The sequence below is a fragment of the Opisthorchis viverrini genome (assembly GCF_000715545.1).
Source record: "Opisthorchis viverrini unplaced genomic scaffold opera_v5_196, whole genome shotgun sequence".
Classification (NCBI taxonomy): Eukaryota; Metazoa; Platyhelminthes; class Trematoda; order Opisthorchiida; family Opisthorchiidae; genus Opisthorchis; species Opisthorchis viverrini.
The window spans coordinates 701,200-773,288 of record NW_008751851.1 but is presented as its reverse complement, the minus strand read 5'-3'; the positions used below and the strand labels follow the sequence as shown (position 1 = coordinate 773,288).

The following is a 72,089-nucleotide window of genomic DNA, read 5'->3' as shown; positions in this document are numbered from 1 at the left end:
TCTTGAACAAGGTTTGGACGCAGCTCTTCTTGTGGTTTACTGGGTGATTGCTGTTGTAGTTCAGGATTTGATCTGTATGAGTCTCCTTCCGGTATACACAGGTTTCCAGAGTCCCATCCATCTTTCTGTTCACTAGAACGTCTAAGAATGGTAGTCGATTGTTTCTTTCCAGTTCGATTGTAAACTTGATATCTTCAAAAGTGGTGTTGAGCAGTTCATGTGCCTCGTGCACTGAATCCCGTTTCATGATGACAAAGGTGTCGTCCACGTAGCGGATCCAAAGTTTTGGATTGATGATCGGCAGTACCGCATGCTCTAACCTTTGCATTACCGCCTCAGCAATAAATCCTGATATTGGAGATCCCATTGGAGTTCCTTTCAGCTGTTGATATATTTGTCCATCGAAGGTAAAGTATGTATCCATGCAAAAGTCCAGCAGTTTGCCTATACTTTCAGGTTTCATGGTTCCTGTCGTGTTGGGCTTAGTCTGAAGCAGTTCTGCTATGGTTGTCCTGGCGAGGTTGTGGTTGATTGAAGTGAACAGCGATGTGACATCAAATGAAAGCATGACTTCATCGTCTTCTATACTGACGTTCCGTAGTTTGTGTAGGAACTGACCTGCATTATTGACTGTGTGTTCCGATCCGGAGATTAAGTGTTTTAATCTTCTCCATAAGTCTTTTGCTAATTTGTAAGTTGGGGTTCCCGGAAGTGAAACGATTGGTCTAAGCGGAGTTCCTTCTTTGTGCACCTTTGGTAGTCCGTAGAATTGTGCAATGTTGGTATCATCAGCTTTCATTTTCCATCGTTCCTGTCCGGTTATCTCGTGTGTTTCTTGCAGTTTCTTGAGCGTCGTGTTGATTCGATTGATGACGTTTGAAGTTGGGTCATGATCGATTGGTTTGTAGGTTGTGGTGTCATTCAGCAGTTGTTTGGCCTTTTCAACGTAATCTGGCTTGTCCATTATCACCGTGATGCGTCCTTTGTCTGCCGGTAGTATTACGATTGTTTCATCCTTTCGTAGACTTGTGAGTGCGTCTCGTTCTTGTTTGGAAATCAGTTGCATGTTTCTATTCCGCGTGATCGCCGGTACGATTGTCTGTCGTATCTGTTGTTGATTGATTGATCTATTGATCTATTTTGTAATGCACTACTCATAAGGTTGCTGAAAACTCCTCGACCGGTTTCGTCCTTCTTGGGGCTCATCAGGTAGGCACAGTTCCCTAGTTTTCGTCAACCTTATGTCCTACTTGAAATCAAATTGCATGAAATTAGCGAATACACTCATTGACTCATCTGGAACCCAGCTGAATCTTTCGATTTTTTTATGTATCCAGGCCACTGAATATGCTTCACCAGGCAGCCTCAGCAACTGAGTAGTGCATTACAAAATATATATGTATCGCGATACCTCGAAGATAGTAGCGACTGAAATATGAGGCGGCCTAGTGAAGCACGTTCAGTTGACTGGAAGCATCAAAACCGAGAGATTCAGCTGGGTTCCAGGTGAGTCTCTCGGAGCGCCAAATTAGTTTGCAAATGAGCGTATATTCGCTGATTATTGACCTATTTAGTCACAGAAAATTTCTCACACTCAGTTTGAATAAAAGCTTTCGTTGTTACTTCGAAGAGATTTGGGGATATACTACGAGTCTCATGTTCCGTAGATGAATTTGGCCTCTACTGGAAATATCAGAAGCATTGTAGGCTGTTTTAATCTTAATGAGATCCATCAGCGGTGAGAGTTCAATAAATCTCCAGGGATTCGAAATTGTAACATCGAGAATGGTAGCTGAATTCTTAACCATTTGGCCAGGAGCAGCTGATCCGCAGCGTGAGTAGACGGGATATAGTACACCAATCCTTCGACCAAAGGGCTCATCAGCTGCTTGTGGTTGAAAGCTTAAGTTTTCCACCCGCAACCCTGAGGTGGTCACTTCGAAACTCGTGAGTGGTGCAATGTTGATGAATCCCAGTGAGGATGAGAAAGCTGTACTATGTTTCTCAGCTTTCCAGCGTAGATCGGCTCCACTTCCAGTGAACAAGTAATGCAGGATGAAGCATGGAACGGCGCAGCTGGATTTTGTCAATCGCGTTTGTCTCTAGCGTATACCATATAGTCCCAAGTGCTATTGAATATTTTCATGAGTTATTGAAGTGAGAACTTTCGTTCATTTTACGCAAACATCACGGCTGTTGAGAACATTTCCCTATTCAAACGCAAAATTCTCCCTGGAACTGTCAACCATATACCGTTCTGCTCCCTCAAGCAAAATTAAAGTCCAATTTCCGAAAACTATGAAGCTTGATGTATGTTCTTCACACATACTTCAGGGGACAGGTGACCTCGTTTGAAATATTCACCCACTCAAATGGTACAAAGCAACTAAACGAAATAATGATTCAGTTGCCACCGTACAAACCACTATCCAAACTCTAGAGTGAACACTGTTTCTACACTAAGGGTGCTATTAACGGAAAAATGCGGAATGATCCGGAAATAGCTCAATAAGTAACTAATCCAAGTAATAAATCTTAAGACGTAATACATTAAGCATAATGTTGATGAGAACTCTTCAACAACCCATGATCGGTTTCGCCCCTCGTAGGGCTCATCAGATAGGCGCAGTTCCCGAGTCTCCATCAACCTTATGTTCTGCTTGAACCCAAAATGAACGAACTTGGGGAAATACTGTCATTTGTCTACCAATTTGGTTTTGAAGGGAGATTCACGTAGAACCCAGCCGAACCTCTCCTTTATGATGTTATTAAACAACTGAGTACGTCGCGCCAGGCCGCCTAATGTTTCATTTGGTATGATCTTCGAGATGTCGCGATGAATGTATAGACGTAATACACTACTCGTAAGGCTTCTGGATAATCTTCGACGACCTACGGTCAGTTTTGTCCTTCTTCGGGCTGATCAGGTAGGCGCTCCCCGAGTTTCCGTCAGCCTAATGTTCTAACTGAACCCAAATTGCACAAAATTGGTGAAACACACTCATTAGCATACCGATTTGGTTTTAAAGCATCACAAACGAGAGGTCCAGCTGAGTTTCAGGCGAGTTTCTCGTCAAAACCAAATTGGAATGCAATTGAGTGTATTTCGATAGAAAATGTTATGTTTGGCTCACTACGCTCAGCTTCCCGTTCAATCACATAAACACATTCCTTGTTTGTAAGGGTGCACCATAGCCCTATTCTAAGCCATTGTCTCCTTTTGATACGACATATACCTCCGAATATGATATCGCCTCCAATTAACTGGTGATTTACGTCCTTCTGGTGCTCATACAAGAGAAGTAACTGGCAACGTGTTGAAATAGTAATAACTCGGATGAGTTATTCGCTGCCTATCGACAGATTGTTGTTGATCTGTTCGTTTGGCTTGTCATTTACCGGACGAGACGACAACATTACTGCACAACCTCGTTAACATCATCGTCCGCTCGCTGATGATATCACCTCATTTGATGACAAAACGTTTGAAAGTTCACAGATGGGTTGACGAACATGTTTTTGACAAGGTCTTTTCAAGTCATATAATTGCAAAGGTTAAGAGAGCGGTATTTAACATATTTGAATGAGTATGGTATAAATGGATAGGAAATCGAGTGAGACGACATTGGCTACCTATCAAAGAACAATTAGTTCAGGTCACCAATAGGATGACTTGAGCCAGTCAGCGCGGGGGGTGCTGTAGTTCGTGTGTTGTACTTACCATGGTCCAACTCACCTTCCCTTACACAATCACCTTGTGCTGAACACACAACTACGGCACCACCCGCGCTGGCTAGCTCGAGTCATTCTATTGGTAGCCAATGTTATCTCACTCGAATTGTCCATTTACACCATACTCACTCAACTATGTTAAATACCGCTCTCTTAACCTTTGCAATTATATGACTTGAAAAGACCTTGTCGAAAACATGTTCGTCAACCCATCTGTGATCTTATTATGAATGGGAATTTTCGGAAGTTTGAAAGTTCATCGCCAAACTAGGCGAACAGGTCAACGGCCACCTGATCAACAGCCAATAAGGACTTTGACTAAAGGTACAATGAAATGGTGTCAGAATTTGGAGTTTGTTGTTAGTGCACTGGAAGTCGACGTTTTCGATGACTGTCAGAATAAAATCTGTCTCCAACATTCTAGTTATGTCACCACTATCTAGCTCAACACGTCTCGATAATCCGTTGAAAAATAGGCAGATCTATTGGTCCGCCGAACCACTTAGCTGTTCAGCGAGCCATGGTATTTTTAGAGGAAGGACCTTATTATTTTCTGCATTAGACTTCAATTTATCGTCTTCTGTTGACAGGGAAAAGAATCCTACAGCACTTCATTCCTAACAAGTATAGTAGCCTGTTACGTGATCAACCGAAATAACCGCCCTATTCTACAGTCAATTTTCAACGTTTACCACAGTCTCTTGAACTGTTCTCGACAGTATGGTGTTTCCGCCTGAAACTATATGTTTGTTTTACCATGGCTTTGTACAGAACTCAGTTTTGCATATGTATTCTCACTTTTTTCACATTTGGTTGTATCGTCCTTCGGGCGAAACAGTTTCACCGTTCTATCGTGCACTTCCCAACAGGACACTAGGGGACACGCCATGCTAGTCACCAAACCGGCGAGAAAGTGAGCGATTGTTTGCCGAGACCTGATAACAGCCTGTATGGCTCACCCGACAGGTTGACCGTATTGAAAGTTCACCCCTGTGTTTCATTAAAATGGCCTTCTCTGGTGAGTCATCGATAATAGACTTGTGGGACTAGTTGAGACAGTCACGTGTGCGCACGGCGGAGTGAGTCCGCACTCGAGCTGCCTGCCCGGAAATACCACTACGCTTCAGGCCTCCATTTCAACGACGTGATCACACGGTTCGTCAAAAACGCACACAGAACAACTGCCGCGGAAGGGAGGAATTGAAACGTCACCGTAGCGACTTGAACCATGGCTGGACTTAGCACTAGGGTGCGGACGTCAACCTGAATTTTCTCCTCAAATTGTGTCATGGTTGCTGATCTCGGGGGTTTATTTTGGCGCACTAAACGATGTTCAAACTCTAAGCACAGGCTGTCTAAGGCAGATTGAATATTTTGAAATGGATGTAGAAGTACGGTCTAAGAGACCGTTTTCAAGTTCCTTGATCGAGAGCTGAATTTAATTTCTTAATATCAACTAGGAGATGAGAATGCCTTCAAAAAGCCTTACAAACCATAAGCCCATAGAATGTGTGGAAATATCTGAAAAACGCGATTTCAGGGGTAGAGGCATCTTTGTGAAGGCAGAGTAGATTTTCCGACCAATCTGCGACCGTCATCACTCACTAAAAAGTACACCATGCGAGTAATTTGCATACATAAAACACTTACTATCTGCGGTAGATAATGTGGCCAGCCAACCCAGTTAAGCTGCTCTCGTTGTGCCATTGTCTTGCCCTAAGCCAGCAGGGACTTTCTGAGCATTCCGATAATGGTAGGGGCAACAAATCCATTGTATATTGCGCTGCTTATAATTTTGTAGTCAGTGATGATACGCTGTTTTCTGACGATTGGTACTAGAGATCTTTGGAAACACTCGTCTGTTCAAAAGTTCTACCCGCAACTATTTTTCGAGCATATTTTCAGAGCCGCATTTTGCACTTGTCTTGGCTACAGGCTTTTCTTTTTTCTCGGAGCCCTGATTGCTTGAATTTCTATAATTTTGATGTCTGGGCATAGATGTTGTACAGTGAGATATTGTGGCCATATTGGGTTGCATACTCACGTTGTTATAACCACGGTTCGTGTGGTATTGCAAGAGGTTGTTGCTGGTTGACCGGAACAGGCGTCTGTGACGCGTTGGCTGGACTTGTCACTTGGCCGTTATGTCCAGCATATCACCCAGTGTAAACCGTAATTGCACCAGCGCTCAAGTATTGTGTATTGAAATCACAAGTCTTGCTAACTAACACCGTCTGCTCGGATGGAGTGAACAACGTTGGAGCGCACAAACACCACTTTGGATTGATTGGATCTGGAGCAACAAGGCTGCATCAGTTAGTCCATGCTTAACATGTTTCCCCTAATCTACTACGAAGCATCGTTTAGCTTACAACCCTAAAAAGTATTCTGGTGAACATGTCTGAATAAGTAGTGTATTGCATTACCGCTGCCCAGCTTTTGCTCAAAACTCCATCTCAACAATGTTGCCCGATGAAATTTGAGCGGACCCTATCGGCTCCGTCTTCGAGAAAGGCTATTGAGTGGTGGAAGTGTAACACCAGAACTGTAAAAGTGCTGAATATCTAAGTCGAATTCAAAAAGAAATACTTCGGTCTGCTAATGTCAATTTCTTACTTCACTGAGAGCTTTTTCCAGGACATCTGGCACATTTAGACTGCATCACTTAGGACACAATGAGGTTTGCCAATCACGTCCTTACACTGACCGTGGAAGGACAGATGTATTGCTGGCGTACTCAATCCACATCGGTCTGTTTCTTCTGCAATTCGAGCTCGTGCACAGAGGATGGAGGTATATGGCTTTTGTGCCTGATAGTACAGGTAACAATTTTTATCAAATCGTAGCTGTTTTGCTATCTAGTGGCAACATGATCTGGAATGAATAGGTGCAGTTTCGCAGAACAACGAGAAAGCGTTCGGTAGCTTGGACTAAAGCGGCCTACCGAACCATATATACGTGACGGTTTTCCATAGCTTATTTTTCGTAATTTGAAATCACTTCTGTCTGACGTGACAAAGACTCAGAAACCTTTCATTCAAGTGGCCAAATAACGTAAACAGCCAGATATCCCCATGAGGAAAGTACATTCCAATGCTGGACGGCCTGCATCTAACTTCTGCGAAAAGGTGCAGGTCTGCCTTCGGTGCTTCAGAACAGTTTCGAAATTCCCCCATGGGACCGGACAAAACACGCCTAGAAAGCTGGTCGATTCATGGTTAGTTTGTTTACGGTAAGCTTGGCCGCAACAGAACTTCCATTTGGGTTATCACGAACCTGGAGTTGTTTTCTTTCCGGGCATCTTCCCTTACTAGGAGCTGAAAGATGGTGACGGTAAAAATAATGCAATATACACTTACTTCTTTCCACCAATTATAGATAACAGTCGCAAAAACATCATTCTAGATTTCGGTTTTTGAGTCCATTTTTAAAAAATTTATAGAAGGGTGAAGCATCAGTATCATCGGTTTAGCTTTCAATAGGCTTCCAGAATTCGTACAGTTTGTTTGGACACCGCACTGTGTTTAAGATTCATTCTCAATCCGCCATAATTTATCCTTTGTTCTGGTGTTAATGATTTGGGTTGTCTTGTACGTCTAATTTAACCCCTTCCGACTGGTTGCAGAGCACTGTTTCAACCATGGAACCATCAGTAGTCCCAGTAAGGATAAAGAACTTTCACACGAGGTTAGATCACTACCTTGTAATTCCAAACAACTATCGACAGTCGCCACAAACAGCGCACTTACTCCAGAGTTCTCTTAAATTTGCCAAGACACGTAAAAACCTCCAATCACAAGCTAATCAGATAATGGATTTGACAAGGTCTCACTGCTTACCTGAAGCGAAGAAGTTGTAAGTTTTTTCCCATATAGACAGTCACCGTATAAAGTCATGCTACCAGAGGCGATCCTTTTAATAGGAGAAGTTACATACACATTATCCAAAGCTGAACACAACATTGGTATTTTGGCCTTGGCTTCCACAGACAAATTATCATGGTTCTTAGGTTCTTACAAATGAAGTACGTGGATACGCCTAACGTGAACTGCATCACTCTGGCCAAAACACACATACTTTGTCATTTGATAATTGGTTTGTACATTTGTTTACTGAAGTTGCTCCAGGCCTGTGTTTTGGTTAGCTTAGCAAAATAGCTTACTTGGAAATATCCACCGGCAGCAGCACTTGATGATACATCCGTTTTTTTGTGCTGACCTAAATGTCTACAACTAGTGACATTTGCAACATTGGAACGCTAGCTTACGAAATAGCGGTTGACCATTCTGCAAAGTAGTCAGGGTGTTCTAACACAGATAACAAACGACGCTTAGTCCAGTGAGTCTAGAAATCTGAGCATACTGAAGATCGTTTTTGTCCCTATGATCAGGCATTTTGGATACTGTGTAATACAGTGGTTCTCAACCAAACCAGACTTGGTATACCAAAGCTTTTCGGGTGAATATTACCAGATTTCTAGCTCTTGGTATCAGTCGACAGCAACAGTACTGTTGAAACCCGGATGCACCACTTCCATATATGTATGACAAACTAACTGAAGAAAGCTGTGATGAGTAGGAAAAAAGTGGAAGAGAAGTTGGACTCAGCGTAAACCTAGTGCAAAAATAGCAGGCGGGCACACTCCGAACACTCACTTAGACAAACTGGTTGAAAGCCGACAACAGGAATGTCATTGGCTTCGGTCTTATGTTGCAGCCACCCACAATGAGGATAACAAGAACCTCATCCAGGAAGGTTGGTCGTTCCCATAGCATTCAGACTTCCCAAAAAACACTCCGCCCGCTTTTACCACGCCTACTCCTGCCTATCCGTAGTTTAGCACCATTTAAAATTTTGCATAAACGAAAAGAGTCAAAATTCTACATGACCAAGTTATCACAGTTTTAGGCGCTAAATACAGACATGAAGTAAAATTCTCCCAAACAATTTGGAGCTAGTCTATATGAAAAATGATTTGGAGCAACTGACCAACAAATATCTAAAGACGTTTTAGATTCTCCAATCGCAAAGTCATAGTATCAAGGCCCACACAGGCGATCCTTCAGACCCAGTGATATAGCATTCTACCACCGTTGCGATGCATACTACTGATGAAACATGGGAGTAGCCTCTGGCAGAGGTCCACTTCAGACCCAGTGATATAGCATTCTACCACCGTTGCGATGCATACTACTGATGAAACATGTGAGTAGCCTCTGGTCAGATGTCCAGTTCCGTACCTGCACCTGAAAAAAGGTTGGTATGGAGATTATGAACTTCCTTTGCGGCGCATGCTCATTGTTGTCTATTATTCAAATAATTCCAGGAAAGTTTAGGAGGACTTCTGATAATATTCTCTTTTCAGATATACTGTGCAAATAGATTTTACTTTCGTGCCCAGCAACCCGCAATAGCTTTCTTCCTTTTGCTGCTGTACTTGGCACTAAATTGTTCTTCGGAACACGACTACTGACCCCGCCATTACTGTTTATTAGTCCAACTACCTCGAACTGTTGCATGACAGTCATATTCTTTGATGGAATCAGGTTATCTCATGAAAGCCGTTATTTCATTGTGTGGATGTCTCTCAAGGCAAGTAGGAACCACGAAATCACTTCATTAGCTGTCTGCGGGCATGTGTTATCTTCACATGTGATGATTTTAACTTCAAGCTTAAGGAATCCTTGAGACTAAACTGACCTCTTTCTTTCCAGTGACGCTTTGAGGAGGTCGTAGAGCAGACTGTTGGTCATCACAGATGCACATGCGTAATTTTTAACACGAAAATGAGCGCAACAGGACGAAGTGACTCGACTAAGTTACGAGAAACAAGAAGAAAGTTTTTACGAGCATATACTGGTTAATATACCTGTATGTGTCCACCAATTTGGGGTTACATTGAACTGCAGAAGAGACCAGTAGATTGCCTTGCAATTCGTGGCTGAAACCGTTGGAAGCGCTAATTGACCTTCTGTTTGCTTCCAAACTTCGGGTCAGGTCAGGGAGACGTGCGATTTCCGTTGACGTTTTAATTTTTGTGATACATGCTGACTCCTGCTGACCTTTTTTGCATTCTTGAGTAAGGGTTTCTGAAATAAAGGATAAGTTTTCTTAAGTTTTGCTACGTCCTTTTTCGGGAAAGAATCTTCTCCATGTGAACAGAAACATTACAACAATAACTGCAATGAAAACTTTCTGTATACTTTATAAATGACGAACAAAATTGTCTTCTACACTCAACATGCTACTCATGAGGAACGGTTTTGTCCTTCTTTGGGCTCATCAGGTAGGCGCAGTTCCCCAGTTTCCATCAGCTCTATATTCTACTTGAACTTGGACAGATTTCAACAAATGCACTCATCTGCATATCAGTTTAATTTTGACAAAAGTCTCACCTGGAACCCAACCGAACCTCCTGTTTATGATGTTCTTAGGTGCTGCACCAGGCCTCCTCATGTTTTAGTCGGTACGATATTCGAGGTGTATTGTATGGACGTAATGCACTACTCATATGGTTTCTGAACTATACGACAATCCATGACTGGTTTCGCACTCCTTGGGGCTCTTCGGGTTAACGCACTCGCCGAGTTTTCGTCAGCTTGGACCAAAATGGATAGTCTGACCAATACTCTAATTTGGAGAATTAGGTTTCGGCAGATGACTCAACTGAATCCAGCTGAATCTCTTGTTTAATTTGATCCCCTTACGTCTGGACAACAATTTGTTAAGATATCTCGCTTGTTGTACAATCTCAAAGGTGAGGTGGCCAAATGTAGCACATTCGGCTGGAGCAGGCCATCGTAAACGAGATGCAGCTGGAATCAGTTGAGTTTTCTGCCAAGAACAAATTTGTGTGCGAATAAGAGTATTTGCCAAACGTTGTGTTTTCTTTTGTAGATATTCCGGTGGGAAACCCAACGGTGCGAAAATGTAAGAACACGTCCATGGTAAGATTTCATTTGTTATAAGGCCAGTATAGCACGAAAGGGAGTTCGCACACATTAAATTTTGGCTGCTTTTTTATAATCTTAATTTTACTGTCACAAAAGCAGTCTCATTTTACAGTAAATATATCTTGAAATCCAAGTTGTCCTGAAATATACTACTGGAAAAGTAAACACTAATATGCATAGTTGTCTTAGTCTAACAAGAAACAAAGTTTAGACTGCACTAACTGGTGAAGACGCTCCCCTGTGACTAGCAATTATAACGTGAGGAACGCTGTTATATTAAGTTTCATTTTTCGCACGTGTCAGCCACGCTCCGAATCTGACAATCAAATGCAGTCAGTCTACCTCTAACCGTTCAATGTGAAAGGCCTTATCTGATTGTCACTATGAGCCTGGGAGAATATCACACATCGTGTGTCACTTGGTTGAAAATGCTGTTAGGCCTGAAAACACTTCAGTCCATGAAGGAAGTGACTGTAGCGTTGGTAAATAAAATGCAAATTTTCGATGAATTTCTCAAGATCCTGTCTTCCTTGATTTCCCTGCCTCCTTGTAAAACCCGCAATCGCCGACATACATTCAGTCCCGCAGTAGTTCGGTCGTAGATCCAATATAGTACGTGAAATACCTACTAAGTTGGGAATACTTTTGCGATAGACTCGGCATCTTCGGTTGATGTTTTTATCCAGTGTGGGTGTGAGTTACTTCAAAAAACAATTTTTGGCGTTTTTTCTGTATTTTTTGGACAGTTGTACTATAACTCAATATACGTTGATAAGAAAATCAGGATATCTATACAAGAGCCAATTTGCCCTTAAATTTTATCAAGTATAGAACATATCCGGTCTGATTATACTCCGTATTTTTTTCCGGCTCAGCCAGCCAAGATAATAATTGCATACACGAGACATGAATGGATTTATCTACCTGTGTCAAACAGTTTAGCCAAAGCGTCACAAGATATACACATTCAGAACTATTAATAAACTCTCACGTTGCTGCCGAATCATTTTCAGCAACTTTATTAGTAGTATGTTCATCGACAAAATTTTACCGCGCTTTTCTCGTTGTAGCTCCACAGTGACATAATCATCTACATTTCAGTAACTTTCATTGGTGGTAACAAATTTAAATCACCAAATAGCGTGTGAGATTGGAAGAAAAAAAGCTTATCAATTTTCTGTCTGTGACTACTTCAATCGTTTCATAAATTGCCGGCTCATTCACAATGCAACACTGACTTTTATAATTCCGTATAATCAAAAAGCCCATGAAATACATGCGCGACTAATCACCTTAGGTTTATTTGATTATTTCGCAAAAATCCTTCACAAACTGTAGCACTTTAGAAGTAGTATAACTCAGTGAGTTTACCAAGTCGTATACCTAGTCGTAATAGTTTCATGTCATCCATCTCGTGAAGCAATTGTGTGACCACTCCATGCCGTCCTACCAAAAATCACCATGTTTCTCTGTGCCTGACTACTTTGCAGTCATATATTCCTGGACAGAACTACGCTCATCTTGGAAGACATCTGCTAAATGCTTTTCCTTCGGACCACGTTCCACTTTGACCAAGACAATCACTAGTCACTAACAGATGTTCTTCCATACATTAAACTCTTCGAACTCAGCTTTGCCTGCTCCATGTCAGGGAGAGCTTTCTGCAGTTGTGCCTGTAGTAGAGAAACCATCAGCTGTAAACGAATAAATCTGCTTCTTCTGAGGGGGTCAATTAGAGCGGAAAGTGAAGTAATAGACACTCATGGTTGTAACAAGCCTCCTGGTTGTAGCAAGTGAATCCAAAAATACTAAATGCTAACAGAGAAGGAAAACGGTGATTTGTAGCGAACACAATGTGAGCACAATGTAACAAAATGAACGCAGCAGGGTGCTACTATAGATGTAGTCCTCTGAGGATGCCAATTCTGAAGTGGTATGTTTGGAGAATATCAAGGCAGAGATAAGCATAGAGCCACTCAAGAAGCATTAAAATAGATTTCCAATACTTTATCAGCTCAGTTGTGTGTCTCTGTGTACCTGTCAACTTTTGCTGAATATATTTGATACCTCATGAGCCTAACAAAGGAAATTAACAATTGTCAAAGGGAGTTTGAGGATGCATTAGTCCGTCCAGAAATTGAACATCGAGTAAATGAACAGCTGTGTACCCTGATTCCTTATCTAATTGATGGTTTATTTTCTTAATAGCTCGGGTTTCAGAAGGCTCAAATGGCCTTGTGAGATGTCATCAGTTACCAACATTAGCCATACCTTTGAATGAGGAAAAGATTTCTATCTTCCGTAGTATTGATCTGAAAATCTTAGCCGAATCGTTTCGGGTATGATTCCTTTCTTAGCTTCTCGCACTCTTATTGATTCTCAATACATTTAAAGCAATCTTTTGACAGGGTCTGTGCATCTAACTTCAGTCACGAGAAATGGGCTTCAAACTTTCAGCAAGCTCCTGTTGATTCACTTGAACTAAAGAACGAAGTACAGTTTTTGAAATCGTTTGAAGCCTCCCTACTGCTCACTGACCCTGAATGCAATGCATTAAGAATGTCTTCTAGCCTCTGGTTGAGCCGAATACTTGCAGACGATGCCACCATGCGTTCAACTACACCCGGGTTTGGATTCCAAACCCACTGGGGTAGACACTTTCATTTTGATTCATAAACAGAGTGTCACAATGATGGCTTGTAGTAAAGTGTTCTCTACAGCAATTTATGAGGCTTGATAAACTACAACAAACTCCCAAATTTAGGTAGGTGTATTCCGTCGGGGGAAAGGCGATATTCTCTGCTTTGTGACATTTTAGCCGCCTGAATCATAGTACGTTGTCGCTGCATAAAAACGAACCATATAACCACAAGTGCTACCTCAGTAGAAGCGCAAGTTCATCGCCGTTGTTTTGCCTTTGGGGAATTTGATGGCAGCCAAATCCGCTGCCTGTTCCGTGGTGCACGGGGACAGCATCAAAACAAAACAGGCCTTGTTATCAAGTATTCTCTATTTTTGTTGGTTTACTATCCACTCGGTTGCCTAGAAGCTCAAACGCGCTTTTATTCCGGAAAACAATCAACGTTTGGAGAAACAGATCACGGGGAATCTGCGTACTCTAAAGCTCCATGGTCACATCACAGAGGCGGTACGTCAGCAGCTGAAACCCATAGGAACTATGAATCCACGTAAGCGCGGTGATCCCAAAATACACAAGGACAAATCGTTATATGAACAATTCTTTCTAGTACAAAATTGCATACAGGATGGCTAAATTTTCGAACTTAGTATGTATAAATTTATCCCCGCATTGTTTAAAGAACTCCTTCAAACTGGGAGGCAATCTGGATAACAGAGTCGGGAGTACTCAAACGTTATTTTCTATTTGCCCACCCACATGAGAGTTAACATTTTATATGATTTCATCTCCCAACATAATAAGCAGCTTATCAGGAAGGTCAGATTTATGAAAGCAACCACTCAATGCCCGAAATCTACTGAGACCCTCAGCTCCGCTAGATGCTGGCCAGACATACAACGTCCCCTCAATATGCAGCGCGTCACAGCCTCGTACCGAATCCAGAAGGCGTGCGTCAGCATCGGACCAAGTTCAGACAGTGTCGCTCCGAAGGGGCTATTAGCCGCACAGTACTCCTAGCTGCAAAACCTTCAAGACTCGAGTAAAACTTTTTGCGCCGAAATGTTGCATTTTGTTGCGCATATGCTCACACCAAAAACCATCCTATTCCATGTTCGTATTTTCGCAGTTCACCAAACCTCATTATCCACTGAAGCAATCATATCTCTGGCGGAAAAGGTCTGTTGGAATAATTTGCACACTCGCACGCTCTCACGCTCCCGCACTCGTTTTTTCGGAATATAGCTGTTGTGTTTTATTCCGTGAGTCTTTTTTCCGTAACTAGGCACTGGAGCGGGTCAGCAGTCAGATACATCAGATTGGCGAATCAGCAGATATAACACATCTTACTTACTGACTATGTCTCTAAGAAACTGGTTTTACTCTGCACACTAGTATTAGATTTGAATTTGAGGAATAAGTCAACGAATGAACAGTCCTTTAGGTCAATCATTAGCGGATACCTTTATGGACATCATTGAATAAGATATTATTGATTAAATTCCAAGGATTTTTGTACAAGTAATTTGTTGGTGGTGTTTCTGTTACTAATGATATATGGCTTTGCTAATCTCTTCTAGACACTCATCCTAACCCTCTTGTTGGATCGAAGGACAGAGCCCAGTTTTTCTGAACATACTTATTTGTAAACGTACCAACGGGTCCCTGCATCGACCCATCTACCGAAAGAACACGTACAGTCCTCCGGTTAGCGCCCAACAGCAAGCTGGTAGGGGGACTATTCTACACAGTGAAGAGATAATGTATCCCAGATCAAGCAATGCACGAGTAGGAATTCCTTCTGCAGCATGGTTACCCAGGGAGTTTTACTGAAATTCACAGAAGAGCCAGAATACAAGCATCCCCGGTTCATTTAACCATAAAGAAAAGTATAAACTTTTTTTCAGCTCAAAAAAGACCACTTTAACACCAACTTAGGACTCAAGCTCAGTTCTTCATTAAAACGTGTTTACACACCCATCAACAGAAGATTTGCACAAGCCCTATCAGTACTCAAGGGGCCGCAGAAACGCTTGCATCGCAGGACGGACAAACACCTGGTGGAAATTGCATCAGAACACATTCCAAAACATGTAGTCTGAATAATGTTAGAAAGACCGTCGAGTTAAAGATCAAATCACAATCCTGTATGGTCAACAGCCAGACACTGTCAATCAGTCTGACTCAGTCAGATTCTTCCAACTCTAATTGGGAAACACAAACCCAATGGTTTTGATCACAAGCCAACCTGTGTTGATCGAATTAAGTCAGGCTAGATTACGTACCGTGGTACGTACCGCTACGCACCAATACGCTCCTCAATAACGCACTGATGATGTCACCGCGATCGGTGATGGAACGTTTGCAATCAAATTGCCCAGCTCAGCGAACAAGCCAACGACCGGAGTTAGAAACCTTTTTACGTTTGGAGCATATATCTTCTGTCAGTCCTAAGGAAAATTTTACTCCCGTTCGTTGCATTGCGTTAACTAAACTATCTTTGATTTGAATTTGGAAACGTTGTATCCCTTTGGCTGCGACTTCTTTTCTAATAATTTGTGATGCTTCATAGCTTATATTCTGAAGCAAATGAAACCCTTCGGCTGTGACAACTTTCCGGTGCCAAACTGCTATGCCTTTGGAGGGGAGTACGAAGGCTTGGATACTGCCAGGTCACTCAAGCCTAGACAGAGGAAGTTGAGAGGCAGAGGCCGGCCTTGAACCACGGACCTTCCGGTCAGTAAATTTGTGCTCTAACCATCCCCCTTCTGAAGCGAAACCCAACATCGAACGAACGCGCTATCACTGAACCTCAAGTATCTCAGATTCTTTCGAATAAGTCTCATATTTAGACGACTTCTAACGTCAGATTTGTATGTGCAGCTCAACTTGTATCGTTGGAAACTGAAACATGCCTGAAACTGATATTTGTTTATTGGCGTAAGTCAGAAGCAGGTTGGTTTCTAGTGGATGGGCTGCTTTTGTGCAGTCCTTTTGCCAAAAAATTATTGGATTGCATAAAAGAACTAATCGTATATTTTGGCGAACAGAGCTGTCACATTTGGATGAGCCCACGATCCGGCAGTCTCTTTCCAACTCACATAATCAGGCCACGGAACCCAAGTCGATGGGGTTTCGTTAAAAGTCTGTGACCAAAAGGAACCGAAATGTTCGACATTTTTCCCACTGATGAGCTGGATCGTAAACAAAACGTCTCAAACTAATCACTTTTGTCCTACAACTGTGTGCAATCAACTTATAGCGGGTCCTTAATGTTTATTTTTAGTCATTGTTACTGGGAACTTGGACATCTGTTGCCAAAGTAATTTTATCCGAACCGATTCATGTAGCATAGTTTACCCTGGTTTGCCGTTATGTCCCGTCACTCGCTTGTCAGGTGCTTATCTCTTATCTCTGCTCTGTCATGTTGACCAAGTGACCAATTCGGTTCGATAGATATTGTGTGGTCTGTAGCAAAATGCGCCCTGCTATGGGTATAAATTACGCTCGAATTGTTGATTCCCCAGAATACGTGAGGAGGTAGGAAGGTGATATCCTGATAAACTTTCAATGAGTCTCCTAAAGGGAGTTTGATCATCTATGACAGTATTCACTGTGAACTGAGTTGTAATGTCATGCGAATCGCTGTGTCGTTTGTTCCTTCGTTCTTAGGGGCTTCAACAAATGAACCCTCGCAGATTATAGACAGACACAGTTTAAACATAGCATCTTGTGGTCAAATGCTTCGTTTTCACGAGGTGAACTGCGTAGATGTCCAAATTTGGTAGGCCACAGTGAGTCAGGAATTCCAATGCCGCACTGCCATTAGATATTTTGCCATCCTCTTAGTCATTGGATATGACAGTGAGGTCAAGAACAACTTATGTTTGCCCCTCTGAACCTGTATTTTAAACCAATGGTCTTAGCAATCTGTGTTTGCTGATGGACGATTAGCTGAATAACCAACAAAGTAATTCTTGAAAGATATGATACACAACCTCCATATGTAAACAGGGTATGATGGCAGTGCTCAATAAAGAGTTAAAAATATCGTGAACAACAGGTTCAGTTGAGTTCCAGATGAGTCTCCCACAAAACCAAATTTGCTTGCAAATGAGTGTATTTTGCTGCCAATTGGCAGCAGACAGACGACTGACAGAGCTTCTGTGTTTTATATTGATGCAACAAATCAAAGTTTATCATATCAGGGCTCATGCACTCAGTTTGTCTAACTTCCAACGTAGACTAGACTGCCACAGAGATTTCATAACTTTACTGTCTGACATTCGGTAACAAATCTAATCTCATTCTAATTTTAAAAAATTCTTGCAAGACCCAATCAAATAATATGAAACTCAAACACAACGTTTTCGAGAATGCTTGTGCCCAGCTGACAGAGTAAAATGCTCTTAGGAAGGGTGGTATTACCGAAACTTCGGGATTTGATAGACTCACTTAGTCAAGAGACAAAAAACAACGTTCGTACTGTGGACCGAATCTTTGGTCACTTTACTCATCGCATGGTCAGGTGCTTCAGAAGAACTTTTTGGGATCGCAAGCGCTACTACAAAAACCTACGAAACCCATTGAAACAGTGCCATAGGTTCGTAAATTATCTTATCTTGGCATAAAACCAAGCATTCTTTGAATCTACCTTTTTTGTTGAGTTGAAAACTGAAATGTCTCTGTGTGTGTGCCAAAAAACCGCAATATATGCTAAATATCTTACTTATTGTCCTCCTTTTTCTGGAAGCCTTATTGTTTCACTGAAGCCAGTATGGACTCGGCGTAAGGTCTGTTTGAAAATAACAATGTCAGAGTTTGTTAACTTCATGTCTCTCTCTGAAAGGAACTGGTCGCGGTCGAGCGTATGTGCGTAGTTCGACGTGATCCTCCTATGTCAGCGAACCTTGTGCACCAGAACAGACTCTAGATGGTAACCAGTGACCTGCACGCAAGACAGGAATCTGTCAGGCATGCAAACAGTATCCACTCGAATATGGATGCTTCAATGCGAGCTCGTCTCTTTTATCGTCGCAGTTATCAAAGAAGCTTTTGATAGTTAACTCAGCCCTAAGTATTAGATCATCTCTTTGGCCAGATGTGTATAGGTAGAAACAACAGAAGTCAAGTCACAAATTATCCTTCTGATTTTTTAATTGTAAATAGTTTTACGCGTTTAGCAGAACAGCAAAAGTCACTGAATTGCTCTCTTTTGTATTCCCATTGTTCATTGCCCGGTCTTCGTTGGAGAAAAATGGTGCTTATTGTTATTCAGAAAGATAACTAAAGATGGCTGTTTAGCTTCAAGGAGAACCAACAAAAAACATTGATCTCGTGCAGTCTGTCGAACTACAGCCAAATTGGCCATTAAGGAAACAAAAAAACAACATCAAGATCGAGAAAATGAGAGTACAATACAAACTAAGAACGGACCAATCAGACTGAAATAAGGAAAATACCGAAAATGCAGATCGCCATCACAAGCGACCAAATCAACACAAACAAGGAACAGACCAATGGAAAATGGACCCCAGAGCAGCCGCCCAACTAACCAATAGAATATGAGGCATACAAACCACAAAGCAGCGCAAATCAAGATCGGGTCAATAATGCTACATGGGAGGTATGTAACAATTAGCCAATCATGTGGTAAGATATTAGGTACTCCTTGAAAACTATATAAACGCAGCTAGACACGGCGAAAGCACCCACTCAACTGCGCACTGACGGTGTCCCCTCGACTTGGGATGGAATGTTTGTAAGACGATTACAGAGAGAAAGCACCCACTCAACTGCGCACTGACGCTATCCCCTCGACTTGGAATGGAATGTTTGTGAGACGATTACAGAACTCGGCGAACATATTAACGACCATCTGATAACCAACAGTTGATCAATGCAACCATGTACTGTAAACTTTACACTTGACCCCCAACAGAGCCTCGTACACCGTTTGTAGAAACTGTCAGACCAGTACAATCTTTACTAAGCACTTGAACTCAACTAATTCGACATTAGACATATTGTCTCTAATTTCTTTAAACTTAAGTTAAGCGTTGGGCCTTTTGGGGCTGACGTTGTTCTATGTGCAGATAAATAGGCGTAGGTAAGCAAACTTTCCGTCTACCTCTCTCAGATTAAACGATCTACACTTAGCACTGCCAACAAAACATTATGTCCACACTACACAGAATCCGAAATTGTTTACAACACTGATGTATCCATTACGCACCAGCATACAACGGCCGCTGGAAGGGTGGGTACTGAACCATTTGTTCACTGACTGAATGCAATTACCAGTCGCATAGATGTCAAGAGCACTCCTTAAAAAGGTTTACGAAACAACCTCAAGTTAATACTTCCTGAATCCTTTCATTTTGTCTTGAACAAGCTAGCATACCTCTACCCGTTTAACCACAAATCATGTCAGATGAAGGAAAAATGAACTGTGATCATCTGGTATCACAAAATTCCGCACTGATCCTTCAGCAGAACAATCGCGAACTTACAGAATTTCCTTTGAAATGGTTAAAGATGTATTCTTGTAGATTTCGTTAATTCCTGCAAGTACGTAGTGATCGCCATCAAACAATGAAAATGTTTTTTTGTTTTCTGTAGAGGAGAAATTTCGCACTTTATGGTGTGAATTCGGTTGCTGAATATCTCAATGGGCTTGGGAATTTTATTGCACGTGTTTATCACCCATTCGGCTAACAACGTCGATATTTATGTAGGTCGATCAATGCTCCACTGAACGATGGTGCATGGTCGCACCACGGAACACTGGTGATATCACCTCGGTTGATAACAAAACGTTCTCGACGAAATCAGCAGGCTCAGTGAACAGTACAGCTATCAACTTTTTTTAAAGAATTTCTTTCCAAGAGTTTGTCGGATACGAGTAATCAAATTTTGGGGATGGCAGTAAATTTAACGATCTTGGAGTAATTCGCACGCACACCGCTGGGCATTCTAGAGCACTCCTGGACGTTTTGATATCATGCCGTAAAGCGTTTGAGAATCTTAAAAGATAATATACATGGCTGTCATCAAAAGGATCGAGTTTGGTTGAACCGAAGGCTGTTCTGCGAGGCCCGGCACGACCGGAAGACCACTATCAACTTTTTTTTAAAGAATTTCTTTCCAAGAGTTTGTCGGATACGAGTAATCAAATTTTGGGGATGGCAGTAAATTTAACGATCTTGGAGTAATTCGCACGCACACCGCTGGGCATTCTAGAGCACTCCTGGACGTTTTGATATCATGCCGTAAAGCGTTTGAGAATCTTAAAAGATAATATACATGCCTGTCATCAAAAGAATCGAGTTTGGTTGAACTGAAGGCTGTTTTGCGAGGCCCAGCACGACCGGAAGGTTATGCATATACTAATGGGCTGCCTCGTGGTCACTGACTGTTCCCATCACTTTGTCCAAATCAAACTGAGCGCTAGACAGTGTAACAAGCAATGTTTCGCATATAGTAGCAGCGGCGCTGAACACAAGAACGATGATTTTCCGGAATACTGACAGAATTCGGAGCTCATCTCCGTGCGGAGAATATCGTAGTAAATTGAAGCAGCACTTCTGCAGGAAGTTTCATTGTGAACATTTCATTCTGACTTGCCTCGTTGGATTACCTTTTTTCGCGTGCAGCAGACAACCAGTTTTTGTTTGTCGTAGATCCTGCTAGTTTTACTGGTGGAGTACCGTTTTTAAACCAACCTTCCATTGATGGTCCCACGTGGATCTGAGCACAGACCTCGTAAGTCCCTAGAGACTGTGAACCCGACAGTCTTTTCAGCCCGAAAAGCATGAAGTTACTACGGTCACGGGTGACTTACGTCCAGCATTTGCACGTTCCGTGTGTGCTGTTGGCTGAGTGTTACTAGCCAAAGCCTTTGGTTCTCGGTTGACATGAGAAATTCGTTTGTGACTGAAATCCCTGCTGTCCCCTGCGAGTAGGTTGACCTGCTTCTTGAGAGTGTGCCGTTTGTCCTTGTGTTCTGGTTGGATCGTCTGATAAAATAAAAGATGTAGACCGATTGCAGAACCAAAAAAAAATTGGAATTCTACTAAAATGAATTTTACGACCTTATAACATGCGCAAAGAGCATAGAGAGGAATTCATTGTCCATTGGTCGACTTTCATATTAATCCATATACCAACTGAGGCGGTCTTTGTGCAGCACATTCATTTGAAGAGATCCAGTTGAGTTTCTTACAAAAACTAAACTGATTTGAAAGTGAATTTATTTCTCGAAACCAGTCGAAATTGGGTTCAAGTAGACGTGAGTTTGAGAAAAACTCGGGACTGCGCTTACCTGCTGAGCCCCAAGAAGGGCTGTAAAAAAGTTTTCGGAAACCTTGTGAGTAGTTTCCTCCATGATATTCATCTTTACTCTTAGACCATAATGAGTAAAATGTATGGTATTGTAGAATTCCGAGACGGCTAAGCTTCCAATCATTTTTCGTGTTCTGAGCGAGTAATTGCCCACCACTCAATAGGCAGTGTCATCTAGGAATGGTATTTTCAACGGACTGTGTAAGTCTGTTAAGTAGACTTGGACATTTCACGGTAAATTTATGTTCGTGGTACAGTGTTGCTGAAGACACACGTTGATGTCCACCATAAGAGTCGAACTCTCACGGTCAAGTTGGGTTCCAAAAACAAAGGATGTATGGCCAGCCACCCAAACTTCAGATATAACATTGGCGGTTTAGGCCAGCTTAGTGTATCACGCACAGAAGTGTCGCGGTTTTCTAAACGATCAACGGAATCAATCATCACAGCATTCTGGAATAAGTATCTAGCAGTGCAATTTCCTCTAGCGCGCCATGTCAGTCAAATAGCACATAAAGGATACCATGTTTGGGTGGTGGAGCTCGGATTCATCATTGTCCAGTTCGGTGTTGAAATCGATTTCCTTTACATTATCCCCTTTAACTGGAGTGGTCCTAACATGCATAGCAAAGGTCAGAAGGCATAAAATGGCTGAAATTGCTGACTTTGGAAATCGTTTAGGTGCGATATTTGTACGGGGTCATACACATCTTCTACGTGTGTCCGATGATATGGACGAGGCAGAGTAACCGCTTATCTGTTTGTATGACAGTGTAGTCTAGGTGAAACAGAAGTTTTCAGACTGTATTAACTGGAATACAGGATCCGCCAATGGTATTTTTATTCAATATATGCGTAATATTGGAACGGACTGGGTAGTGGGGGTATCTGAGATCTGATATACGCATGAGGGAATATAAACGCAAACAGGCCGATAGAGGGTGTAGTTAGGGGCTTGGTTTCTCTTGTGATAGTTAACGTGTGAATGAGTTCACCTTCTTTAAGTTATAAAAGTAAAGTCCAAAAAGAAACATTTCAGCTGCTATGCTGATTTGTTTTACAAATTACACAGGCCCAGTTAAAAGCTCCCAAATAGCTTCATCCCATGAGTTTAATTCATTAAAGATTAGACAACAGAAGTAATATCCAGGTGACTCCCTATGCTACGTTGCGCTGTGAAACACATATAAACACTAATTTCTCATTCGTACAGAGAACTCAAGAGAGCGTAGGTAAAACCAATTAAATCAGTGAAATATGATGAAGATGATGTAGTGAATGGAGATCAACCCTAAGTTATGTTGATAGTGCCCCAACCGACTGTTGGTAGTGCCTCACCGTTTGCCTTAAAGTTCTAGGCCAATAAAACATGAATATAGAGTCTTCCGAAAATTTATGAATATTTCGTATGGTGCTGTTTGAAGGAGGCTTGTTTTGGGAAAGGAGTCCAATAGGGATTCTTCTGATAGCAATATGTAGAAACAGGATTGGAAAGTAAAATGAAGGGAATCTTAGATCGAATGGATATGATTGTTTTTTTTTAGGAATGACTGCCATCAAATATGACGGATAGAACAAATATGGCTGAATGAACTCAGACGGTTGCAAGATCGGCCTAATCGGAAACCTACAGGATTTCAGATCCTTGTTTATTGTTGGATTAGTTTCATCAAGCAACACTTTGTGATAATTTTTAAACAATATAGACTTATCGTTCACCGGACATTCCATATAAAAATTAGGATTTCTAGATAAGATGGCGTCAAGTTAGCGCACCACCATAGGTTATAGAAGAAGGCCTCATCAACAATGGAACATCGGGGGAAACAAAAGCTTAGGCTTTTGTCACCCGAGATAGAAATGGATAATTGGAGGCTATACTTCACGCTCATTTAATCAAAATCCGTGGACATGTGTTGGCCTCTGAAACAAAAGTGTCAATAAACACTAGAGAGTACAGCAATACTCGGTCGTCATGAATGTCCAGTTGCTTGAGTATTCTAAACTGAAATAGCAAAAACGAGGAAACCTGTGGGAGTGTGGAATGTTATTTCTCGATTAAAGTGATCACGACTGGGCTGAACGTAATTCTGTTGTTTCAGAAATGTTCTCTTGGTACGAAAGTAACATCTATTGGAACGCGACCATTCCATTATGTAACTGTCAGCAAAAATGTCGGCTTGTCCTCAAAACAGTTCTCGGTTGCCATGCTGAGTTGCAACAGCTCGCGTTACCAATGGTTACATGGTCACGTCATATACCGCCTTCTCACCAAGCTAGAGAGCCGACAGGAATTTGGGCTTCGTTGCATGTATCTTTTGTCATTTGGGACTATCAATCATACTTGGCCATAGCAGCTCTGAATACCTTGGTAGAAATTTGTTATTTGAGGAATACTTAAAAGTTAAGCCTAACGTGATTAGGCTTTGAGCCGAATCAAACCTATTCACATCAGCGTGTTTCTGTATGCAATTAAGCAAATAAAAACCACGCACGTCTCCCGTCTTTTTGAGAAGATTGCAAAGTTCTCACTAAACCTAAAAGAACAATTCCAGAACGAATTTTTTCATCGATACGAGAGACTGTCTTGCTTTACGTTGTGAGAGATCTACTCAAATATTCCTACGGCGAACTTAGAATTTTGCTGATCCGGAAGGCCGCAGGACCAAGAACTGAACCAGAAATCCAGGCGTTTAAGGGGGATCGAACCTACCTTAACTGACAGAGTACATGGTTTGCCACCGGAATGCAAAATTTTTAAAACTTTGGTTGAGTAAAACTATGTTTTGGCTAAATGCATATATTGACAAGCAAGTGTTTAAGACATTTACCATCGTGAGCGCACTTTGAATATATGTGACACAAAGTTCCAAAAATTTGTATAAAATGAAACTGCGATCGCCTTGCCTTCCACTTGAGTCAGCACAAATCAGTAAATTCAGTGCGTCCCTGCAAGTTTAGGAGCAACATTTTTTACATTCATTTGTAATACTTTTGACCCGTGTGAAATAATTACATAATATTCGTCTAATCTACAGTTTGAAGAAAACACCACTTCCGTTATTCATTACAGATTTTTGCTGAAGCTCCCATCTGCACATTCTGCATTCCAAGTAACACATCTGTATGTATACATTTTCCGACCTAAATTCCAATTTTTAACGGCTCCCATTCGTACCAAACTTGTGTTTCCATCAGCTACTGGATGCTCCAATAAACTTATGATGTGAAACTAACAGGAATTTCAATTTCACAGAATCCATCTAGGAAGAGTGCGCAGGACTTGAGCATCAGACGCATCTTCCAGCCTCAAAGGATGCAGATAACAAGGCATTACTTGATGCCGCTTGTGATCGGCCAATCCAACTGAACCACACTCTAAAGACTGGACAGATACATCAGCCAGTCTATCCGTGGCTGGCCACGTCTGTCAAAAGACAACCCAATTAACTACATTCATACCGGTAAACGACATTGTAGGCTCAGCCTTCCAAGCCTGTACCAAGCCATGCCGATTAGCTGGAAGGCACGTATGAAGAAGTTCCCTTCCACACAATACCGTGTGCTGCACAACGTGATTAATCATCATGCATTAGCGAAATTGTCTGAGATCTCAGCCTTCCGATCCGCTTCCAGGGTCAGTGCGTGAACAATAAGAAAGACACGGTTGCTACTGGGGAGACAATATGCACAACAACGTAGATGGCAACAGTTACTGGATGCTCCAATAAAATTATGATGTGAAACTAACTGGAATTTCAATTTCACAGAATCCATCTAGGAGGAGTGCGCAAAGCTTGAACATCAGACTCATCCTCCAGCCTCAAAGGATGCAGGTAACAAGGCAGTACTTGATGCCGCTTGTGATCACCCAATCCAACTGAACCACACTCTAAAGACTGGACAGGTACATCAGCCAGTCTATCCGTGGCTGGCCACGTCTGTCAAAAGACAACCCAATTTACTACATTCATACCGGTAAACGACACTGTAGGCTCAGCCTTCCAAGCCTGTAACAAGCCATGCCGATTAGCTGAATGGCACGTATGAAGAAGTTCCCTTCCATACAGTACCGAGTACTGCACAATGTGATTAATCATCATGCATTAGCGAGATTGTTTGAGATCTCAGCCTTCCGATCCGCGTCCAGGCTCAGTGCGTGAACAATAAGAAAGACACGGTTGCTACTGGGGAGACAATATGCACAACAACGTAGATGGCTGCGGGTTGCCATAGTTGGTCGCTTCATCTCTTTTGAACCGACCGTTTGCCATCCAGAGAGCTCGTTTCCTCAGGTGTGTGTCAAGGTATCCAGATCCGGTGTGCCTAGGACAAGAGTCAGAATCATGCGGTGTGATCATGGTGGCCAGGCGGTCTTCTGTCGTGGGAACTGCGGAGGATTTGGGGCACATTCTGCAGTCCCGCTAAATCATAATCGGTTTGCGAAGAAACTCGAGAAATGTCTGCGTCGGATACACGGCGTTCGAGGCACCTACTTTGGCGCCTCTTAACAAGCACGACCAAATCGCTCTAGGGTAGTGTATGTGTGTTAAAGAGTGTGCACAGCTGGAAAGCAATTACATCCATCAGTTTCATTGTAGAACGTTCGCCCAACAAACTATTCACTTTACCAATAAGTTGTCACGCAACAATGTCACTACCCTACAGGAAAAACACTCTGGACCGGAGCATAAGATTTCTTTTGAATTATCAATGATAAAACTTTTCCCCGAATTTTTGCGATGTTGCACCAAATGGGTGTTTCGGGTGAATTATCACCATCGATATCGTGACATCAGAGTTCAACAGCGAAGACTTGCTACCGTACAAACAAAATGTAGTTGGAAGCATTAATGTGAAAAAAGGAATTATTTTGGAAGTGGAAAGAACTTTGCGCTATTCTACCGCAAACATTCCGATCCGCCCACATCTCCAGAAAATCTGGACAGAAACTGTCCACAAAAGCATCACTGACATCGACTAATAGCCATAACTTGCAGCGTCTCCAGCCATTCACAGGTCACAAGAACTGGATCCCGGAAAGCGAGTAGCACTGATAGCATCCCGACTGTTCATAGTCGATTCCATTTCACTCCACCGGTGTAAAGGTGTATAACACTGATGAAGCAAACAAGTAGTCAGTGGTCTGGTGTGGTCAGTGCTCAGGCCCCGGATCCGATGAAAGGTAAAGGTTACTGCGGAACCTATGGAACCGCTTTGCAGTGTTCATTATTGTTTAATATTCAATGCAGTTCAAGAAAAGTTCAGGAGGACGTTTGAGAATATTTGATTTTTGATGACTCTGTGCTGAAGAGAAGTTTACTTCCCTGCCCAATGGTTCGTGTTTAATAATGAATATGTTTGTATCGAATAGATTTCCTCGAAGCTACACACTCTGCTTGCGGCGCTCTGAAGGGCACAGAGAATAGCACTCTTTTCGCCAGACTGACATGACAAAATCGCCGCAGCTATTGTAACTGGACACACTCCTTATTGAAGGCTCTGCTGCGCAATCGAAAAACTCCTCTCTAATTTGATAATTTCAGATTCGCCGGCAGCAACCTATACGGTTGTGAGACAACGGTTGTGAAAAGGGCCATGTTACACAGAACTAGGATTCACTGCTTTTTGTTGGTCTGTTCACCGAGTTCGGCCGTTCAGTTACAAATTTTTTGTCACGAACGAGAGGACATTGTCACTGAGGCCTGGGTGTCTTTTTGACTGGCATCGAAGCGTTAACAACTCATACCTCAACCTTGGTAAATGGACCGATAACCGCGGGTTATCACCATTATTGTCTTTTTTATCACTACTCAGCAGGCACTATTGGCTAGAAGTGTTTGAAACCAAGCCACAGTTGCACAGTTGACACTAGCGGTGAAAGATCATAGAAGACATTCATGGGAGAGATATAATGAACATCCCTGTGGGACACCTAGTAGGGGACTCTTATTTCTGCTGACCTGTCCAACGAACTTGACAACTGGCCTTTAAAGGTATCCTCATCGACCCAGAAGGCACCTTCAGCGCGCGCCAAGCCCAACCATAAACTGTTGATATCTCCATTCATGACCAAACGCTTGTAACCCGATTTCCCAACTCATTGATTGGGTTAAAAATCAATGGATACAGCAGAATCACAAATATTTCGACAGACTTTCAAGTCCCATTCCTGTCTGCATTATTCCACTCCAAAATTATTTTTGGCTCACTTTTCCAGTACATCGTGCGATCGAATTCCCGGGGGTTGTATAATCTGACTCTCTGTAGCAGATACTTTTGTTTTTCCCCCAGTTATTGACACGTTCAGGTATATTTGAAGCGAATTTAATCTGATTCTCTGTAGCAGATATAATTGTAAAAATGAGTTGCTCACTTTAACAACTCTATCATCTACTATTCATATCGGGACATCGTTTAGAAAGATGACCCTTTTGAATGACACCAGATTCGCATCGGTATGTGACGTGAGCGTGTGACGTGAGTTCTAATTTGTACGAGAAAACGAAAGAGATTTAGAAGGACCAGGGTACATTTAGTACTGTCCACCTTCGTCACCGAGCCTTAATGACCCCGCTCCCCAAACTGTACCTAGCTGGTGATGTCGCAAGGTATGGCTGTTAAATGACGTTAACTACTTCAGTTTCTGATCACACTGTTTGGGTAAGATTTTGAACGTTCCCTCAGGTGAGCACTAGCATAAATTACTTCTCAATTTCCACGTCACCCTTGTTTTCATGAAGTATCTCTTTAAATCAGCTGGCATGGTTGTACAACAATAACCAGTATTCCACCACTAGTTGTGTTGTTTCGGATAATGAGTGCAACAAAAGTTGCTACTTCTTTGACTTTTGGGAGACAGGATTGATCAATTCTTTTTCCAACACTTGCTAGTCCAGTTTGCTTGATCTTGAAAGCGTGTTCCTTGATACATATGAGTGGGATAACGTAACTGCAGGCAGATCCGTTCCTCACCAAAGATGATATCAAAAGTGAGCCACCTCTCTGGATATTCCACGAAAACCATGGGCTTTCTCCATGATCTGCTTGCTGTGTGAAAGCTTCAAATGGAGACAGATACCTCTCAGGAATAACCGATCTCACAATCCTATTATATAGACGCAGATCATAGATGAGTTGATCATCGGAACTGATGACTACAATTTGTGGATGCATGGAGCATAACCAGGAGCATACACCGAGTAATTCTTTAGGAGTGGTCATAGTTTTTGCGTCCACGTGTTTGTGTGGATGTGTTTTGAATTGTCACAGTTCAATTCATATGTGTTTGATTTGAAAGTAGACAGGTCTGTTATTTTCTGGTCCAAAAAGCTGGAGTAGACAGGTATGTGGGATATCCGCGATGTTTTACTTGTCAACTGAGCTAACTGCGTCGCGATTTCATATATACGACCCATTTGTGCATAAGGATCGGGGAGGAACTCCTAGGAGCTGCCGTAGTATGATCGATGGTAGTTTTTCCTAACAAAGAAGAACCAAGAAAAACATCAGAATTGTTTTATGAAAATGTCGTCCTGTGAGTGAAGTTAATCTGTGCTGAAATGCAAGGATGTTTCATCCTCAAGATTGCATATCTTGCGAAAATTCGCAGAATCTTGGATCCGCAAACATCCACCACAAACTAGCTTCACTTACAATAAAAATCTAAATTAAAACTTCCGAAATTTCCTCACACTACCAACACATTAGGTAGTCTATCTGGATAGTGGGGTTAACTACTCTTTTGGAGCAAGCTGTATATTTATTAGCTGTTATTCACTCATTTGATAGAATGAAAAAGCAACATTCTAACTTTGTTGCAGTTTGCATTAGGTGATGAGAGAACTCAGGAGAAATACCAAACATATCAGGATGAGGACTTTCTGATTGTGAATCAATATTAATCGGTGCTCTTTGCAAGATATTTGGTGAATATTCCATCGTCTGTTCCAATGCCACAAGCATCTGCGTTAAGTTAACCGAAAACTCAGTGGACTTATGTCACCAGTGCGTTCATTTCCATTGCTCACATTTTCATTTGGTGATGATTTGTATTCTTGGATGTTGCAAAGACAGCAGTAGAATGAAGGCATGTAATCTGAGGGGGGCACTAACAGTCTAATCACTGTTTATTATGTGAAGGAAACCCGTGGGGGAACGCCATATTAGTCGAACTGGGATACTGAGATAAACCAAAGGAACTCTGTTGGTATGTCCCATTATGTAGGAACGGTACACATGTTACCAAGAAGGCCAACACGGGGGTACAAACAGTCTACATGCAACAGTTTGGGTTCAGGACACGCAGATATGAATATTTCTTTTGTAAAATATCTCTGATGAAAAACGGTGCGTATAAATGCTGTGACCCAAGTAGTTTTTGAGCTGTGGAACAGACAGAACTCTGGTTATTTTATTCTCACTTTTGCGTTGCAGAACTTACCACAATTCCTCCCGGAAACCACTGAGTATCCTATGATCCCACCACTAGACGACCAATTAAAACCTATTTACAGAACTCTAAATAATAAATTTTGCCGGTAAAACCGTTTGAACAGCTGCATCCAAACTAACTTGCAACAGGTGTTCACCAGTCTACGTTTTCCTCTAGACCGACGGATACCTCGCATCACACCAAATCAACTTATGCAGCTGGTAATGATCAGCACCCACATCTCCTGGGTGACATTGCAGTCCACATCTTGGTTCCAATTACACAAAGTTTCTATAGGGGAAAACAAACTAGGTCGCCAGCGACAGAAAATAGGGTATCTGTCCTCTTTGGACTGAAATTTGGTTAGTACGTGTCCCAACAATCAACCTAAGGAGAGAGCAAGATGCATTTCTTTTGCGTTTTATTGTTCTGGGAGATTTTGTTATTGGATTTCAATAACCGATTTGAATGGCCTCATTCCAAGCTATTTGATACCTGGTTTTAACCTAGATTAGCCTACAAACTGCTCTCGTCCGGTTGTTAATCAAGAAAACGTCTACTCGCAAACCCTTGGTTGAGGAGTGGGCTTTCAGTGTCGTGTGGATAAACCAGATCAAATGTTTAAACCAGATCATTTATACATGTCCACGGCCCACTGGGTAGCCTGGTGTTAATACGTTTACTTTTCACTTCATATTCTTTGAGTCTAAACGCCAACAAGACCAAGCTGTGCTCCGATGATGAGCTTTAATAAAGCAAGCTAGCCCATTTTGGCGTTAACCAACAAGAATAGTCTGGACAGATCAGAACGAGTTTCCTACAAATGGGTGATATAAATCACTGACAAAGGCCAATCTACCACAACCTCTTCGGTTAGAGGAATGCTATAGAGTGCTTGTTCATGAAATGAAACGTCCCCCCTTACAATGCCTACTCAAGTAGTTGACATCATTTACCGGATCTCATTTACTGAATACCGTGACTAAAACATAAAAGAAACGGCCAAAGTGTTCAAGGGTAAAAAGAGAGGTATGATAAAGAGCATATCTCTGTGTTCAATTGTTGTAAACAGCGTTAGTATTTGAGGTTGCACGGATCATCATAGATTTGGTTTCTGTGAGAGACAACTCAATTTGAAATGTTTTACCAACAGCTAGTGTGATATTGCCAGTACAAAGTTAAGTAATGGAGCCGCATGGGTGGAAAATGCCGAAACGTCATCTTCTGGTACGTAGACTGTTCACCACACTTTCGACACAACGTTTGATCGTTCAGAGCGATTTGCCTCCAAACAATGCGTTTATGTACTTTCTCTTGGGTACCTTCGTGTTGGCCTTCCACCTCTACTTTGTAATTTCTAAACATACTATTGCACGAATAATAACTTAAAAGCAACTAAGAAACGTCCCCACAAGCGATAATTTCCTTTCGCACAAATTTTCTGAAGCCAAATTTAGGATGATTTTTACACTCTCTTTCTTCAAGCGACTCAGCATTTACACGACTGTCTGGCGAATTACTTGAGGTTGAAAACAAATACAAGTGCCTCTCCATAGTCTAATTTTGCTAGGCTGGTGTCAAGATCGGCCAGAGATATAACATGAACGGTAAACGAACAGAGAATTGCCACATGTTGTTCAACCAGAACCAGTTATTTCAGTGGACTTTTATAGATGCTGCTTTAGATAAATTAAAACAAAGGGACATTCCATGAGCCATATTTCATCGCTGCCCAAAAATATTCCCGTTACTGTTACCTTCATTTTTCATGTTTTGACGTTTTCGCGTCAATCATTTTAAAACTAGCTGTCTGTAAGTTTTTGCTTTTCTTGCTGGCTTCCATGACTTACTGACAAAGGTAAGTTTATTCCACTATTTGGTGGTAAAAGTGCGCTATGACTTAGAATTTGCCTTGGAACTCCATATACTTCGTTTGGTATCAAGTGCAACATACGATAATGCTATCTCACCAGTTCAAATTGCTTCACGTTCATCCGGACAGATGTATCGAGTCTGAGCATTCCAAAGAGGTCAAACGCAAATTTGTTCATTCGCGCCTACATTCAGCACTGAAGAGGTAACAGGACCTCGAGAGACCTTAACGCGTAACTCTTACAGGCCGATCACTGGTCATGATTTACTAGAAGATATACTTAAATTTCAGACCACCTCGACGTACAAATAACGATTCGTATGCTTTACTAGAGCTAGCTAACGGAACCAACAACCACAAATTAAGTTTCAACACCTCCAAGACGACGCTCCATTTCTAGCTCGATTTCAGCCTGTTTGAGGTGAGAAGGCCACCAAACACAATAGGAAAAATCGTGCTAGCCATCACGAAAGTCACCAGTCAGGTGTCAGAATTGTTGTTTATCACAGCTACGCTACGAGTCTTTTAAGTTTATCGGATCAGTGTGGTGACATTCTGTGAATTCTGTAGTTTACCAATAAAGCAAGTACTAAACTGACGGCAAAAACGAATTCGCACTGTACGTGGAACGGATTTGGCATCTGTGTGTGATGATCACTCAAAACTGTCCATCCATAAGGAAGCTTTCTTCATAAAGGAAACTACTCACAAGGTTGCTGAAAACTCTTCGACAGCCCACGACCGGTTTTGCCCTTCTTGGGGCTCATCAGGTAGGCACATTCAGCTGGAGAACATCATAAACGAGAGAGTCAATTGAGTCTCCCGTGAAAACCAAATTGATTTGCAGATGAGTGTATCTCTCGAAAAGCTTTCTTCATGTTACGACCACGACACTACTGTTTTGGGGGAAATTCTGTGAATTTTATGAATTAAGGAAACAAATCGGGCGGTGTTTGCTTTAAAGACAGTTCGCCACACGCGGACTAGTTCGAATGCACCAAAGTAGACCTAATGTGATGATCATATACTCAGATTAACCAACACTTTGTCCCAATAATGATCCCTAAAGATGGAGTACACCGACCAGTTTAGAATTACAACAATGCAATAGCACTAAATTGCAATGAAATATCTGCACCACAAGCATTTCGGTAAATCAGGTCCTGCGGTCACACAGGTAGAAAATGGTTGATAAAACATTCAAACATCAGGACTGTTGGGGAAGCAACTTTGTACAATTTCGCTAGTTTCCGGCTTATTCCTAATCAATAAAAAAACCATGTCAGTTCTGAAAAGAGTTTGAAAAACAAAACCATTGTTTCCTTTTCTAGGTTGGTTGATCCAAAGGAAACCTCATAAATTATGAGAATCGATTGTGGCTCAAAAATAATTTACGCAAAACCCAATCCACATTCAGAGAAAAAATGCATGCTTTTTTGTCAGGCTAGATCCCGGACAACCCATAACCTATCACGAGTATGTAGGTAGCCCTTTTATTCATGAAAATCTGTCTGATTACTCGGGTGCATTGTGGTGGTCAACAATTGAACCTGCAGCGTCAAGAGTGATGTTCCTAATGATGTTGGTTACCACAATTTACGATAGCTGAACAGAATACCTGGTCACCACCTCTTCCGGTCGATCGGCTCTAGAAGATTAATACGACAATGCTCAACTAAAATCAACGATACGTTCAAATAACTCATGGTTTCCTGTACGTCAGACGAACATAAAAATTTGGAGATAAATCAGACTGTGCATGGCGTCTGCTGTCGCACTTAGAACCATGGTCCTCTAAGAGTGAGCCGGATGGTAAGCGCGAACCCGTACACCAATTGACGCTGGTTTCTACCTGGTAGCTACTTGACGCCCCCAGTATTAACTCAGATGAACAATCACCATCTAAATGGCGTCGCTTTTATCGCTCCGCATCATCTGTCTTATCCGCGGATTGACGATCAAAGATGCCGACGTTTTACGTAGACTCCCGCTGCTCGCGTTGACTCCCCCATCTACTTGCACGCACCTGTTGACAGACAGGCACAAATAAATGCGACATCTTGTGCTGAATTACTTTATTCCCCTCTGTATACTAAAATCGGTATGGTAGCCCAGAACTGTCATTCATCAGCCAAACCCTTTAAGCTGAGAATACAATACCAGTAAAAATCTTCTCAGCGTGGATGGTGCCTATTCAAGTCGATTTTCTGAGTTTATGGTTGGTTTTAGGCACGCAACAGTTTTTGTTTATTTACTCCCCAACCAAATTTGAAATAAAATAACGCACTAACAAAGATACTCTCTCCCAAGTTGTGAGTACTGTGTATTCAAAAAGGAAGCATTCTTGGGTGTGAAGTACACTCACTGCAATCATCAATACGATCTGAAGATTTCTCCTTTCGAAACTTCTCTTTCTTATATGTATGTATACGTAAGCATGGCGGTAGCAGCACTGAGTGCCACTCTTAATTCTTTTACATCAAAGCGCTGGTGTCATTTTCTTGAAATTTCCGCGGGATACCGCCAGTCTCGCAAATAAACTAAAGTAATGAGGCTTTTGAAGATACATATTACTGCTCTCTTCAAGAAGAACTAGAAAGCCCGACGTTGAGCCAGTTGGTGTTGCACCGAGAGGGATTCGGGAAATCCTGAACAGTGGTACAAACGAGTAAATTGAGTCCTCGGATGGGACGGGAACCCTTCGTCTCTCACTTTGCAGGCAAGTTCTCTGACAACTCTAGGTACATATGTGACCTTACGGATATTCTAGTAAGACCGACTGGCGGCAGTGACGGACAATAACTGTCGATCCATTAGGCAGGAGTGTAGTGAGTAAACGTGGACTTCAAATGCTCATGTACAATGTGTGGCAGTGTTCGCACCAGACCAGCTGATGGGCCATTCCTCTGGCTTTAGAAACGTTTAAAGCTAAGGCGAGCGACCACCGAACCGCTGTAATTCCTCTTCAGGGTGCGGAATTAAAGCGCGCTTGTCCCCAGGCAGCTGCGTGTATAGTTTTGGCTTGCGTTTTAATCAACAGGCGTTTCAACCCCTGTAAATAACTATCCACACAATATTTAATTGTTATACCACCTTTGAAATGGCAAGACGCCTCTGCGCTGATGGTCCTTCAGTAGCGGATGGACAAGGCTGTTCTGCAAAAACAACTCCGGCTCACTATGATGCTGAGTTCGAACTCCCCAGAGATTGTTTCGCAGGTCCGCAACCGAGCTTTCCTACGTGCCTGGAAGACTTTGATAAGATTGACGGGTTTCCCCTGTCAGCCGCGATTTTTTAAGAATATCCACTGCACTTTTGTTTTGTCCAAGTCAAAGGCTCCGTTGAAGTCATGTCCACAACACTACGGCAACCCTCAACTAAGCCTTACGTCGAACACTCCGAAATTCTTACTGCTCTTCATGAACGTCGCTCTCGAGAATGCCAGCTACTGGTCGAGTGAGTGGTAAAGGAACTATACTCTTGACTGGTATGCATAGGAGACTGGTTTCGCTGTAGTTCCCTCCAGTCGACTCCCTTCCCCATATAGTGGTCAATTGCTGCAACATCCTTGAAGTGGACTATATCTCATCTCCTAGATTACCTACAGCTGGCTGAGAATTGCGTTATGCAGCGTCGAACTTCTTAGCTTGAATGGCTTCGCAGGTGAGCGGCCCATTCTGACTGCTCTTCCTTGTTGCAGCTGTGATTTCGTGGTTGTAAACAAGTTAGTCGATTAAGTCTTGATTTTATGAAAGTGAGATATAAAGTTTGAATCCATATCCCACGTCCAGTTGCATAATCCCGAAGAGTGATGTATCCTTGCTAGCGGAATTCAGTCGAACCTGCTTGTTTGTTCACTACCAGCCGAATAACTCTCAGTCCAGAGATCTCTTTCATTCCAGCATAAATGTCTTAGTGACAACGATAATCCACACACTTCATTTGACCCGCCACTCATACTTCTTGTTTCTCTTCGGTGCCTCAGAGTTTTGATCTCCTTAAACTAATCCCGTATTTTGTCTTGCTGTGGACAAACTGCTTAACCGTGTGCTCCTTTATGGGTCCCAATGACTTTTGGATCCCTTTGGGATTTGGTTATTCGTCAACCTTCGCGTTAGAGTTTGGCGAATTTTCTATTCATTTTTGTAATTCTCCAGTTTCTTCACATCCAACTTGAGTGTGTTCCCTCCTGAGCCATGTGGTGGCAGTTTTCCAAGCTACGAGCATCGAGAAATGGTCCACATTTCAGTCAGATGGACCCATAATTTTTGCCGCAGTACAATTCCTAGCCCTCTTTGTTCTCCGCAGTGTTGCGGTTTTGTGGGTGTTTGTGCTCTCGTCTTAGATCAGTCCATGTGACAGGCTCTGTTGGGGCCGACACTAAACCATGTGTTTGTTATTGAAAGTTCCAATGCCGCAGACATCGTCCTTAGTCTTCTACCATTCGATTCCAAATGGGCTCATTGTTCTCCTCCAGGTTTCCGAGTACTTGCTAACCTAGGCATTGAAAGCATCCAACAGGAAAACACTGTTACCAGAGATAATCAAGTCCGACAGTTATTAGTATAATTTGTTATCGCCTTCTTCTGAGTCTGACACTTTGAGCGCATGGGGGTTGATAGATACAACAAAATTTGCCCATCATCTCTGAGTTGATACAGTTTGGTTCATTTGATTTGCAACTCCGAATTCGACCCTATTGTCTTGTGTTTTTCTACTTCATTTCAAAATGTTGCTGCGGTCCTTCTCCAATTTGCTTCCCTGGATTAGCCAGTCAGGTTTCACTAGGTGCGACAAAGTTCATCCTGTGGAACTTGAGTTATTTTTCGGCCAGGGTAGTTAGCCATTTAGACCTATGCCTCTGACCCTTGTGCAAGAGATTCTTCATCTTCATGGCCCAAATTTCAAGAGGCAAGATATCCTGATTCTTCTTACACTCCACATTATGGGATTTCGACTTCTTGCCCTGCCAGAAGCCGTCATCTTGGTGTGATATCCAGGTTCTAGTGCTGCAGTGGTCTTTTGCACTACAATGACTAGGACTCGTTTCCTTTAACCTCACTGATTCCTGATATACTAATGAAGAACATCCAAGTGAAGGATAGCCAGAACAAATATTGCTGTAAATCGTTTTGCATGCAGTCTGGGGGTGAATTCGGATGAAGGCGGAAATGCATTGTTTTTCTATCGGTCAGCCAGCAACTTCATTCTTCTGAAATAAGCGATCCTGTCTTCCCCCAAGAGAAGGCGCGTAAGAAAAGGTGGATCCTAAGAACATAACTTGCCAATCACTCGGTGACCATGTATGATCGCTATGTACGGTCGAATTATTTTACAAAATAGAGAGTTCAGTGCTTAGATTGGTCATCATTGTCTTGTGGGATAGGCCTAAAGGTGGAGGACTCTTGATAACTTGCCAGAAACATGCCACTTGCATTACCAATAGTCAGAAAGCATTACTCTTTCACATTTGACGCCGACTACCTGAAAAATCTGTACGACGAACTGCTGTTATTGCGAAAAAAACTCAAAGTGCTATGAAACCCACCTGGATGACCTGCACAGCTGACGAGATATTAGTTATGGTTACTTTTCGATTGAAGTTAATCGACAAAAGAAAGTTGCTGCGAACGGAGTGCCGGACACGCACAGCCCATCGGATTTGCTATCCACTCAACCGCAAATTAATGTCTCTTTGCTTAATGACGATATGCTTGTGAGCTAACTGCCACGCCTTGCAGATGGATTGATTCCTACCAGAAAAACAATCAACGCTTTTCTTCTGGTGCTTGGTTAAACCCGTCGAAGAACACTTAGAAGGCTATAAAATTACATCAGCCAGTCTCTCTCAATGGATTGATACGTCTGTCGAAGGACATCTTAGTTTATTACATTCACACCGACAAACAACATTGGAGGTTCGGTATCCACAAGTTGAAAAATCTAAATCCATTAAGGATACTACTCACAAGGTTGCTGAAAACCCTTTGACTGTCGACGTCCGGTTGTGCCCCTCTTTTGACTCATCATGTTAGTGTAGTTCTGAGTTTCCGTCAACTTTATGGTCCACTTGAACCCTAATTGGACTGCTTTCAACAAACAAACCCATTTGCAAATTAATTTGGTTTTCACGAAAAACTCAAGTGAATCTCTCGTTTATGACACTCGTTAACTGAATATAATACGATATTCGAGATATCGCAGTATATTTTCATGAAGACTCAACATCACTAACGAATAGGTTGACCTAGAGGTCACTGACTGCAAAGCACGTCTATGAGACAGCCCACCTGCCGACCGTGATTTTGCTCAGAGCAGAGCTAAAGTGTGAGCACAAAAACTATTGATTCAGACTGTCAAACTACACTGGAAAGGAATATAAATCACTACTTCCGAACTACTGTACTGCCTTATGTATTAACCTCATTGTTACTGGGTTTGTCACTCCCAAATACCGAATGCTTTGTTTAGATCTGCGGCTGAAGCGAGTACTTCGAGATATCACTACTTCTCGACTTATGTAGCTTCATTCTTCAGTGTATTTAAAAACTACTTTGCCAATTAAAAATATGCTAAGTATGATCTGCATTGAGTCTCATGTCCCATTCCCCCCTTATTCTCAATGGTGTGTTTAACCCTAGGTTTATCCAATTTAGCTTGTGCCCACACGCCAATGCGTCGCTATCCAATTACCCACTGATGACGTTATCTCGACTGATGATAGAACGTTTGCAACGGAATTTCTGAGCTCAGAGAATAATTCGACGAATCAACCAAGTACTGGAGAAGAGATGGAAAGTGTTGTCTGATTGTGATTATGCTCAATCGCTGATATCTACTCAATAATCAAATGATTATCTAATTAGTCAATGGCTGGCTGGACGAAGAATCACACCTTGAAAGGAATTCACTAACTGCGAAAGCTGGTCGGTGGACGGGTATTTCAGGCGTGACAGTTGCCTGAGTTTGTCAAGTCAAGAGCTGTGTATTTGTTAGGTTAAATTAAGGTCCTCTTGGTCTGAACTTCTGGGGCTGCCTTCCAACAGCTAGTTGCAGATTTCTGAGGGCATATTCCTACTTCAAAGCTTCAATATGCTGGAAAGGGTAAGGGCTACAACACTGAAAGGACGTCGTTACCTGTGGTTCGGAAAATAATTGAAAAAACTTTTTCTTTTGCAAGAAAATAATTCGTGGATTTCTTAGTCACAAATGCATGTTCATCGTAACCCGTGCGTGACTTTACTGAGAATTCATATTCTCATGGTACGCGAAGCACTAATAACCGAATTATTTTTCACAGGTTACACACGTGTTATACACTTTACAAATGCATATTATATGTATCTTATATCTTATTGATTGTAAACACAACACATTTAACACAACTCTGAAAGAAGTCGTTTGAGTTAGGTATGTGGCTATCCGTTCGAGTAAAAGTACGGTGAAATTCAAAATTTCTACTTACGTGATCATCACAATGTAACCTGAATCTGTCACAGCTTTCTTCCTTTTTTTCAGTCAAATCAAAGATGTTGGTAAATATTTGGCCGGGTGCTATTTCTCTCCACACTTTATCTTTTGTGATGAAATTAAAGTCCAGAGGATTGCTGCTGCAGACCGGTCTCTCGGTTTGACCGTTTGAATTCGTTCGAGCTGTCAATGTGTTGTCCGGTTTTACTTTTAGTTTGTCATCAATACTACTTTCGTTCCTAGATAGCTCTTGTTTTGTATGATGAACATCGTTCACTTGATGTGAAATACCTTTGATCGAGTCAACCTGGCCGTTCTTTTGGTCGCTATGCCCTTCCCGAAAATTTCTATCTTGATTTGACGTGTTTATCGTCGAGTCATGCATTGGAATTATCCCTTTTGGTGCTAACCGGTGGTTTGTCAAATCGCTTCCTACAATAACGGGACAGGGAGGCGAGCCAATGACGTTGTTATCATGCAAGTTGTCAAGTTGACCGTAGTTGTGACAGAAAGAACAGAGTTGCTCTGGATTTCTCCGCGATACACGACGGCGTCGACGCAAACGAACCTTTGGCTGGATGTTAGGATTGATTTTTGTCTCTGCACGTCCTTCCATTTTATGAAATTGAGGCATTATGGAATGGGGGGATAGCTCAATGCCTCCATTAGTCAGGTCACCTCTACAAACGCAAGCGCTTTCTGTTTGAGGCCGAGAAACGGTCGTATGTTTCAGAGCATTTTGGATATTTTGTTCCTCAATGAAGACGGCACATCTCTCTTTCATCCTCTTTGATCCTTGATTATCCGTGTAGTAATTGTCTTTTCTTTGATCGTGTTCATTCAAATCTTTTTCCTGTACTTCCAGCTGTTGTTCCAAAACCCATTGAGCCACTCGGAGCTTGTCAATCGTCATGACATTGTACCCATAGTCTGAGGAAAACAAGAAATTGAAAACGGTTTTGAAAACAAACACTAGAAACTGGAAAATTTTCCTGGCATACAGAGACAAAAAGGTTGCTATTCAAGGTAAATGCTTTGAGTATTAAATGTGGAATTGTTTCGCTTGAATTACTGTTTATTCAATAAGCGTCAACACGGATAATGATACTGATTTACAGGCTGTTATTCTTACGTTGCGGTGTTTTCATTTGAGTCACAAAAGTTACACAAGTGTGTGCTTTCATCCGCAACATTTTTCAGCATCAAGACCGTCCTGTATGCTGCCACCAGAGCTTCAGTTCTAGACCTTACATGCTGGAGGCTTAGTTTCAGGGGCCGAGATAAACCACAATCCTTTTCTTGATTGCAAGAGTTTCGGGAGAGAAAATGGTACTTCTGCGGTGGGTGAAGGGTTTTTTCTATATATCCCATACTAGTAAGCCACGTAATTTGGAAATTATGGGTTAGCTGGCACGCTCATAAGCTGATGTCTGAAACTTGATCGGTAGATAGTGTTTCTGTCATGGTGAACTCAAGGCCTTCACTCAGTGTCACAGCTAATGAATCAGCTCTTCATATATCTTTTGACAACATACATACTTCATTTGTCCAACTGGATATTCATCATAGTGCTCCTAAAACCCATCAGCTTATCGGTATCTGACTCAAAATTGATTAGCCACTTATTGTTTACTGCATAAACACCGGAATCGGGGGTGCCTCCTAGCTCATATGATGATGCAAAAAGCCACAATAATGTTTATTATAATTGTGCTTATGATATTGATTGTCTAGGTATCCGGAACGAATCCAATTGTTCACAGTGATGGATTCACTGGACGCCTGTGCATAGTAGGTAAGCTACGAGCGGTTTGGGTGATGTCGATGTGAACCCGAATGAAGACGATCGATGGGCAAGCACGTCAGCCGGTCTAGACATAATGGTACAATAATGAGCGTCAGCTTCAATTTTTTTTTTACATTAAGGCGCTGGCTTTATTCATCAATGCCTCTGCTTTGTATCAGGATGTCACATTTTCCCCGAATTCAGTACTGTGACAAGGCCTCTTGATGAATATCCATTAAAGCGCCATTCGGGCCAAAGTGAATATCCAGGAGATACGCCAGTAATCAGATGGCTATGGTAATTTTATTTCATGCCGTAACGAGAGAGTCAAGCAGATATTGTTTAAAAATCGGACAGGTTTGTGTTTGGCAGTTTCTGACTGGGAATTTGGTTAACTTAACCAAGCAACTCACTGGCGCTTTATATCATGAGTAGGTCGATGATGAGTAAACCTGATTGTGCTCGGGCGTGTGCATCGGCGTTTCATACATCCAAACGCCTGTGGTTGTGCTCGACGCTGTACCATCGTCTCGAACAACACTACTGCGCTCGAGCATTGAAGCGCGTTGTGCATCACAGCACTTCACACTCGTGTAGAGGGCAGTTCAGTAGCCCGCTTCGTCATGTATTGGACCTTCCCAATACCCGGAACCCAGGTTGTAGTTTCCCAAAATTGCATGAACATTTCTACAATAGAGTTTCACCTCAATTCTTTAGTTGACCGGAAATGAGCTTTGGTGGGAACTGGTCACGGGCCCTTTTTCGCATGATCTATCCAACGTGGATGGTGGTGTGGTACCGCGCACTCCATTCAGGAAACCTTGACTCGTTTGAGAACTTCAGTTTTGAGGTTTCACTATACCAGTGAACTTGAGGTATGCTGAGAAGATATTTTACGTGAAATTTGTCGGAAATTCTAATATATCGTCAGCACAATGTTCACGCCCAACTGAATTACAGTAGTGCAGTAAAGGTAGCTAGGTACACAACGATCTTCGTGTTCGCTTTCAAAATTTTTCTCAAGACGCATTTATACGGTTGTCTTAGTAGCCCATTACCACAGTGCTGTATTGATTTTCATTTCGTGAAAATGTTATTGCTCTAATAGCAGGATATTTGTTGTCCAATGTGCTCAAACGTGATTAATTAGTGAGGGAAATTATGAGGTTAATGGCTGCAATTTCGCCTCCGCGCTAGAAAACAAAACGCAGTCACTAAAAAATACAACATACGGATGTTTAGTTAACGCAGCTGCATTTTGGTCGTGGAGGGTTTCGAGGCAAAGGGATGACCATCTAAACGGTACTGAATTGAAAGGCCATATTCGAAATCATGTAACGCTTTTGCGCATGTAGTTAGAGAGATTAGACAATGTCCGAATCAGAACACAACCGGGATTCACCGTCGTACAAATTGCGGACTCAGTAGAGCCGGTTCTACTTTATACAAGAATAGAAAAATCTGATAACATTGGAAGTCAGTTTGTAAAGCCCTCTATTTTGTTTCCCAGCGCTCATCTGTTCAGCGATTCGAGAACTTTTTGGGAGATCCAAGAATAGTAGGTATGAGGATCGGTTCCTCTCCAGAACATTTCTTGTGACCGAATCACTATAGAGGTAAAATCACCTGTTTTCCACTGGCTTCAAAACCCGCATTGTTCATTAGGGTTCATTTACTCCCGAATATCCGCGTTCAGCGGTTGAGCAGGATTAACGCAACGGCTTCATTTGAAGTGGAGAGAAGACTGATTCCATTTTCTCGCGATCCAACTTTCCTGTAACTACAGGTTTGACTGTTTTATATGTGAGCTCCTTTGGGACATTTTCAACATTCTATATATGTTAGTAGAGTCGGAAACCATATCATTCTATACAAATCATATCAAGTCATATCAATCCACCGACTTTGTACAATTTAACTCGTAATCCCTCTCTGGAAGCCGTTTTACCTTGAAGAAGTCCTCTATACTATAGAAGCCAGGTATTCATTATCCTGCAGTTAATGGAACCCGGTTCAGCGACATTCTTCTGCTCACATAACTCGCCACTGCAAATCTAACTCCATGTTCCTATCCTATCACGATTCAGACAAGCAGAAAATGTATACGGGTTCCTGTAATCTCCCTCGATCGGCCAACCCAGATTTGCTAAGAAAGGCTTTGTCGATTTGTCAACCTTTCACTGCCCTGAATACAATCACTGTACGCCTCTGGGGTCTATAGCCTCTGTACCTCCGTGAAAAGCCAACTGAAGCATGGTAAATAGCACTATTTTAACCCTTTAATGCCTCTCGGTCGTCTGAGCTATAATTCAGCAGTCGAATCTCTCTTTTTAGAGCAGCTGCGCTAATACAAACTATTCGAGAGTCGGACGCACCTCGCGGTGGGAGCTTCCCTAGCTCACCGCCGCAAGCAGCGAAGTACAACTGTGTACCTCCTAAGGCAGTTGTTTATGAGAAATTCGCCCTGAGAAGAGACAAGTTCTTGATCTTTAGAACTGGTCTGATCGCATTATATCTCCTTGAAATGATATCACAACGACTGAGAGTGCGCAGTGATGTTAACTGTCCGGCATTATTTAGTGAGTTTGATGGAAACAGAACAGTCAAACTAGCACAAACATGCTGGTATTGCTGCGCTACATGATCGCGCAGAGGGCAGTCTATCCAATAACGGCTTAGTGGTGACCGATCCATGCCTGTTAGTTTTTAGTTAACTGCTTCACTTTTTCAGTGGTTGATGTCTATTCAGCATCACTGCATTACTGCCAGGTGGCATCTTCTTGTAGACATTTACCTTTTGCGTTTTTTGTTTATATTCACAAGCATATGACGTCTCGTTGTTAATTTGTCTTCTGAGTTCAAAACTGGTAATTACAACAGCGTGAAAACTTTTAAAATGGGCTGTCCCTCCAAGAAACGCGAGGTGACCCTTCTACACCCGTGCCCTAATTTAAGATGTTTAACACAGAAAAGTGGTGACTGTTTTATTCACCGGTTTTTCAGCTGGTACATAACAATCTAAGATAGCCAGGATGGCGGTACTAGAAAATGTGTCAGGTTCTCAGAACGCTTTTAAACGTGGACTATTTTCTCTCAGATATAGGACCATACTGAATGTTCTTTTCGCTGGTTAAGACATTACGGGCCCTTGAAGCTTTGCTTCATTTAAAACTCATGTTAGCCATAATATAGGTCTTTTTTTGAAAATAGAAGCATCAGTGTAGTAACTTTTGGAATGTGGCTCTTGGCTCAGTTTCAATTTAGCAGAGCCGGCTTAATGTACCTGATAGAGAACAAACTGTAAACCAAATGTGACTACCGAGGGAATGGCCGATGAACACATAAAACACTAATTATTTTAGTCTTGATAACAACTGTCAGCAATGGGTGGGCTGTTGTCAACGAGTAAACGCTGTCTCGCTTCTTACCGCGCCGACTATTGTCTGGATGACGCATGCATAAAAAAGCGGCTAGCTAGTTAGCCAAAATGAAAAGCCAACATTGTTGGTTGTAAATCTCTATGAAAGGAAAGACTAGCGTAATTCATCTAATCAAGCTTCATCCTACACCCCACCAGCGGCATCCATCCCCTACTAAGTGCTAGTAAGGATTCCACCTAGATGGTCAGTAATGCCTGTCCTAAAAGGATTTTCTCAAAAAAAAAGGGTTTTGGCCTATGATATTTCAATCCAGAAATGGCTCTTTTGTAATACTAGTTGCATAGCACCTAGCCCCTTATTTACTCTAATCGTGTGAAGTGACACGATGTGAGCTCCGGAGTCTCAAATCCCAGTTTGCATCTTTTGTGGCAACATCAACTATATCACTGGGCCTCAAAGGATGGGGAGTTCTGTCGTATAGCTATGAACTTCTGTCACTTTTTTGAATAGCTGGACTAACTCGAGGTCTTTGACCACGAAAATCTCACGAAAATAACGTGTACTGACTGAAATCGGTGATCAGGAAACGGGTCTTTTGTTAAAGCAAAAGGCAATTCACTCAAGGAATTAAGAATATTCGTGAAAGACTATCCCAATTCTTCATCTTCTCAGACAATGCTTTATTCAAATGAATTGACACATTTGTGTGGGAGTATTCCTCGCGCGAATAACTAATGACCATCTACTGTAAGTCATCACTTGACATTTCATTTTCCGTTACATTCCAAACATGTAACTTTCTATCTGCCCGGAAAAACGCAACGAATTTATGACCCAAAAAAGGTATTTTCAAATGCGTACACGTTTTCCAATCCATCAAGCGGAGATTGTAGTTTGCGGGGACTGTTCATCAGCTCCCAAACGCATCCTGATTAATTTCGCTTTTATTGTTCCGATTCGATTGCTTCTATCATTGTTGTGCACATTTCTTTTTTTTCGAATAGTCGATCCGAGTTAGCCGAGCGAAGATCATGATGGAATCAAATTGATCGACTTTTGGCATGTGCGTCTGCTTGTCGAATGTAGGTATGTAACAAATAATGCACGAATGCATTCGCCAACAGGTGAAATGTACGAGGAATCAACAGCGTTGATAGCAGTCCACAGGCAGCCATACAAGTTGACCGGGTGTAGGTTGCCCGTTCGTGTTGACTCTGTATCTCACGGAATGAATTACGAATTCAGGTTCCAAGGTGAATTTCACTGTTTGCAGCACCTAATGTTCCATACCTTTCGAGCATTGGTAGGCGTCTCACCTGTAGAAAAAGCCGTTATCTGTTCACCATTCCTCATAAATTCTATGAAAACTCTGGTCAGCCCACAGCCGGTTTTACCCTTAGAGCGCATCAGGTAGGCTTAGTTCTCGCATCTCCATCAAATTTATTTCTCAATTGAATACCAACTTGTACGTATCTATGGTATTTTACCACCAATTTGAAAATCAACTTGACGGTGATAGAAGCACATCTGAAATTCATTAAAATCTCCCATCTATAATGGTCTCCAATCCCATCGCAATCCAAAAGAAATAGAAATTGGTAATAGTTCCTGTTAGCTCCATAGAAACATCTGGTCAAACTGTATCAGAACAATTTGTTGTGCTGGAAGAAGTGTAACACCCCTGCTCCTTGTTACTTGGCCAGTAGTTTATTCTTTGGCAAGAAATAGGAAAAAAGTCGGGAAAATTCCATGACTATTTTGTGTCACTGAGGCTCCATTAATCATTAAATGGAACACTGATTACTCACCGCTAGTCAGGTTATCAAAATGAGCCAACAACAAGGCCAGGATTCAAATCTAAGCTTGGTAAATCTGCAGAACTTTGCGGCATCCAGACAATGATCCATCCATAATCAACCCATATCACTTCTGTCCGGATGATCACCCCACTGTTCCATCTGATTTCACCATGCCGCAGTGAACGGGTGAATCAGCGGCGGCACCATATCGGCATCATATCGAGGGCGGCAATCAACCCCGGCCAACAGTACCCCCATCCCAGTCTCAAGCGCTTCTCTGGTTACGTTAGTGGTCCAGACATTCGAGACCAATGAGGCCAGTCTGCGCACTACTAAGGGTAGTGGAGGCCTAATTGGAGGGGCTTGTTTCGGCGGCGCACCAACTGTATGCCTCTCAGGCTCGTAACACCAGACTTACGACGACGCACGGGGCATTAGCCATAGAACGGCTGATAGGACGCATAAGCTTGCCCACGTAGACCTGTGTGACCAAGCCGTGGGCTTTGTGACCTGACTATCCAGGGTTGCATAAACTAAGGATGTGACCAACCATACTTGAGTTCGTTTCGGTTTAGTTCTAACACGGTTTTCCGTGCGAAAGTATTCCGTCGTCTGTGAGCCAATTCGTTTTTCACTCTCCCCCTGGAGTTCGGTCTGTTTATGCTCTTACTTGAAACAGTAGTTGTCCAACGAATACACTCATTTGCATATCAATTTTATTTTGACGGAAGACCCATCTGGAACCCAGCTGAATCTCTCGTTTACCATGCTCTTAAGCAGCTGAATGTGCTGCATCAGGCCGCTCTTGTTTTAGTTGGTACAATACTCGGGATATCGCGATACATTGTATAGACGTATAACACTGCTCACATAAGGTTGCGAAACTGATTGTGGGCTGTCGAAGAGTAGTGTATTACGTCTATATAAAAATGTTCGACTTTCAATCTCCCCACCCATTTGCTCTCTATTCTGGATGCCATCACTTCCAGATTTTATACGCACTACTTGAACAGCTAAAATCAAGTAAGTTGAAGTTACATAACCGGAATTTTGTGCGCTTCCTTGCCGAATGGAGACTACTCTACGAAGAATTGACACCATTATGAAGGGCACAAAATTGGCAACTTAACGATGATAGACACAACACCCCGTTTCTCTGAAGTGGCCTGTCTTGAAGAGATTATCGTAACAAAAAAAATATCACCCGAGACAGTTCATGGGTGTTGTCGGTGGACGTACACATATAAATATCGGGATGAAAATCACGCAGTCCCACCTACAACCTGTCGAATTTCCATAATTCACGATAGCGTTCACACAAAGTGTTAATTTGATGCCACTTTTCATATATGAGACACATTTCAATATCGTTTTGATTAACGTTTCGGTCAGTGGTTGTTGGTTTGTCTCGATCCTGATGAGCACAATACATTGGCAAAAAGTGTCGAGACTTACCCTGAGCCAACAAAGTTGACTTAACCAGTACCCGGTGACATAAATTATAAAACTTGTTACCATACAGGACTAACCGAATAAGTCAATGCCGCTAGTAAGAAGTAACTTAGAACAGTGATCCCCAAACTTTTACGCTTATCACAGCTGGCTGGTAGATTACGGAATTATATGAAGGGTCATGGGGTTTGGCTTCTCAAAAATGCTCTCATAGACAGAAAACTTCCCTGTGGGTAAAGCGAAACATCCCCTTTTAATGAGAAAAGGGGGAAGAGACCACACCCAAGAGAGACTTGCCCTTCTGGTCCCTTTTTTGCATCAACTGCATTGCTGTACGGACAAAACGGGTGGTGAATTTCGTTGATTGGTTTAATGAGTGTAGCCAAACTTCTGAAAGGACGTTAGATCCCAAAGCTCACAAAGGTGGAATCCGCTGCTGCACCAAAAACTTACTCATATATTGTTACCGTTGGAGTCATTTTTTTCTCCAACCACGACATCGTTTGTGCATTTATTTCTGTAGTTTCCATTACGGGCCTTATATGAATACCGTTTTACTTGAAAGTATTGTTATCCTCATCAAAAAGATTAGTTTTCTGCCGTTTATCGGATCTTTTTTGAAAATGTGTCCTGGGCAACAAGCTTTGTGATCAAGTTCAACTTGGGAACCAGCACTGGCCAGCGGAGCATTGCTTCATAGGATTCCTGGGAGAGAAATGTGTTTCGACGACAATACAATTCTTTTCAATCATCCTGATTGGCTTATATACAACTTCGAAGTATGATGCACAAATGCATCTTATGAAGTTGAACTCGTTTGTCCTATTCTAGATGAAAGTAATGCAATCACCACCCCGATAAAGGAATTAAAATTTCGGTTGCCCAGAGGTACTTACAGTACAGAACACACTTCGGTCAACTACTATCTCCTATTATCTCTCCCTCCCGCCTTTCCCCGATTTATGACCTTTTCATCGTCCCCTTGAGGAGCAGTGGAAGGAATAAACTGGGGAATCTGAGAAAAACCGACTGAAAGCTCCAGCTGAGCTGGTTCCGACATTTGACTCAACGGTTTCGAGGGAAATTCTAGAGTACCGTGCATTTTTCACAACAGTTGTCCTTCGCAAATTTCTTTTAGAATTAGGATATGAATTCTGACAGTCCAGGAGTTTTGTCCAGAATGCTCACTATTATTATGTTCCTTACCGAAAAAGTGCACATAACTGGCTCAACCGCTGTTGTACGTCCGAAGGAGAGTCGAACCGACTTTCGTCAGTGAGCAATATTTCACCTCGTCACTGACTTGTCTTATTCTCGATTACTTCCCATGGGGTGCTCCATAAATGGTCCTACTCGACTGCTCTAACACAGCCTACGCGGCCCGCATGTAATTGAATGATAGGTTTCAGTTAGCCAGTCCACCATGACTACCTTTTTGCTCGTAGTTACTGTATGATCTAATTCCGATTCTGATGATGAATGGACAGCGGTTGATCCCTTCCGTTCTGTCTCTTCTCAGCACTCGGGGGTTAGGAGTAAAGAGGCTCCGACACTGCCCCGGTAAGCCTGACGAGACACTGATTCATTAGAGATACGAACTGGTTTACTGTCGAAGCCTGCAATATAGGTGCTGGAAGTCAGTTGCCCACCTTGATCGCTCCTCTGAAAGGCCGGTAGAAATGTGGCAGACCTTCTGTCAGCCAGACTTCCCACCTGTGACCGTCACCTCTTATTTGTGTGACATACGCAGATGGGAAAAAATGTGGTAGTTCTGGATATTTTTTTCGTTTGACAAACTCAAACGGGAAACCTCTGAAAGGCCGGTAGAAATGTGGCAGACCTTCTGTCCGCCAGACTTCCCATCTGTGACCGTGACTCTTATTTGTGTGACATACGCAGGTGGGAACAAATGTGGTAGCTCTGGATACTTCTTTCGTTTGACAAACTCGAACGGGAATAGTAAATCGGGCAGGTGAGATGTATATCGAAGCGTACAAATATTTATTTCTTGGCGTTCCTGCTAAGAGGATAATTTCTGTATGCCAACCACCATTCGGGTTCCAGGACCGTGTATTTGGAGCATGAGAAGTAGGTCGTATGCGCATACTCCATTGCTGGCACAGTGAACGTCGAGTTCAACAGCTGAACATCTTAGGACTCTATATATGGAAGGTTTTCCTGAGCCACATTGCACGGGTGTGAGCACGATTTTAGTTGGTCTTTCATGAACACTCCCAGGTCTCTTAGCGTCCGAACCATGTTAGTTGTCGGGCCCACAACAGCGGTTATCGGCCAGAACGTTTAACCATTAATTTGCAGTTAAAAATCTTGATACCAGTTGGTTAGCCTGTTTAGGTCCCCCTAAATTTCTAACTTGTTAACAGTTGGGCTTCCTTTCCTCTCTTTATCTTTTTCTTTACATCCTGTGCGAACAGAAGTAACCCTAATCGGGGAGGACGATCTACTAATGAGCCTACGTGCATACGAAATCGGTCTTCTCACCTGCTTCGATTCCGAACATCCCAAGTTTGTTGTAGAGTAAAGGGACCTATCCACCTGTACAGTGATCTACGAATTTCGGTCTATTGAGGTAGCCTTAGTATGGTGGTGCGGTTGGCGCGGTAGAAACTAACAGACACTCTTTTTATTGTTGATAGGGTACAAGTTAACCAAATTGTTGATTAGCTGCTTGTGGCCAAACAGCTGAGTGTTCTAAATACCATCCGGTAGGTCAAGGCTTTGAAACACTCAGAAGTTTTGTTAGATGTGCACTGCTGAATAATCACAATAAAGACGAAACAGTTATGCAGTGCTTCGAGGCTTTTCAGCCCAAAACGACTTCACTTACAGGATTAAATCTCAAATGACTGTGTTTACCGTCTTTTCACGCTCCCCCGTCTCGTACCAAGCTTCGCTAGCCGTAAGCATGTTCTTACTGCAGGACCACCCGCTCACAAACCCATGTTGGGCGAGATTAGGTGTCTAATGATGTCAGACAGATTAGTTTGTAATTGCTGTAACCCATACACATGTGACATTTTAAAAACTCTGATTATTTCCACCCCAGGCTTTGAGAATATCTCCTGCCGGTAACGACCAGTTTCTCTAAATGTGTGACGTGTTGCAATGATTTGAGGTAACTCATTGAGCATGAGCGAGTGTAATCTGTCCGGTCATAGGATATTGCGAGCAACAAGAGTTTGATATAATTTTTATACATTCACCGGATTGTAGTTCATCTTCCACGGCTGGGTTATCAACATGCACTTTCACCATCAATGGATGTGTCGTGGAGAAGTCTTGGGCTTGCCCGTTCCTAGTTCCTGATAGGAAGAATTTCACCGGTGTCCCCTATCCTCAAAATTTTACCTTTGTCTTCCTTTCTGCGAATGACGTACACCTGGGTACTCTTTCAAAACAATATTGAGCTCATCTCTCGTTGATAAACATTCTCTCTTGCAGACCTTCCCAACATATTTGTACTTGCCGTAACAAAACAGGCTTTCGTTCTCTTTGAAATGCCGTCATGCCGTAGAACTGCTTCTCCTATACCTTAGCAACTGGTGTTACATTCGAATGTATAAACGGGACCCAAACTTCTTCACCCTCCACTGGAATCCCATGAACTATTGTCCACATGCCTTCAGTGGTTCTGAGTGTTTCCAAGTCCCAATCCAGGCCCTCACACCCCGAAATCGATCTTCCGGAACATTGTAACAAATCTTGAGGTGTATGCTTTACCATGCAGCCAAGTCTGGCAACTTTGGCAGTGTTAGCGTTTCTTCCCAGCGGTTTTTGCAGTTACTGCCACCGCTGCGTGCGGTAAAATCCGTAAACAGAAGTTTCAGTACCGCTGGACGTTGCCCTGACTAGTTTCTAGTTGGCTCACATAAGCCTTTCAATGATCCACTCACAAAACATGTCGGTATTGAGGGCCAACATTCGTCCTAGTCGTGTATTGAACAGTAGATTTGCGGAAAGTCTAAATCTATGGTAAGAAGCATCTGGTACGCGCATCCAACCCCTATCGTTTCTGCCTAAAATTTTGAGTACTGCTACCGCGGTCACATCTGTAGACTCTCTAACTTTCTACTGCAATTTCCACGTCTCTTATTTCTTCAGCTGATGACGGTGATGGCTACTACCTGGGGCTGGTGGTTAGCAACCCATCACTCCAACTCGTCTCACTTCTCTACATGTATTTCGACCTTGATGATAACCAGCGCCAATTCATTGCTATTCTGCTCAATATTTGTTATTGCGGCTCGCTGGCAGCTCACAGGAACAGTGGCTGTTGAATCAAGATGTGCTTCTGTATTACCCGGAAATCTACAGTAATCAGGTCTTTTTCTCCATCGTTTACGAAGTTCATGCAACTGTGGTACAACAGTCCCCGTTCGCTGTCTATCCCCTGGATATGAATTCGAGCGTATTGATGTGGTAATCCTTTTCAGTTGCTGTCTCATGCAGAGGAGGATCTTCTGAATGGTTTCTTCGACTTCCACAGTAAACCCGCGCTCCAAAACTGCGACAGTTGAGAGATTATTTGAAATACAGGCGAATGTCTTCTACAACCACAGTGACTTAAAGGTCGGGAAGCAGAAAATACAAACGGAAGAGTTAAGAAAGCTGGGACACTCAATGCTCGACGGAGTTTATTTCCGCAGCAAAGCCAATCAGAAAAATCAGATACCTCAGGTTCATAAATAGGGTATTTCGAAAAATCGGGCGTTCATGTTGTGCTGTGGCAACATCTAGGTTTCTTCTACTGGTGAGAAACTACCCAACATAAAGAAGTTCCATTTCATGGCATATCAAGAAACCACATAGTAATCTGGGTTCAGCGCATTGAACAAGGCACATGTTGCATCATACTAACGATTTCAGGTTACAGCGCGCGTGTTTGAGGCCTTCAAGGTGGAAGTAGTGTACGGTATCAACATACATTGTCTTAAATCCTTGTTCAAAATTGCCGCCCACCTCAATGGAACATAGTATTCATCGCTTCGTCACATTCCTGATTACCTTTGGACTTCGCTATCTGGGTCATCTCAAAGCAGTTTAAAGTCAATCCACTGAAACGTCATTTAGCCAAATGAAGGAACTATCATGTATAGAAATAACTAATGAGGATAACCTTTACCAACTCAAACCAGAATCGTTTGTTAACTCTATGAGACTTACCAGTACAGTACACCTGTCCACTAGCAATTAGTTCATCAAGGGCCTGTTGTATCGACTCTCTTGATGGAAGATAAAGACCACTGTACCAACTATTCAGGCAATTGCAGATCTTCTCCAGGTTGACTTTACCCCCATCACCAGGTGAGTTATTCGGGGCAATTTGGAATTCGCATGGAGGCTTCGCAGTAATTCCCTCCGAGTTGTTTGGATTACAATCGGTTGTCTTTGGGCGAGACTTCCTGGACTTTTTTACGCGTGATTTGTGGCGAATTTGAGCCAAGTGATCCAGAGTCACATTTTTTTCAAGCGTTACCGTTGTCTCCATTTGGTCAAGACGATTCTGGACAGGGGCTTCATTGAGTGCTCTTATTTCAGATCCACTCATGGCAAGGTCATAGATTATGTAACACAAGGCTTCACTCAGCAGAAGGAAATTGCTCTGTTCAACAAGTCGAGTCCGTAAACCGTTGGGAAACTCTCCTGGGGTAAAAAAACAGAGTAGGGTTACCATTCACCGTCATTAGAGAACGCAGCCTCACAACATATCTCGATATATACGTGGTGGTTAACAGCTACGTTTTGTACAATCCCCCAGCTTTGTGTGAATGGTCGCGGAGCTTGCCGTTGAAGGTTCACAAAATTCCCATTCGAATTTTGCAATGACCCCCAAACAGATGCGCACATTTCTAATTGCTCTCCTCTCGAAAACATTCCCGTCAGATAATCTAACCTTTTTGTCTAGATAGCTAGATGTATGCCAGGTGATTTTGATACAGAAAATGCAAGTTGTGAGATGAGGGCCCAGCAATTAGCTTTACATGAGTTCTTGCAGCATTCGGTATAGGATCGATCCAACCGTTCACACTGAACGGTAATGTTCCCTGAAAAAGCTCAAACAGATGAGTGGTGCACAGAGGTTGGAATACAGATTTGGATTAGCCTAGTTATTAAATTTTGTTTGTTGGTAGTGTGAGAAGATTTGGGATATTTGTGGAGATTTCGTCCTGTAAGTGAAGTCAATCTATGCTGAAAAACCGAGAAGCACTGCACACCTGTTTCATCCTTATTGGGAATCGTCAGCAGTGCGCATCTCACGAAACTCCGAAAAGCCTCGAACCCGTGACCTCTTGGCTAGTAGTTTGAACTGTTAACCGTTCGGCCACGAGTAGCTGATCAGCAGTGTGATTAACTCGCACTTAGACAGGATATAGCGCCGCTCATCCTTCAATCACGGGATGCGCATCACGCGGTCACACGTGTTGACTGGCGCCTCGAGCAACGACTTCTCAGATGGAAGGGAGGTCGCGGGTTCGAGACTCTTCGGAGTTTCGTGAGATGTGCATAAGAACTAGCCAATGAACAAAAAACCGCAAAGGTTGGAACTAAATTTCATTAGTTTTCCGTACACTTTAACTAGGTTTTTGGGAATTACGCAATAACGTGCCCAAAATTCGTTGCGGACGACTGGCTTTCTTAATGAAAACAAGGAGGCAGGCTGATCACATTGGACATATTCTCCGAGTTTTTGGGAATTACGCAATAACGTGCCCAGAATTCGTTGCAAACGACTGGCTTTCCTAATGAAAACAAGGAGGCAGGCTAATCACATTAGGCATATTCTCCGGAATGAGTGTCTATTTATTGCGAAGATGTTTTCTGTTAAATGAACCATTTCAAGGACGTGTCTATTTTTTTAGATCTTTGGGATCCAATGATAATTTTGCAGATTTTTTTGCAACTCTTGTAGCAGCACATCTTTTTACGTGTCTAGTTTTTACTCAGTCCCACGACTGGTTTTCTTCTGATTTCTCATAGCCGAGACTAACTAAGTATTGTATTGACTTTGCAATCAATCAGTCTTATCCGCCGATCCCATAAACCCTTAAATCAACGGAGTTGTTTAATCCATTTTCAATCCTCCATACACTTGGAACTCTTATTTTTAACACTTTTTTCAAACTAAAATTTGCTGACGGCAGAAAAATTACTAACCACCCAGTGTTTTGACGTAGAAAAAGGTTTTTCGAAAGAAAAGCACCGATATATCATTTTCATCTTTATACATGAACACAATGAAACCGGGAAAAAACTTGTGACTTTTTCCGCTTAGCAGCCTTAGTGTTTCTTTTGAAACTAATCAAATTTGATGGATGCTTTATTGCACTCGTTGCTGAAGGACTCAATTTTAGACTATGTGCTATATTTCACGATTTAAAAATTCGTGCACTCTGAATCATCATTCATTTCACTCCTGAGCTACTCGCATGGAATTAACAGATATTCCTGACTGTTTCGTTACCTCTATGTGGTGTTCAATGCAACTGGCGCCTTTCTACCATGGTGAATGCCTGTCTGGATGGGTGCACTCATGCATTCCGTCTGCCATCGGTGAATGCCTGTCTGGATGGGTGCACTCATTCATTCCGTCTGCCATCAACTTCAAAAGTCTCGACTTGATGAGCGTGAAGAGTGTCCGTTTCCGGCCCGGTTAGAGTACGTCTCATTCAGACTATTTGACTGTCTTTTTATTTCATTTGCTGAGCATTTTTTGAAAGCAGTAGGGCAATGAGCGTGAAGAGTGTCCGTTTCCGGCCCAGTTAGAGTATGTCTCATACAGACTATTTGACTGTCTTTTTATTTTATTTGCTGAGTATTTTTGAAAGCAGTAGGGCCATTAAATAAACTTTATACATAATACCAGCCACACTATGTCCCAGCGTCTATTTGATTCCTGACTGTTCCGTTACCTCTATGTGGTGTTCAATGCAACTGGCGCCTTTCTACCATGGTGAATGCCTGTCTGGATGGGTGCACTCATTCATTCCGTCTGCCATCAACTTCAAAAGTCTCGACTTGATGAGCGTGAAGAGTGTCCGTTTCCGGCCCGGTTAGAGTACGTCTCATTCAGACTATTTGACTGTCTTTTTATTTCATTTGCTGAGCATTTTTTGAAAGCAGTAGGGCAATTAAATAAACTTTATACATAATACCAGCCACATTGTGTCCCAGAAGAAAGTCTATTTGAAGCAGAAACTATCCTTCGCTCCACTTTGGACGCTCGGCATATACCATCTGGTAGGAATTCGTTAAAAGGTAACAACAGCGTCAATCCTCATACGGAACTGAAAAGGAGAAGCTGATGTAAACATATGAAAAAGGAAAAACCAAAAAATATCTGATTAGGTGGGAAATGCTGTTTGGACTTGCTGTTAGACGTTTTTGCACTTAGGATGATATTTCCACTTTGGTACTCAAAATGCACGAAAATCATAGGTATCAAGTCTTGGTAATAAGTGTGCTCATACTATTTGTTGGGTGGGAGAATACTGCCTCAATTACAGCTGCATGGCTCCCTTATATAGTTTTGAAAAGATTGTACTCTAAAAAATCCACTCTCATCAAGCTTTTGAGATTGGCTTTGTATGAGCAATTAAAATCGATAGTATACCTTGCACTGTCTTAGTGAATTTCACCTCAGTTTTATTTGTCCCATATTCTTCTGCAGTGTGCACGTAAACGGATTCAAGGAAACGCTCGTTTCCCCCACCATCACTGCGCTTTCGTTTGTTCATTTTGAAATAAACAGTAGTATAATCAGTCTAAAAAGTTATTGCGAGAATACCCCCCAGAAACCGCATTTGGCTTTTATTTCATTTTGCCTTTGGTCTTTGTTTTACGCTCTTAAGATGTTGGTATCTCGTTATTGAAAATTGATGTAACCTGTCAAGCGGCATCCTAGCTACGAAATGGGCACAAATCCCAAAAAATTTTAGACATGTTGAATCTAATGAGAATAGGTGAGGGAGATATTAAATGGAAGATACGCAAGTAGTACATTTTTCTCCCAGGCTGCATGCGAACGAGGCATTAGTTTGGAAACCATGTGACAGATTATATTCCTGTTCGCTGAAAGTCTGCAAAAATAATATTGCTAGGGACACAACACAGTTACTGAGATGAAATCTGACAGACAGATCGGTTACAAGGACAGATAATTAAAGATAACACAGAGCAAAGTGACGTATTCTGATATTGCTCCATATTTGGAATAACTTCCAAAGTGAAAAAGATGAGCTTACTTTCTAAAAGTCACCCAGACAATCCTGTGAGCTCGGTCAAGTTTTTGAACCTTTAAGTGAAGTCAATCTATGTCGGAAAGCAGAGAAGCATCCTTTTTTGGAGTCAACAGCGGCAAGCACCTCCCGATTAGTAGTTAAACTCTAGACTGTTCGACAGTGAGTGAATAATATGTAATGGAATGAACTCGCCGTTTGACAAGTACAGCGCACGGATGACGATTCTCAACGAGGAGGAAACAACTGTACAACGCTTTTCAGCTTTTCGACACCCAGTGACTTCACTTCCAGCATGAAATGGTGACTTAAGAATTCCGAATCTCTTTAAGATACCAGACTCAAAAGAAATAAGAGCAGTTTCCAGCTGAGGAGCCGTAGCCAAGCCGTTTGGGCCTTGGGTGAGATCGAATCACCCTGATGATTCGGAAGATGATGCGGAAGATGGATTTCCGCATACTTAACGTCACTCACAACTAACTTTCACTGAATATGAAAAACCTGTTCACTCTCTCAAAAATCTCATTATCTACAAGTGATTGTGTGACTGTCATTTTTTATGAATTAACCAATGAGAGTTAGTATTCATAGGGAGTAAGCACCATGACTTCACCGAAATCATCAATAAAATAACGGGAACTAGCAAGCTGATGAGCATACCTCGTAAAAAACCTAGTCGCTTATTATGCGTAACAAATTTGTACGACCTCGTAGTTTGATCTATTTGCCCTAAACTGGTTTTGAACAACTATTTTATTACGTAGCTTGGTCTGTTTGCCTTAACTGGTTTTGGAAAACTATTTTAGTAAAAACCTCACAATGTTCCAGGTCTGTATATTCTCCTGGTTAGCCAGCCAATTCCAATGCACGGTCTTATTTAAAGACAACATAGGGAGGAGAAACTTTGTGAGGGAAGGGTGAAAAAAAGAGAATATAATTAAACAGCTTTCTAATTCTTTCAGACCACCGAAATTCGGGTCCCTTTGCAGAGCGGACTGGCAGTCAGTTCTTCAGTTGCCTATTGAGTAGAACTACGCTTTGAGTAGGAAACTTAACCCGCGCCGAGCCGGTTGGCTTGAAGGCCAAGGAGCGGGACTAAAACATTCGATGCTAATCGTTCTTGTTCTGGGTAGGTAAGTCTTACATATCTGTATCTTATTGAAAACCAACGCAAAACAGAATGACCGACTGCCCTTTGGACTCCGAAGTTCATTTCTAGCACTAGTGTTTGTTCAAATGTTCGACAACATCAGAGTGTTTAGAACTTGTGTCTTGATACAAAAGACACTGACTTGAATGGTCCATTTGGCATTGCTCTTGCCTAAACCTTTTGAGAACTGTTTAGAGTTCTACCGAAGTGCTTACATTTCTGTGCCACCATTTTCTCACTGTTTTGGTATCAAATGTTCTGATGTTCACTATCCAACATCCCAGCTGGGTGAATGTATCCCCTTTGAATGGTTGGCTTGGCTACGCTGTAGTGTAGCTGGATCAATCATCGGTCTGCTCTACTGTTAAACGGCGGGATTGTTTTGAAATGATGTTGATTGTGTTGATGTTCAGTGCCAAAAATATCCACAAACTGGGTATAAACAAAATCTAATTTAACGCTGATATCTAAGCAAAACTTATTCCAGGATTTAGTGTTACGTACTAATATTTTGTTGAATTCTGAAACAAAACTGTTGCTGTATTCGTAATGCACTACTCATAAGGTCGCTGAAAATTCGTCGACAGTTGTTGTTATTGTTCGTCGAAACTGTTGCTGCTTCTGTATCACTGGTGGGAGCATAAAAACGTGGGGATTATGATAGCGAATTTCGAAAATTTACATCTTGTAGTCCTGGGTTTGCATGCACTGGAATAATAATAATCTTTTGTGATCAGTGCTTCTTAACGTGGTTCTTTTCAAAATAAATATTACAACTGTTTTCCGCTCAAGTGGACAATTTTAATACACAAGAAGTTCTTACTAGGGTGCAGAAACTAAAAGCATCTAGATATCTGCTCTAAAGAAATGTTATAAACATGGATTGGTCGTTTCACACCGTGAATGGTTAGGAAGAGGCCCATATGTTTTACCGCGAAGACTTTACACGGATGAAACATTAAACCAGCCAAATTCTAGAATTTTCTGTAGAACGAGTCCATCTCCTTGACTCACTCAGGAGCGTAATCAGGGTTGTCGAATGCATTGTTTGATAGCTTCCGAGCCCTGTGAGTGTTCTCAGCCGGAACAAGTTCTCCAAGATCGGTTATTTGCGAGCGTTTGTATGTATTGACTATATTTGCTTGCTCTTGAATTTAGAAGTCCTGGTTGGGTCATCCCATTTGCGCTGAGTTTTGCGATTACACAACCAACGCCATCAAGCTAAAGTTTATGCCTCCATTAGTGTTGTCGTCAATTTGCACACATGAGACCTCTTGTCGTTATCACACGCCGATAAATAGAGCTCAACAAGAGAGAAAACAGTGGGAGCTGGATTTGTTTCTAATCGGCAATCGAATGGAGTAAATTCGAAGTTCCATGAGTCCTCCAGATTTTATCTATAGAATGTGATCAACAGTGCTATCCGGTTTGGGATGGAACTCGTCTTCGAATGACATTCAGTAAGCCCAACACGGTAAAGTTATGCTAGACAAGAACATCCCATCCTTTCATTCTTCTTCGCAGAGCAAATTTTGAAACAGCCCATGGTATTTATGGTAGTTGTGCTGCAGATTGAAAAACTAAGCTCTTGGATTCTAAAGAAACCATATTAGTGGTAGTAGTGTATAATGGTGGGCACTACTGATGAGGCATGCGAGTAGTATGTGGTTATCTCGTAAATCCGCTTCGCGTCTATTAAAAAGTGAGATTTATCACGGAATTTGAGAAATCGCCTAGTAGCATTTGTCTACGTTTGAGTATCCAGGAAAGTCTAGGAATACACGCTCGAGAAGAAGACGGATACACAGTTTTTATAAACAAGATGCATTTGAGAGTTTTGCTTCCCTGTTCAATAAATAACCCCGCAACAAAAGCCTTCTTCCGTTCAGTGCCAGTCTGACTTTTGGTCGCGCTTTAACTATTGTGAAGTGTTCTGTTCAAAATTGACCCAACAGTTAAAAAATTGGGCCTAGAGTGCTCTGGTCCATGTGAAGATTTCCTTCTGAGAAGGTTTTTTGCGGAAAGGATTATCAACTGGGAATCTTTCCACAAGGAATGTCGCCGGTGATATAAACGCCAGTGATAATCTCATCAGACAGAACAAGTATCTTTTTGTAATACACTACTCACAAGGCTGCTGAAAATTCTTCGAAAGCCCACGGCCGGTATCGCCCTCCTTATAGCTCCTTATGTAGGTTCATTCCCGGAGTTTCCGTAAACCTTACGTTCTATTTGAAACAAATTGCACAAAATTAGCGAAATACATTCATTTGCAAACAAAATTGGTTTTGCGAGAGACTTACTTGGAACCCAGCTGAATCTCTTGTTTGTTATGTTTCAAAATGTTTGCAAATCAGTATAGTTTGCTAGTTTCGTACATTTCAGTTTCAAGTAGAACATGAGGTTGACGGAAACTCGGAGACTCCGCCTACCGGATGAGCCCCAGTTCGAAGGGAACCGGTCATGGGCTGTCGAAGAATTTTCAGCGACCTCATGAGTAGCGTATTACGAATTTATCGCGATATCTCGAATATCGTAGCAACTGAAACATAAGGCGGCCTGGTGCATCACATTCAGTCAACTGGAAACATTACAAAGCTGAATTCCGAGTGAGTCTCTCGCAAAGCCAAATTTGTTTAAAGTGAGTCTATTTCGCTTGGTATCTTTTTGCTTTTTCTTGTCAAAAGCAAGGGTCGGACGGAAACTCATGGCTCTCTGAACCAGTACGTCAACTTGACGACGCATTGTCATATCTGTTCAGCCACGAGGTTCCTGCTAGTGGACATTTGCTAATGGGATACCTCCAGTAAGCTAACAAAAAACATTTATTCTTTGGTTTTCGCTTCTTTTCATTGTCTGAATTTCTTTTTTAGATCTAAATGCCTCATCAATAGCATACATTCATATTCCAAGTAATTAAGCTATCCTCCACAAACAAGAGTCAAATTTGTTACCGATCATCTGTCTAAAGTGCAAACGACGCTCGTGAAATAGAACCGTAGTCAGAATTTACGAGATTACACTAGTGAGTAAACAGTTGTACAGCAGCACTTAGTCTTTTATTGCAAAGCGACGGAACGTTTGTGGCGTAACTGGATGATGGTTGGCCAGTGAAGTGAAAAGAGGAAACCAACGTTCAGATAAAGCAACAAGAACATAGCTATGGATCCATAGACTGCAAGCAAGCGCAAAATGGCTTTTCACGTAACAAGGTTTTTGTTTGGATTTCACGGTTTAAAAAGACTCAGTATAGAAGATTCGGAAGTACATGAAAGTGAAGACTATTAGTTTTGACGCATAGCAGCATGAACAGAAAAGAGCAGTAACGATAGTTTTTTTTCGGTAAACTAAGAGCTTCAACTATTACGTGTCTAAGAAACTTGAAAATTCTACTCAGGATTCATTCGTAACTGAAGATTCACTAATTGCGCCTGTTTGTTTGTTCTAGTTGTTTCACTCATTGGCATATATCAACACCACATTTTTTACTCCCAAACTAAATTTACTTTCATTATTCCTTCGATACGGCACGCTGTGATTACCAAATCAATCAATAGTGCACGCGATATTTGGTAAGTGGTGGTGAGATTTATGGATTTTTGTCGTGCTCAACTAGATTTGGCTATGCTTAAAGCTACGTCGCTCTTCATTCTTACGTCTTCTGCCTCAGGTTTCTCAATGATTAATGGCGGTCAAACGTGCGTGAGCACAAGTTGACCACAACGCTGTTCAGGGACGTGTACCACCAAAGCGGAAAGCTCTGGTCATTTATCTTCGGTTTTCAGTAAGAGCACCTCTTTGAATTTTTGAAAAACGAGCCGTTTTTTTCTTCACTTGTCAAAACACTGTCCGTTTTCCAACCTGGATGTCAATGTGAAGAGTCAGCTTTGCTCAACGATTGCCAAAGAATGAGTCTAAATCTAACACCCAAACTGGGCTTACGTTAGCTAGCTTATCTATATAGACGTGTGGAGAATGCCGAACGTAAAAGCGGGTTACGAAGTAGCTGCTATTAGTGAATTGCCCTTATAGTGAGCAACGCAATTTGACTTGACAAAATTGACGCAAACTGCACCGGCACTATTGAATATTATGTAGGGCAAAGTAAAAGACCAAAAGTGGTCTGCAGATTGTTAAAAGTACCAATGAAATTTGTGTTCGAGGATTCAACGATTTCTTCCATAATTAGAATAATCAACCATGAACATCTGACGTAATTCCGAAGGTTTCCAACTTCCGACCCACTATGAACACAAACAGTTTGACCATTTGACCTTTCAGTCGCCAGCAGCTGATCAGCACTGCCGCATCTAGGCAGCACACCCATACTGCAATGATGGAATCTATGTCAATTAGTCATGTGTTGACTGACTCATCGGGTGGCAACTTCTCAGGCAGAAAGTTCACTCGTCGGGTGATTGTTCTTCCATCTGAGCTACTTACCGTTTGTTGCTATAGGATGAAATCCTTATAGAAGTCCCCAAGTCTCCTTACATTACCCATAAATGTCAAGATTTGAAGTTTTTAAAGCCTCTCATATGCGCTCACTTGCGTACCAATTTGCTTTTCACAGGAAACCCAACCGAATCTCTAGTTTACGGTATTCTTCAACTGAATATACTGCTCCAGGCTACCTTAACGTTACAGTGCTGAAGTGCATTGTATAGAATCAACGCACCGCTCATAAGGCTACTGAAATCTGTTTGACAGCCTACAACCTATTTTACCCTTCTTGGGGCTCACTAGATAGGCGCAGTCCCCGAGTTTCTGTCAACCGTATGTTCTAAGTGAATTGCACGAACTTCGACAAATACATTCATTTAAAAACATATTTAGTTTTGACAGGGGACGGGTAAATCCAACTAAATATCTCTTTTATGATGTTCTTCAAAGAGTTCTCAGCAACCTTATGTGTAGTCTACTTCTTTGTTATTTATCACTGTTTTGATCAAATCCCTCTTACTGTTGCACGGCAAATTCAGCCTTGGGTGCAACAAAATTGTGCCCAGCCTAGAAATTTCTCTAATGAATCGTGATGTGGTAAAACAACTTCCCAAAGAATACATGTTGATTCACGAGGCTAATACGTTTTCAAGCTCATTCACCTGTGAAAAATCGTGCTCTGATATCTTTCAAAGATCACACACTACACTCAGTTCCAAGACTGTGGAATCCTTTTAAAAAGACAAGTCATGCTTATATAAACTATAATTTCCTCTAGAAGAGCCTTCCACGAGTAAAATCTCATCATCCTTGATGGAGGTACTATGTAACGAAGAGTCATCTTCGGTTAAACATTTGAAACCTCCAAAAATCTTAAAATCATATCAGAAAGGATCACATTGCTGAAAGGATCTAGATCATAAGCCGCTTCAGGTGATCTTTTTCACAGCCGGATACGTTTCTGGCCTCATCGCATACCGTTTTCGGCATTCTACGATTTTCCCCGTCATTCTATTAAAAATCCCCTACCACAAGACAAGAGCAGAACAGGTTCAAACAAGGTATCTTTTTCTCAGATCCAAAGAACAAATACAAGTGTGAATTTTCGTAGTTTACTTTCAGAAATATGTAGAATATCATATTCTACAACTGAATGTGCTGCGCACAAGCCGCGTCATGATTCAGTTGGCACGAGATTGGAGATATCGCAGTATATTCGGTTGAGTTCCTCGTGAAAACCAAATTGATTTACAAATTAGTATAGTTCTCGAAAATTTGGGTGTAAACAGAACACAATGTTAACGGGACTTCGGGGACTGCGCCTACCTGATGAGCCCCAAGAAGGGCGAAACCGGTCGTGGTCTGTCGAAGAGTTTTCAGCAACTTTGTGAGTAGTTTCCTTTATGCTGGACTATGGTAGAAAAATTCCATTCAACTATTCAGTGTTCATTCCTACGTCACAGCAAAGAATGCTAAGCCGATGACTTTGTAGCTTGAATGAATTCGATTTTCGGTTGTTGTCATCGTGGAAGGCTTTGTGGAGAAGCGCTCATTTCCAGTTAATCATGTATGTGGTTCTCTCAGAAACAAGCATATTCGTCAAGACTATCACAGTAGGTCTACAGCATACAGAAACCACCCTGGAGTGGGATTTCCCCGCTCTTGAACCAATCTGTTATTACCGAGTAGTAGATAAAGATTGTACTCCTAGTTGAAATGTGGAACGTTACTAAATCGCATCAGATGACGTGGGAATGACGTAGAGATCACACGCAGTATCAGCGGAAAAAAGTGCTCAGCTTAACGTATTTGAACATCAATCTGGCCTTAATGAAAGACTCGGCCGTATTCTAGCTGAATCTCTCGCCTATGACGGTCTATCTCTAACTGAAGGTGCAACACAAAGATTGCCTCATTTTTCGGTTGGGACGACGTTCGAGATATTGCAGTATATATTCTTGACGGAATCTGTTACGTTGCATAAATCTCTGACATCTCACTACCGGTTTCGTTATTCTTGGGGCTCATCAAGTAGGCGCAGTCCCGGAGTTTCCGTTCACATTTTGTTGTGCTTGAACTCAGATTGTGCGAAATTCGCGGACTACACTCGTTTGCAAATCAGTTTGGCTTGACGGGTGATTTAGCTGCATCGTGGACGGTGGATTTAGCTGGGAATCAGATGAGTTACCCTTAAAACCAAGTAGTGTGTAAATGTGTGTGAATAAGTGCAAATGCATAGTTTAACTAGGGCACACACAAAAACCGCACTTGGGCTATCAATGCTTTTTAGAAACCCTATTAATGCTGTCTCCAGTTAAAAAAAGAAGCCTGAAAAAGTTTGAACTGAAGCGTTCAGGTGCAAGAGTTCACACGAAACCTCATGGGATCATCTAAGGGTGTTGTTTTATTTAGCGTTTGATGATCATCTCTTGAAGAGTACGAAGTTTACAGACAGAAAAACAGGTACGTGACTTGTGTTTTGGTTTGAAGTGTTATCAGACACCTGACGAACAAAGTAGCATTGTCTATACCGAAAAAAACCTTTGTTGTTCTGACTTCTTGACTCACAGTGTTGTGGGCGAAGAACTTTTTGAAACCTTGACGTCGTTAGAAAGCAAAAGTTTCATCCGGCTATTGTTTATACAAAACGCGGAACGATTACAACTAGTTTGGTTCGAACCACAGTCTTGTTTTGTAGAATAGCCAAGGAAAACCTATCGGGTGTAGTCATGACAGTGGTGGCTATTGAACAAAAAGGCCGTAAGACAGACAGATCACAACATTCTACCCCATACTGTGTAATTCATGTAAATAACCTGTCGAATTCGATCGGGTCGGTTCTGCAAACCGGCTGTTACACCTCTCAAAACAATCAGCAATTGTGATGGCTGATTCATTCACGTCACAGCGCACTCCCGTTGGGTAAATCCAATACCGATACAAAGCAAATAAACCGTCCTTATTTTTAGAAAGTTGTTGTTTCTGGAAGGTTAACAAGTTTGCGGTTGAGAAACACTGTTTCAGACCTAAAAATGTCTACGTGCGCTAAACCATCTCTCTTATATATCTAACAAGCAATCCGAAGAAGGTGATCTTCCAGAGTCCGGTCTTTTGTATCGCAGATGTCTAAATTCCTAAACAATTTCTGAACCGTCTTGGGAGCTTTGGCCTGATGTGAGAGCCTGGGTGTTTTTATGGGACGTCAATCTGGATTAAAACTATCATTCCTGTGGCTGAGAATATCAAAAGTTTGTTCAGCAAGCCCGTGCCTTATTTTCCAAAGCACACAGTAGTTAACATTGTTTGGTATGGTCACCGGTTTTGAATGTTGATGATGCGAGCATGGATGAAACCTAATGGGTATGACTTTAGTCTACCATGAGATGCTGCCATTTCCAGAAACTTATGTGCTATGGGTCTCCGAACAAAAGAATTCGCAGATTGTTTGGAGTTCCTGAAAACCTTGTTTATAGACTAACAGTTCGTCCCTGTAGAAACTTGCCCTCGTTCACCGTGAACTTAGTTTCATTCCTTTGAAAAATTATCATTGGTTCAGTGGAACAAAGCGGGTCTTGTTAAGACGCTAGTTTTTTTTGTTATTTGTCCTCACATCAGCTCAGTCTGTTCACAGACGGTATACGGGGAAAAAAGCTATTTTGGATTTGAGGTACAAAGGAATTTATGAAAAATTTGATCACTTCTCTTTGGTTTCATCCTTGGCAATGTCTTCTGTTCTTTTACGATAAGACTTGTCATTTTATGTCACATTTGGAACTGTAGTACACCAAACAGGGGGTTCTTCTCACCCTGTTTTGTGTGTGTTCATGTAGTATCCTTCATGTAGTATCATTCTACAAGACTGGGTTTCAAGGCTTTTAACCATAGGGTCTGATCCAGTCGATCAAAACCTACAGTCAACCCAGTTCCTTTTTTGCGAACTCAGGCAATTTCATTTTCAGATGCCAGCGTATTTTAAAAGGTGCTTAAAAGTCCTACTGAGCTGCCCCGACACTTGACGCAGTGCATTTTCAAAAGTACTGGTACGTAAAATACATGAGGCATGAAGCTTGAATGATAATACTTTGAGATGTGTCGCTCATTTAGAAATAACCTATTTCTTCAGGGAACACGTTAAAACTGATCGTATGCTTTCATAAACTAGCAAGTCCTATGAACATCTAACAAAATTTCCACCAGGTACAACAAACTCCGGCTATCGAGTTTTGACGCTTCAGCAAACACTAAGTCAATTCAAATAAGCCATTTTACCTCACCTACAAAATGCGTAAACTAAATCGTTACAGCGTGTCTTTTTGTTTCCGTCAGAGCAGTCGAAATTCTGTTGCGAGGTCTGAAAGTAACGATCTTCACGAACCATGAATCTTTCCTGGTCACAGGTCGTTCGATCCATCCTTTTGCGGTCAGTTGAATTCAACTTTACTTCAAATGCCAGTCGACAGCCTATTTTATTTCCTTTTACTCTAACAGCCAATCTAAGCTGCTCGCTTTACTGCCCGTCACCTTACGCAATTCATAAGGTTTGTGCAGCTGTAAGAATCAACAAGATGCAAAACGCTTCTCGACGATGCAGCACACATTTATTTCGCCGTGCAGAACAAGAAATTTAGCTAGGCGTAATAAGGGATTGCAAGTGAACTGCTGCAGTAGCCTTCCGTTGTAAAATTCTGAATGGAATTGCGATGATGCCTCTGGTAAAAATAAGTTCTGCCTCATCTATATAGTAATTCAGCTCTATACTTCTCTTTTTCAATGTTATCAGAGCACCTTTATCAGATCTCCAGCGCGAGCAGTGAGAACGAATACCGTCGTTGAATGTTGAGCACCTAGCCAGCAGTGTTTTCTGCTTTGATCTGATTGCCATATTACTTCTCAACCCTATGTTCACAAAACCCTCTTTACAAACCAACCAGCTTCAAATGACTTCCCCCAAGGTTTTTTGAACTTTTGAAAAAAATACTTACCAACGCTGTCGATTGAAAAGTGAGCAGGAGGCTTCAGTAACCGTTTAGCCCATGCAGTTTTTATTATGTCTAGTTGGTGACGAGGACCTCCAATAAGTATGGATGACGGATAAATCACTCCCATTAGCTGGCATGAAGTCAGAGCCTCATTCAAGTTCAAATTCCAAAATTGACAGTCATTGGCCAGCTGAAATGCCGCAAATAAATTCCAGCTGTCCGTGATCTGATTGGGATCCTGACTGGTGAACACAATCACAAGTGTTCTGTCTAACAAAGGAAAAGTTTTGTGGGACATGGGAGAATTTCTGTAGCATCCGCCTATTATTATTCAAACCTATGCTGCGCAGCATCATTATCCACAATGACACCACAAATACACTTCAATTTGATTGGTCGCCGAGTGGCTGGGTAATCCTACAAGCGGATTGGTCGACTAACCACCGGAATAGCGTGTTACCATCCTTAGATGAATGGATAAGTCACTGCAAGCCTTCTATGGTAGGTCTGTAGTTGAGCTGTTTGCACGAGAATTAGCAGTATTTCAAGTAGCATGGTGATTGCACAGGCAGGGATGATTAACTTTCAAGCCGATTAATTAATTAATTAACTATTCGCTTTTCATATAAATTGCGTTAAGGCAAAACCGGTATTTAGATGAAATATTCCAATGACATTAGGCCTTTGGTCCCACGTTTATTCTGAGCGTGAGTGTCGCTATTCACAATAAGTTGCAAGGGTCTCAGGTGGTCGACTATAAAACGAAACATTTGCTTGAAATTTTCCCAGGGCATAGTTTAGGGCGACACGAACGAAATGAAGAGCAACTTTTTGACATCTCTTTTTCGGAGGCGAAAAGTGATAAAATGAGACCACCGGGAAGTAAGACAGTCTCAGTCAGACAAGGACCCATTATTCAAAGTTTAACTCATGTTTCGTTGATAAACTAACACAGTCTTGAAGTTTGCGTGGTGTTGTCACTACACTAGTTGACCACGTGAGCACCAGCGTTTGCGAGAGCTATCCTGGAATGCCGCGTTCAACCTTGTGATTGCTTACACCAAAGATTTTTGCAGTGGTCAGGTTCTTTGGGAATTCTTTAACTGTGGCGTTCAGAAAAGCTGCTGTGTTCGCGTGCGATTTCGTGCCTCATAAATAGGTTTAAGTGAACTAATGATGGTCCAACGTTGTCTTTATCTGTAAACTAGTTGAGTGAAGTTCATACAGCTGACTTGTTGTTCGCGACCAGTGTAGCTTGTTGCACGTGAGCCGGTAAACTGATGTGTACATGTCAATGTGGTTTGACGAAGCAAGGTATCCTTCACATGCTGTGTAAATAATGGTCGACTCTGAACAAGCACACATGGACAGGCTAAAAAATGAGTTTTCAAGGGCTCGAGTGAGCCTCCTTACCAAAGTACTTATCAAGTTACCACCACTGTTTGTTTCAAAGGCTTGGAGTTCATTTATTTTTGGATTGGTCTATCCGAATGTTTACTTTTGAAGCCTTCTTGTGAGGAACTTTTGTTCCTTTTCAATTGCCTCATCTGCACAGTGCTCTCTGGATCTACATCAAGTCATGTTTGAATACAACTTTGTTACCTTTTCGAGAAATACACTCGTTTGCAAATCAATGTGGTTTTCACGAGAGACTCAACTGAATCTTTCGTTTATGATATTCTACAAATGAATGTGCTGCACACGGGCCGCCTCACGATCCAGTTGGCACGATATTCGAGATATCGCAGTGTATTTTCATGAAGGAAACTACTCACAAGGTTGCTGAAAACTCTTCGACAGCCCACGAACGGTTTCGCCCTTCTTGGGGCGAAATGAAAATATACTGCGATATCTTGAATATCGTGCCAACTGAATCATGGGGCGGCCTGTGTGCAGTACATTCAGTTGTAGAATATCATAAACGAGAGATTCAGTTGAGTCCCTCGTGAAAACCAAATTGATTCGCGAATGAGTGTATTTCTCGAAAACAGTCCAATTTGGGGTCAAGTACAACATAATGTTGACGGAAACTCGTGGACCGTGTCTACCTGATGAGCTTCAAGTAGATTGTGGGCTGTCGAACAGTTTTCAGCAACTTTGTGAGTAATTTCCTTTATGAAAACAACTTATACGAGTTTGGTAGAGTAGCTGGTATGCGGGAAAAGCTTACGTCATTGGTCTGTTGATTTTAATACATTTGCGTGTTACAGGAATAAAAATGGGGACAGAATAACCTAGTGGTAAGTTTGCATTGACTGGACTTCTTAGGACCACTTGAAATCGAAACACTTTATATGCCCGTAATGTGTTCCAGGTAATGTGACACACCAATTCCTACACAAAGGTTATGATCAAAAGTCGGATGTCATGATTCGTTGTAGTGTATTTTAAAATTAACAATGTGTTCTCATTATATATAGATATATATGTATGCACCAATCTGTTTGATTCTTTTTAGGCACAGGAAATAATTCTCGACTGAAATGTGCAAACAGAACGAACAGAATTCCAAGGACAATAAAGATTTTTATTCGTATGGTTGGCTTCAAAGTCTATTCTAATCCTAACCAAGCCAAAGTGATTGATCATGAAGGATGTTCTCCAACGACGCTGTAAAACCCCTCGTTGAAGTATTTATCAGTTTACTTCATTAGGGCTTCATACTTCTACAATTCATTGATGACCGAAAACCTCAGATCAATTACCATGTGAGGTACATCACTGTGAACCTCGTTGTTTACAATATGGCTGCTACAAGTATGTGACTACTTTCAGATTGAACCCGATATTCGAACTCAGAAGAGTGCATCGAAAATCGTGTTGAATTCTTCGAGCCCAACAAGTCGATTTCAATATTACTGCTAAAAAATTTCACCCCCCCCCATTGGCCTCCACACAAGCTAAACTCCCTCAGCATCATCGTCACTTTCGTTGTTATTACGAACAGAGCAGGTCAGAACAAAGAAGAGACTGAATGCCAGATTTTCACAAAATTAAGTGCGCTGAACGCAAAGTCCATCTAGAGGTTATAGGAGGATTCTTAAATTTTTATTGGGCGATATCGAAATGAGTTCACAAATATAAACTCGGCCACAGTAAATGACCGAGTTCTGTTTTTGGTTTCAACGAATATTTCGACAACTACGCACCGCACTTTCCCTGTTACCGACAGTATCCTAAACTAACTTCAAAGAGAGTATCAAAGCTTTTGTTTTGCATAGTCCCTAGGACGTCCAGTATTCTAGATAGGTCCCAGATCCCTTCAAGACCCATCACTTATCTTCTTAGGAATCGTATCGAGGCATTCTACAGACAGATCCGGAATATCTCAGCAATAAGGATGCGGTTGTAGTGCGCACATAGCACACATGAATAAAAAGCTTCACTTTGTAGTTTTTTGTCCTCGTATGGCCTTGAACAATGAACCACGCCTGGGACCAGCAGACAGATACATCATGATCTATAAGGCAGCCAAAATCATGCTGTCGTATGGAATTTTCGGTGCAGATCCTGGATGCAAATCATAACTGATCATCTACACGTGTTCATCAAACGGTATGCGATTATCAGTGACTAAAGCGTGGACGTCTGCCGCTCAAATGTCTCACAATAATTAGACCAGTAAACAAGGAGGATTGTTGCTAAGTCTTGAGCTTGCCTAATCTAGACTAAACATATACCATACAACGCTCTTTCCAGTTCGTTGAATACTTCCGCCTATTACTTTCTAAAGAGGAAAGTTATACCTGTCACTTCTTTTTATATAGGTGTACCCTCTTGCCACTGACCGAGATGCAGCAGCCTTTTTATTTGAATCTATCGTGCTTGTCACTTACCTCTGAATGCCTTTTGTGATTCTCATGATCAGAATTCAGGCCTGATGGAAAGAAATTTGCCGAATAAACGGACCACCGAAAGGAGAAACCAGTGACTAAGACAAATAATGATCAGCTATGGGAAGTGTGATGCATTTGTTTTCTGACAGCTTTGACACTCACCTGTGTGATACTTGCGTAGTGCCCAAACTGAACAACACTACCGGTTGCTTCATGGCATTATCATATACAACATGGGAAAGATCAATATATCACTTATGGACTCTTACCTCCTCATTGGAGGTTTTTTTGTGATTTGGGTCTTGGCAGACACCCATTCCACCTTTGGTGATGAGTCCAATAAACGGAACTAAAGCAAACACTGGTATTTTGACGACTGTCGACATTGCACTACATTGGGATGCAAAAGTATGCCAGGACAAATTATGCATTGGTATACTCTGATCAATTGAAAAACACCAACTTGAATACCCGCGTGTGATCCAAAACATTCTGTATTTGTCGATTAATTCTGGATGTCTTACTGTCTGTGTAAATCACATTTTCACATGCGAATTTTCACCT

General features: G+C 41.9%; 1 protein-coding gene across 1 annotated transcript; it reads right to left on the bottom strand.

Annotated features, from left to right (window-relative positions):
• Positions 1-39,440: 39,440 nt before the first annotated feature.
• Positions 39,441-53,524, bottom strand: T265_14443 (hypothetical protein; the record flags this gene model as incomplete). The annotated part of the gene is made up of 2 exons (XM_009173641.1): positions 39,441-40,373; positions 53,045-53,524. Coding segments are annotated over 2 exons (1,410 nt in total), but the record flags the coding sequence as incomplete, so codon positions are not given.
• Between the last annotated feature and the right edge of the window lie 18,565 nt (positions 53,525-72,089).